General features: G+C 40.9%; 1 long non-coding RNA gene across 1 annotated transcript; it reads left to right on the top strand.

The window, feature by feature from the left end:
- Positions 1 to 26,720: 26,720 nt before the first annotated feature.
- On the top strand, positions 26,721 to 46,052 carry LOC102084122 (uncharacterized). Its single transcript, XR_272455.3, has 4 exons — positions 26,721 to 26,852; positions 42,516 to 42,569; positions 43,290 to 43,501; positions 45,842 to 46,052. It is a non-coding gene; the product is annotated as an uncharacterized LOC102084122 (long non-coding RNA).
- The last annotated feature ends 26,037 nt before the right edge of the window (positions 46,053 to 72,089 follow it).

Raw genomic sequence — 72,089 nt, 5'->3', positions numbered from 1 at the left:
TATTCTGTATGCATCACTATGATTTACAAACCCTGGCTAAATGCAGTGTAGTTACTTTTTTTTTTCCCATGGAAGTGTCAGACTTACAACTTTGTGATACTGCTGTAGATCAAAAATCACAAATTAATCTACTGATCTAGAGGATTAGACAAAAGATCAAATCTATTTTAATCAGCTATGGCATCTCCTACATAGAAAAACAGTAGAAGCTCTTAAGATCCTAATCAGCTGAGTACAGGCAAGCTCACTTGATTTCATTTCAAAGGGTTCAAAGTCCAAGTAAGGAGCAAAATTAGTTTTTACTCTGAATATTTAAAGAAACAAAGTACAAGGAAGCTGCAGGTGGTGAAGAGAGAAGGGAGGAGAGAAAAATCTGAAAAACATAATAGTGTATTAAAAAAAGCGCTTGCAAGTTTTTATTAATTGTAGTCTAGCTTTGAAGAAGAGGGAGAACTGCAAGTATCATAGGTTCTTAGTCAGGCTATTTGGGTGGCAAACCCAAACCACTCACAGTTTTTAGTAACTATAATTATAAAAAAGACCCATGAAGGCAACTGATGCCTAAAAGTAGTAAAAAGGCCAGGTAAAGGAAAGGCAGGGAGATAACCTTACTTTCAGAGTGGCCTACATCAAAAAAATCAGGCTGTGGTCCTCCGCACACCAGGAACGTGCCTCAGCCACTGGCAGTAGCAGCCCTGATGTTTCAGGAAGCACAGCATCAAGAAGTCTCCCAGCAAATGGGCTACGTTTTCAGCTTCATGGGACATCTTTTATTGTTGCTTTTTTTTTTTTCTAATCTAATAAATAAGGAGTGGATCCTTAAAGGATGTGTTTCTCCTGGAACATAACAGTAGTAATGTGTAGCAGCAACTACCATTTTCTGGTATAGCTAGGATGCTCAAGGCACTTTAAACCCAAACTGAGTAAAAAGAACAAAGGAGGTTGGATTATTTCCTTTAACATAAGTGATATTTTCTGTGGATCAGATGCCTGGCCAGTAGCATTCCTGACATCAAACTTCCATTATTCTCAGAACTGTAAGGAAGGCCTCCTTAGGACCAAACTGGAATTTCTGATGGGCATATTCAAGTATGGAGCAGCTGAAACATGGAAAAAAAAAACCAAAACATGGTTTAGCATTCATAGGCAGAATGTATGAAAGAAAGGCAGCCCTTTTTCCCACAAAAAGCGTACCTGAGCAGAATGAGCCAATCTGACCAGACTTCAGGCTTTGCCAATAGAAGTATTAAAAAATAAATATGGAAGCCCCTTTGGACTGGATGAGGAGTGGTGTTCTCCCTCCTTCTGCCACATGCCAAAATAGTTTTGATAAGAAAACCATGGGTGTACATCTTATTAGCGGTTGCAACAAAGAGCATTTCTGATCACATTCTACAAAGTCTACCATAACAGATTCTCAACCTGGAAGTTAGTAATGAATGCAGCTGCAATCACTCTCTTTTCATTACTAGGTTGGACAACATCCTATGAAATATGTAAAAGGGCAGCCCCTTAAACATTTCTCTTGCCCTCTATAGGAACAATAAAGAATCCAGCAGACAAAACCCCAAACATCTCATGCAATTCTTGTCCCATCTTAACAACATCAATTCTCCTCAGCTGTGCCACAAGCGACATCTACCTTCACATTTTTACGACACTTACAACCACAGAAACACCAACTTGAATACAGGGATGGTCTTCTAACTGCTTATACCACTCAAAACAAATCCGAACCATGTGGCAGCTCACCTGGCAGCTCTGGTGCTCCGACTGGTACTAACCAGAAAGGGCAATAAGGATGGAGAAAAAATGTTGTGCAGAAAAAGCTGCAAGGAAATACCTACTTTGTAAACTCCTCTTGCAAACAAACAGTGGCTATTAAACAGCATACCTGCTTTGTACAGCATACAGAAAGAAACAAAATATTTTAGAAAGGATATGTGCTTCAGAGTAGCAGGAACAGAGATTCCCATCAACTCCAGTGGACATGGCTAAAAATGGGTAAAAAAAGAAAACATCCTTTTACAAAAAGCAAAAAAAACAACCAGCCAAACCTACTAACATGGTTAAAACTAAGGTGAAGACAAAGAATGCTTCCCATGAGTGCAACACACCTACAACAGAGGGGAGCAGCAGAGAAGCACCACTTTGCCCACAGCAAAGACTGGCCCTGGGAGAACATTTGACATGTACCACAGTCAAAATAAGTGTCATCTGCACCATGTGATGCTGCCAGGCATACTGACAGTCTCAGCAAGTTTCTGGATTTGATGCATCAGGCATTGAGTTGCCATTCATCCACATGAAAAGGACAAACCTGAAAGGAGGGATTATGATTGGCACAGGCAACTTGGATTAAATCTGTACGATGGTAAAAATCAGGCTCAGATTTTTGCTTATATTTCCTCTCCCTCCCCCCGACCCCAGAGCTCTCGTGATTAAAGAGCAAAGAACAATGTCAGATCTCACACAGAGTCAGCATGGCACGAGACGGGGAGTCTGCACAAAAGCAATTTTATGGATATATGCTTTTAAATGAAATCAAAACTTCCCTAGCACTGCAGCCCTTCTGCTCCCAAGGTTTCCCAACTTCTGGGGGTTACTTGCAGTTTCCTAAGGACTTATTTTATGAAATAACTGAAAAATTGCAGCAGTCTGGATCTCTCGTAAACAACCAGCCACAGCCTAACGTGGGACACTGCACTACAGGGTACTCAGACGGTCGGGAGCTGAGGCCCTGCAGCTGTGGCTGAAGCAAAGTGGGTTTTGCTGTCCACTTATCTCCCATGCAGCCAGCTCATGGCCACAGAAATAGTGCAGTTGTGCTTACATTCAGGACTTAGTCTGGGGGGGGATTTCAGTCACAGGAAATCTCTGTAGAGGGGGATCTTCCCTTCCACCTCCCCCAGGAAATGTGTGTTTAGAGTTATTTGTCTCAGGTCACGTTAGTAGAGCAGCTTGGCTACCAGTTGCAAGAACATTTGGGTGACTTATCAGATTATAAAATACTGAAATGTGAAGATTATTCTGCAAGGGCCCTCTCCAATCACTGCAACCATCACCTGTGGTTTACCAACCAGAAACTTAGAGCCACAAAAACAGAGGCTATTGGCTAGTGAGCCACATGTGCTCATCTCCAGCCCACCAAGCGGTTGGTCACAGCAGAGCTGGAGCGCAGCTCTGGAGCACCTTAACTTGCAGTGAGGCACATCAGTCAGAGGCTGTCATATCATGTTCATCGTGTGTTATCTTGATGCTTACGGGATGCCGGCTCTTTCATTAGTTGCTCCGTAAGGGGTTTTGGCAATGGTTTCATGTTGCAAGACTGCTTTTTATATACCCTGCTGCCTCTTTCAGGCCCTATCCTTGCAATTATTAATAAAGTACCCCTTCCTCCAGCTGTGAGAGCAGGCTTTGCAGCCTGTTTTTAAGCTATTGTTGCACTTTTAACAATTAAGACTTCACAGCTTACACTTCATTATTTTCTTCCCTTGAATCCAAAGTGCATTTTTAAAGGAGCTATGTCAGCTGACATCTAGTCCTAAAAATGGGCATTGAAAAAGCTAAAACCTATAGAAATGCTTCCAAGACTGGTTTGGGTTTGGGTTTTTTTTTTTAATTATTATTATTCAATGCCAGCATTTCTTTAAACAAAAGTTTCTTCTGCAACTGAAACAGTACTGCTTTGTATCAGCAAGATAGAATTTGAGGAAAAAGTTAACTCTAAGCCAGCTATCCTGACAGTACTCACACGCATGCTGTCCTTTTTAAAAAGCCTGTAATCTTGCTAGCCCTACATTGCCTAGATTCACCCACACAATGGGCAGAATGATGGAATACATAGGCTACATATGCACTGTAGTATATATTCCGCAGATGTTACAGCTATTCCCCATATACTACAGTCAGCACAGATCTCGCCAACATCTTAGTGGAAGACCACATCTAAACCTTAGATAAAGCCCTGGAGCATTTACACAGCCCTAAAATCACATTTGACCCTTTGAAGGCAACCGTGAGGCCAATGTGGCCCCGGTGAAAATGAGTTTGTCACCCCTGCCCTTGGGCAAAGAGCAGGTTACAGAAGTGCAGAGCCAGGGGGCTGCCACACTGCTCAGCTGTGCTCCCTTCAGCCCGGACCACAACAGGGTACATGTTCCAGGTACCCAAAATCTGTTCACCTCGATTCAGCAAACCAAAGATCAGACACTGAAATTCTGAAGAGTAAACACGGATATTGATTGCATCCTTTTTTCTTCTTTCATTTTTTATGCTATATTGACATACATCACAGACAACTAAGTTTTAGAAGATGCATGCTCTGCACCGCTTTAAACCACCCTTCTCTAAAATTTCTCAGTTTGGGACCCTTAAAAAATAGAGACATTCAAAAGAAACAATCGCTTTGAAAATCTTGGCCTATATCCCAATAGGGAGGTGAATCTAGTCACATACACAACAGCCTTCAAACTACACAAAAATTAAGCATTAGAACATTAAAACCACAACAAGCAATATGGAAAAAAAAAAACCTCCACGTGATGTAGCAGCTAAGATCAGGTAGCTCTCACCTATTTAAATCATAATTGATCACTGCTTTGTTTGTTAGTCCCTACCACGAACCAGAACCCCATTGACTTTCTGTTCCTTGAAAAGCAATGCAAAACACAGTTCCTATGTCATCAAGTTTAAAGTATCTGCAGTCAGAGCAAATATTCTGTGTTACCTTTTACCTGTGCTGTTTCCTCTTCCTTACTGAATGCCCAAGTGAAGAAATCCCACATTTCTCTTATTGACTGCTGCCACTTCTGTCTTTTTTCAGTTGACTCCATCTTTCAGAGGAGTTGTTACCTCTGCAGTTCTGGCATCATTTTGGATTTAATGAGAATATAAAGCTGTACCAAAGGTATATACTTGATTAGTTTGCTTATTTTGTCTAAGCATATTCATTCACAAAATCAAAACGCATGGCCAGAAGTAACAGGAAGCATCAGTTCTTGAACAATAAAACCACGGAAAGAAAAAGTTTTACAAGCCAGCTCTGGTCCACAGACCACAATGTAAAAGCTGTTACATTAAGTTATTTTCATTGTCTAGGGTGGAAAAAGGAAGGAAAAAATATCATAATTAGAGCTGAAAAAAATATGGTAATTTAATCCTACTAAACACTTTGGTATTCACCATTTTTTTACTAAACTGGGATGCATAAGTAAATATCCATCTTTTTTCAAATTAAAAAAAAAAAAGTTTTCCAACAAGAAAACTTTGGGGTTAATTTGGGAAGAGATTCCAATTTTTAGTATTCATGAATTGAAAAAAATTGTTTCAGTTTGCTGGATACTTTTCCTGTTGCATTTCTCATGACAGCTGCAGGAGCTACAGTCTGCATCCCTCATCCTCTTAGACAGGATAATGACTGCCATCACGTACCATGATGCTCAGAGAGAACTAGGATTCTGCTGCCTCCTGGCAAATACCAGTTGGCAAGCAACCTCAGACCAGCAGAGAAACTGGAAGGAGCAGGCATGCAACATATAAATCAACTAAAGAAATACACTACAGAAGAGAAATGCAGAATTTACTAAAAACTAAATAGTCTCAAAATAGAAGGCTCCATCTTCTTTGCTGAAATAACACAGCACAATGCTATTTTTTCTCATAACATTTTAATTTTTCAGAAACTGCATTATAATGTCATCATGATGGCAGATTCCTGCCCTATCTGGATTGGTCCCTTTGAAACCTCAGTATTTCGTATTATCTAAAAGATAATTCTGTTATGAAAATCACCTTTGAATGAGCCAAAAAGCAGGTTGGAGCACAAATGGTAGAGAAGTTATAGTAGTATTTTCTTCAGGTCTATTCAGGAAAGTACATGCGACCTCACTTAGGTGTTCCTGCTCCAGCAGGGGGATTTGACTAGATGATCTTTTGAGGTCCCTTCCAATCCCAAACATACTGTGATACTGTGAAGTCTCTATGTCAGGAGAAAATACAAAGCTTAGGCTTCTGAACGTGTAGGTGTCACACGGCTATTGTAGCACAGGGAAGCAGGTCAGTTTGCAAGTTAAAATATACAGAACCGGCCAACACCACTCCTAACTTCTTTTCCAAGCTCTGCCACTGATCTGCTGCAAGCTTTCACAAGTCATTTTGACTGTATTTGAGAGGTCTAATAGGATACCTCTTTTCTTCCAGAAGTTGCATGAGACATAGCTCATGTCTGAGCAATACTACAGAGATCCCCAGTCAGAAATGGACTAGGGCAATGGAAAGTGGAAACAAATATAACACCTGCACGCTTGATGCTATTCTCCCTCTGTTTGATTAAATAACATGCCCTTACTCCTGTCCTGTAGGTGTATTGAGTGGTTCTCGCCACACGAGTTCTGTCACATTGGAATTACTTTTCTCCAGCATGATTTACCATTATTTTATTTTTCAAGTTTGTTTTGTTTGTTGTTTTGGTTTTTTTTAATAGATAAAACAAACTCATGAGAGAAGCTTTCAAAGCATATATTCCTGTTGGGTTTTCTCACATATTTTCTTCACACAGACTAGATTGCTGCACTCTTCCACTTAAGCACATGAACTGAAGAGAAGGACAAGAGAGAAGACAGCTTGCACTCTCCAAACGCCCGCAGTTTTCTCAGGCAACCTGGAGGCCTGTCCAGGCTCAGAGCCTCTTTATTGTATACTTGGATGAAAACGCTGTTTTGAAGTTGGGTAGGAAACAAGTTTCACGAGCCCAAACCACAGATGGCATGCTTGCCTTCACGATACAATCCACCGGGGGTTGAAATGTGGGAGACACCATTTGGGAGAGCCCACAATGTCACTTCTGAAGCACAAGCTGCGTTGTCCATGGACAAAAGGCCGGCAGGGTCTCTGGGTGCCAACGTACAAAGGGAGCCTGTATGCATGAGAGCTCTTATCACTGGCAGACTCCAGGACTTGCAAAGTCAGAGCAATGAAGCCCAAAAATACATATATACGCAGAAGGAGCCACAAACTTTCCACCCTGATGAAAGCATGATGAGGAAAATCTTTCCGACAGATTCACAGCTGGTTTCAATCCACAGGCAGAGCATATCTAATGGGCCGCCTTTATCAGAGAAGCCCTCATAGGGTTCTGGCTGCTACTGAGGGCAGTTTGCCACTGTGCAGACCCCTCAACAAAAGTCAGAGAGGACACTGTGTGCTCTCTACATGAACTGAGGCATGGGGTAATGGAGACCATCTGCTACAAATTCTGCCCCTACTTGCACCTTTATTAATCCATTCCAGCTCCTCATATCTTACTGCGGTTAATATAGCTGCCCTATTAAAGTATCAGAAAAATGAAAGACGTAGCTTTGAAGAACCTCATTTCTTCTCATATCACTCTTAGAGGTAAATGTAAGGATTCTCCTCATGTGAACACAAAAAGTAACACCTGGTCTCAAATGGTATGGGGTGAAACTCTGGATTTTCAGGAGGCAGAAGAAATTTTTCAGTTACAAGAAGTTAAGAGATGTTACTAAATTCAGTAAAAGCAAGACTTACCTTATTTTACAGCACACGCTATTTACTAAAAGAAAAAAAAAAAAAGTCAAAATCCCACACCCATTTATGAAAATTTGAATGCTAGGGACTTGTTGAGAAGTTATTGTGTGCATGTCAACCAGTAAGTAAAAAGTACTTCAAATATACGTGACTTTATTTTTCCCCTCAGTGGTTTACAGATTTGTCCTGGGACAATAGAAGTTTACAGGGAAGAGGGAGATGTCTGTGATTAAGTGGCTTTCAGCTCTTCTTCCTACAGATACCCCATGGACATTGCTGTATTCTCCAGAATCTAAGCTTCCACTTAAAAAACAATGAAGTTTCTAGCCCATCTGGGTTTGCGGAAGCAGAATGTAAACAGATGTACTGTTGTCTTATTTTAGAAGCTATAGCAAGCCAGACTGAAACAATAGCACTAAGAAATGTCAACTGCTTCCATTCATCTCAGTGGGGTGGGGTGTTAACTTTGAAGCCTAATTGTGACCACTTTAAAGCCAGCCTTTTAACCATTTCACTGCTATTGCCACACCAGAAAATCCAAAGTAATGAACTTAGCCAGCCTCTGTATTGGTATGCATTACTCTAAGATCCTCCATTCACTTGAAAAGGACACTGCATTACAATCGAGCTAGTTTGAATATTCTTTCACTTAAGAAGTTAGCTGGATTGTTCACTACTGTCTTTCAAAATTAGGGTTAAAAGCAAGTCCAGGGTGAAAGGTTAGCTTCATTGCTGATGCTCTCAAAAGTGCAAAACTGTGGGATTTCATGCTCTTTGCTTTGATCAGGCTGCAGGGGTGGCAGTTCATTTCAATAAACTGACAAACAGACATGTACAAAACTGAAAATAATCACTATACAAATAACACAGCACCATCAATTAGGTGTTAAAAAAATCTTAATCACATGGTAACACATACTTGCAACAACAAAAAAGGGGAAAGAGAGGGGAAAAGGGTCTTCATTTTCAAGAACTTGTGACTTTCATTACCTTAAATCTAAGGTGCACCAGGCCTAGTTCTGAGCGAAAGGAAAAAACACCTTTCTGAAGACGTTTCCCAAGAAGTTTCAGAATTCTTTATCGGTAGTCATTCTTACATCAGTATATGAATTTTCCTCTGGGACCAACAGTTGAAGACTAGAAGATCTACACACACATTTTGTCAAACACGACTTCAGACGCTGTGGGAACTCATAGTTGAAAATTATTAGGGTGAGTTAGTCTAGCGCATATTTCAGAGCATCTAGAAACCCACTGGCATGAAGCTGAATTCTGGGTCTCAGAAGCAGTGGTGCTGCAGGGCACAATGAACATGCACTGGGTCCCAGTTTGGTGAGGCTGTTGCAGCCCACCAGCCAGAGCTCTGCTGAGCCAACCCTCCTGCCCATCTCCACTGCAGGACCTTTCTGCAGTGGCTGCCCGAGGTTGGGAGTGGTACAGGACCGCTGCAGAACAAAATATGCATTATGTTACTAACTCTTCCCAGCTCACAGTTACATCTGTTACGGTTACATCCGCACTGATGGATCCAGCCACAAGGCTATTAAGTTGTCATTCTATAAATATGTAAAGGGTGAGTGTCATGAGGATGGAGCCAGGCTCTTCTCAGTGACAACCGACAACAGGAAAAGGGGCAATGGGTATAAACTGGAACACAAGAGGTTCCACTTAAATATGAGAGGAAACTTCTTAGTGAGAGTAGCAGAACACTGGAACAGGCTGCCCAGGGAGGTTGTGGAGTCTCCTTCTCTGGAGACATTCAAAACCCGCCTGGACACATTCCTGTGTAACCTCATCTGGATGTTCCTGCTCCAGCAGGGAGATTGGACTGGATGATCTTTTGAGGTCCCTTCCAATCCCTAACATTCTGTGATTCTGTGATTTTCTTCCTAACATCACATATATTAGGCTGAGAAGTAAACACTAACACCACCACAGCACTAGTCTGGCTGTCATTATTACAACCACACTAGGTAGATTAACTAGATAGTTCTGGTATATCTCAAGACACCTTCAATGCACCTACAACCACCAGCTCGGAGGAGTATCATCCAGATCAGCTATATGACACAAAGGGAAAGGGAAAGCTATATCATTCAGCATAAGATCTTGAACAAGCAGCTGAGACAGGAGCAACCTCTCTAGCTCACACAGCAGCAACTGGAAGAAAGCAAGGTGGAAGGTTCTGAGTAACCCACATTACATTTACAACAAGATAACTTCTTGAGTGCACGTTCTCATTCCTGAATAAAACTATCTTCACTTGGGAAGGTCTTGAACTGGTATGAGTGCCTACATGTGGTAAGGAATAGGGTTATTTCAGTAGAAAGGGGAAACGTTCCAGTCTACACAATGCTTACGTGTTTGTGAAAACAAAGCCCTAATTCACACAGTTCAAGTTCGTTCAGGTTCTTTCACCCACTGCAACAGACAATACTCTGATGCTGTAATTAGCATGTTATGAATGCACCTTCCACCTGTAACTTCCACACTAAGCTGGGCATTAGGGTGTTCGGACTTTGCCTTGACTAATAAAAACACCAAATCCAAACCCCTCTGTTATCAAATATCAGTGTTTCCTAAATCTTGATCTTTAAACTGCGACAGAAGATTTTAAAAATGCTCATGATAGAAAACTGGAAATAAACCTCTGTTTTCACCAAAAAGCCCATGAGCACCAACTTCAAACTCAACAGGCCTAGTATAGAAAGACAGACAGACACCTTCATTTTTTATTGCCTTCCATCAGCAGCAGCAGGATGATCAGTTCTCTGTGGAGGGTGCTGAATAAGATAACATATTATTTCACAGAAGTGTTTGAGTGCTGTTGAACACATTTGCTGCAGATGCTTAGAGGTAAAGAACAAAGGCAGCTGAAAACAGACTTGGTAAGTTTACAGTTTTACTTTATCACTGTATTAAATTCCCATTCAACATCAATAAGGCACCACAGACTTGTTATAGAAAGAATAAACAGCCTCATAAAAACTAGACTCGCCACTCTTTGCTTTGCCTCACATCCCTCTTCCTTTCAACTGCTAACAACTAAAACAACCCCCCGACAGCTGGATGTGCAGAATCTGTGCTGGCCGTGTCCCGGTCCGGAGCGACGCTGCAGGCTGGAATGCTGACGCTGGCAAGGCTGCCACCGCGTTTACTTAACGCGCATTTCTCTCAGTCTGCTTCAGACCAGAAATGCAGGCAATGAAAACCTATTCAGCCTTTGAGAACCTCAACCGTAGTGGTCAGCAGAGCAGGGTCTTTGCAGGTACATGAAAGAGGCATTCAGAAGATGCTCCCATTGAAGGCAGGTAGACAGAGAGCCCCCAGCCGTCTCTGGTTACCTTTTATCATCATGAAAAGGGCAAGGCAGGAGGGGCAAGGTTTCAGGACAAATGAAAAACCAGCTTTCTAAGATTCACTGTTCAACTTCAAAACAAAAGCTCGGTGAATTTAAGCTAAAGTGCCTTAGTTCAATTTCTTTCAGTTTAGCAATTTATTATAGTGAAGAGAATGAAAAAGCTTTTTCATGTAGGGGATTAAACATTACCAGAAATAGAGTAGAAAAAAATATAAATAATGAATTCCACAAGTTTTTCAGGCAAATAAATAGCAATTAGCAAACACATGAGAAAGTGTAGCGTATTAGTACATATTAGAGCAGAGTGCAGTATGGGGACCCCAGGGTGGCTCCAGGCACCTGTCCTGCAGCCCAGAGCACGGCACACCTCTACAGAAAAATAAAAGGTTTGTATAGAGAAGAGTAATCTTAACAATATAACAGATTACTTCAGTTGGGAAAACATAATTAATAACCATAATACCTAATATTTACATACTTCTCTATACAAACCTATTCTTTTTGTGTAGAGGTGTACAAGTATTACCTAACCAGTCACCTGAGGACACATGGCCAAAGCCTTGGCTTCTTGATGAACTGCAGAAGTCTTTTAAATTGTGACCACACACTCCAAGATTTGTTGCATGGAATCTAGGCAACGCAAGTTTAGCTGCACTTGTGTAAATATCTTGAGACAACTCAGAGCTCTTTATAAATTGAGGTGGTCTTCATGCCACCTAAATTTAGATGAGTTTCTGAGACCTGAAAAATCATACAGCCTAATTTATTAGCAACTGTCATAATTTTTCAAAGACCAATATTTTGTATCTCTGTCATATGTTTTTGCTACAGTTTTCATTTCATGCCAGCATGTCTCTTAGAGGTAAGCTAGCCAGAGAGCAAACTATCTGTTTGAAGCCATGATGTGGATGATAACATGCTAGCTATCACCTTGACACACAATAAAATATCAAAAACCAGGAAGGATTTATTTGGAATTCATTTGCAGTACTGCAGGATTTGCTGTAAGGGAAAATATCCAGGAGATTATGTAATTTCTTAAATCTTTGAAGAGATGAAATGGATAACTCAGAAAAAGTTCTGAGAGACGCTTAAGAAATAAAATATTTTACTTATTACAGTGACTTATTTTTTTCTAGATCATTCCTTTAGTCTCTTGACATATCTTCAAGCAAACATGGCCTGCCAAATATTTCAATCAAACTACTTATCTGTAATCTCTCTGATATGGATCATATCTTCATCTTTTCACAGTCTAGAAGAACCCTTAGAAGCAAACTACAGCACTTGCAGATGGAATATACAGTAGTCAGTGTTACTCTCGGTGATATTAAAGGATAGAGACAATGGTCAGGATTCAGCGTTGATAACCAAACATTTAAAAATTGGTGGATAAGGCCTTGATTCCTGTCCTTTGCCAAGCAATGCTACTGAAGCTGACCTTAAAAGATAACATTAAAAAGATGTTATGAGAGAATATGATGAGGTGCATTCCTATATAAAACTTACTCAGGTCAGCAGAAGTCATCCCACTGACATGAACAGGATTTGGTCAAATCCTGGTTCAGTGGTGTAACATACTTGCTGAGGAGCACCAAAATGTCAGAAGCAAAAGGATTTTAATATCTCGAGTCCAAATACTTTTGTCTTAGATCTTCTTGCAAGACACATTACGTTTTGGACACTACATTAAATAAAGCTAAATAAATCAGTATTAGTCTTACTTCCCTAAAAAGAGCATTTACTGGCACCATCCTTTAATCTCATCTCAGATTTTACATTGGTGGAAAATCTTGCAAGTGGTAGGTTAAAAACCATAGCAGACATCTGCTAAACACAATGCAGTTGTATTCAGTTATTAAAAGTGCACTCTTCCTTGGTTTTGGTGGTATTCACTGTTTCATGTAACATTCTGCTTTACCGGTGTCCCAATACATGTGTCCCAAAAAACAACCAGCCTGTTTTTCATCCAGTTTGTCCCTTCCCACCTGACTCCTCGCTTGCAGGGCTCTTTTAGCACTTACTTGAGCAAGCTACACTTTTCTTTCTATTTTAATTATTGTGGGCAAGATTATGCATATTCTAGACCCTTGTAGAGAATGGACACTGAGCCTGCACCTGCGCTCCCACCCTTGTAAACAATATTAGCAGAATGTTCAGGAGAGTCTTCTGGTCACATTTTTATCACTGGGCCAAACTCGGTTCTGTCATGCACTACTGGACTCCTCCTGTTTCCTCCTTGATCCCATGTCCTTTCCTTCTCCTCCTCACACACACCTCTGAGCTGAAAAAAGGAGCTGGCCCCACTGGGCCAGTGAGAGCCTGTCCAGAGGCTGCTATGAATCTGGTCCCACACTACCACAAGAGCCCTGCCATTAACTTGGACGTCCTAACCATTTCTGGGGAAATTCTACTGCTCACATAACATATTGGCTCAGCAGAGAAGTAGCAGTCTTTGAGGGGATTCAGCTTTATTGAAAATTAAAGTCTTTTTCCCATTTAAACATATGAACAGCTGCACCCTTGTTTTAGCATCCCTGCTAGCCAGCGCAGAACAAACAGAAAGCTTTCCAGGAGTGGCCTTCAATAAAGAAAACACAAGTGATTTAAGCGGCTCAAAGCCACACAGAAAGACTCTTTCCATCCAAGAACTGGAATAATGAAAAAGAGCAGCAATATTATGTGCTAGTAAACGGATCCAAGCTATGTGTGATTCCTGACATTTAGTAGTAAATGCAAGAAATGACAGTATCTTATTTGCAGGAAAAATTTAGTACTAAACATGATTACAAAACACTAAAGAATTTGAAAGCTTTGCCTCAGATATCTTCACCATTCACTACTGATTGCACAGGGAACTCACACAAGGAGCTTGCTAAGAAGGTTTTATAACCTGATTCCCAAGTAATTGCAATAAAAAGCCAAGAAAAAGGTTTGAGATACTGAAATAAAGCAGTAACATTGTGTGGATATTGAGCAATAATATTTACACACTATGACATAATGGGTATTTAGGGGTGTTTTGGTAACTATTCTACTGACTCACTTCTTAAGGGCATTTCTGTTACAAGGAGCACTTGAAAAGGAGACAACAGGCATGTTATAGAAAAACACACAAATATAGTTGCAACAGAGGCACAGAAACAGAGATTAATGAACAAGATTAATAACATTTTAGACATTATCAGTTGTTTAACTGAATGTGTGCAGTTTCCTTTGGTTTAGAAGTTAGGCTTATAAGAATATTAAGTATCTGCCAAGACAGACATAACCACCAAACTCTCCCACTGTATCTTGACTCCTCCTCCTCCTCTTTTCCTGTACTTGAATACTAAGCTGTACATGAATAGAAAACTACCACTAGGTTTTTGCAAATCTTGGGAAAAAGTGTCTCCCAGTTTGAGGTAATCCTTTTCTTATCTGGACACATTTACACAGTACTATTAAAATCCAATATGAATACACTACTGGTACTTTATGTTGCCGCCACTGTCTCACAGAATAGACTGACACTAACTTCATACACAACCTTAACTCCTATGAAGCAAACTTGGGTTACACAAAAAACATGTAATGCCCCAACAATTGCACACTGCACAAAACCAGGACAAAACACTTGGTAAGAGGAAGCAACAGTTACGGCATAACTATTATATCTGATGCTGCAGGGGGAAGAAGGCATAACTTAACTTGTTCAAAGCACCTGGATTGAACACCTTATTCTTATCACTTATTCCACATAACAGACCTCAGCCAATTGATCTTTATTTGGATCAGTAAATTCTATGACCTGAGGGTCATTAAAGCATTTCCCCCTTCTACCTATCATTATGTACACTAAGGACTGCAAAGTTTTATGAAGTCCTTGTAAAGGGGCTTTCCTTGCAGGTTTTAAAAAAAGCTAAAGTATTTCATTTTCAAAGAAGGTGCAGTGAACTTTCATAAGAGATTTAGTCTACTTTCAAGTGTTGTGGTTTTTTGTTTTTTTTTTCTGCAAGGTGACACTAGCAGGAGTGGTTTCTGAAAAAAAAAAACACCTGAAAATGCTGTGAATATATACTATGAAGTAGGCAACACAGAAAAACTCTAGAGATTCAACTGCACGCGGAATTCCGCACCACTTTACTGACTTCGCTAAGTTACAACTAGTAATGAGAGATGGAGGTCTGTATGGTTTCTAGGTTACAACTAGCAATTAGAGATAGAGGTCTGTAAAGTTTCTATTTATGGTTGTCCAAAACCACACCGGAAGATAAAAAGACACACCTGTGAGGTACAGTGGCATGGGGTTTCAGGAGAATATCCCCACTTTCATATCTCATTTGGGTCATGCTTACACAACAGGAACAAACGGTTTGTAATTTAAACAGCTGAACTGGACTTGTATAAACAAGACCCGCTGAAGTTTAAGTTTTGTCCTACAATTTCTAATATTCATCTGCAGCTTCTTCCAAGAATTTCCTGTTCCTGGGAATTATGAATCTTTCATGAGTCCTCTGATGAACTGTGAGCACATAACAGGAAATTAGGTGATTGAAATTAATTTTTGTGTTCAGTCTAGCACTTAACTAGCTTGGTTTGAAATGCTGAATTGGATATTAAATGTGCTAAAGGTAGGCTACTCTAAACATTAATTAAACTATTTGTAAATTGTTCTATGATGTTTGAATGTGTTTATATGCCTTGTTCACAAATGTTTCTAGGATATTAAGTAATTTAATACCCCCAGTAAAGACTAAGCCTAAAGGTAATATATGTTGATGCAAACAAAGTCTCTCTCTTGCTGAATGAATATACAACTCAACACAGTATCACTAACACAATAAAACAAGTTCTGTCAAATAACATAGGCCAACAAATCACAAACCCAGGAGAAGGTCTACAGGTAGAAGACCCAGCCATTTCTCTCAACACCATATACTTCTGATTAGAATTAAAAAAAAAATCCCTGATCCCGCTTTTGCCCCAAACCAAACAGAAATTAGTCAAAACTAGAGGATGATATGAATGCAGTCATTATCATTAACACATCTGCCAAACTAAGCAGAATCTCACTTCATATGAAGTCTCTGCTTTTTTACTGTTCACAGTAGCCTTATTAACATTATTACAGTTTCATTTGCTACATACACCAGAACGTCGATGTCAGAAGTATTTCAGTATTTTAAAGTAAGCAGTCTTGGTACCTGTTTAAGACAAACTAGTCTATATTCTCTCAGGTTTCCCTGGAAAAAAAAAATACGCATATCTAAACTCCTAGTGGGAGGTGGACAACTGTTGGAAACAGAAACAGACTTTTCTCTAAAGGTCAAAGAGGAAGAGTAAGGATGTATCCCAGAGGTTCTTCCATTTCCTGTCACCACCATAGGAAAGGACAAGAATTAAGACAGTTCCTGTCTGCTGCTGGCTTACTTTGCATGTTCACTGGTGCTTCACTGCTTCAGCTTAGGGCTCAGCGAGAACTTTCCCAGCCTGTCTCAGTTATTACCAGCAACACTACAAAGAGATCAATCAACAGAAGCAAGACAGTTCTTTCAGCCCTACAGGAGAGAACCTATGGAAATGAGTGAGGTGCTAGAAAATGTCAAGCCACCTGTCCACCCACAGCAAAAAATCGGGGGGGAGGGGGACAGTAAGTGGCCATTTTTTCCCCTAACAGAAGCAGCAGGATGTTTTCCAAATTGAAACATTTCTGAAAGCATCACAGCTGATATTACTGCATCGAAAGAATGAGACCAGGAAATCTGTCTGCAGACATTTCTGAGAACTGTGGCAAACTATTCCTGCAAAGGGCCCACATCTCTGTTAGCAGCGTCTCTTTGTGGAAGTGCGTGGCTGCATGCAATGTGCCTATTGGGATAGTCTCTGAGATGCCCCATCTCCAAGGAATGCCCCGATGGATCGCAGGAAGAGATGACCACATCCCAGCTCATGGTAACGTTCCCAAGCACAGCTTAACAAATTACTGGTACTTATGCAACCCTAATGTCTTTTTAAACTACCATATTCTAGAGGAGAATGGTCAACACCCTCAGACACATGGTGTGAACTGTGGGGTTGTCATATGCAGGGACAGGACTTGGACTCAATGACGCTTGTGGGTCCCTTCCAGCTCAGGACATTTTGTGATTCTGTGATACCTTCCTCTTTCAGAATGCAGTCACAAGTGACCAGCAATCACCTGTTATTAACAAGTGGTATTTGCAAAGAAAATGATAGCTGTCCTCTCCTGGAGCCCAGGGACAAGTTACGGGGTGGGAGAGGTTGTGGGTGGGTACCTGAGAAGCAGGTACACCTCCACATCATCAAAATGGACAGACACCCTAGAATGGACTCCCTGTATAGACTCTCATAATTTTGCTTCATAGGGCCTTACAGTAACAGTCTTTAAAATTTTTAAGCTCTAACAGACACACGTGTATTACAAACAGCCTCTCACCAGCTAGATTTGCATTCATTGTTGCTCCTTAACCTGAAACCTTGGGTTTAAATAACTGCCAGCTGATATTATCAATGTTTGGCTTATGAGTCATCCAGCCAGCACAATGTGCCAGGGAAGAAAACAACACCTTTATATACATGTCCTAATTTTTCTGCTGCAATGGGCAGTGGGACAAGCAGGGAGAGGGCACTGGAAGGAGTTGCAGCCTGAACCAAAATATACATCCCAGGACAGGGTTATACCTGTTAGTCACACATATATTCATAAATCAGGTCATAAAGAGAACAGCAGGAAAACAGCTCTGGGACATGAGACTTAATGTTTTAGTACAGTTTCAAGTTTCAACCTTCTGCTAACTTGCTTCCAATTTAAATTTGCCCCTTCACATAAACCCCAGATTTCTTTAAATTGTTTATTTTTTCCTCAGTGAGGCTCCAGAAATTTGAAAAGAGGGAAAGGAGAGAGAAAACCCTGCTCTGAATTTGGCCTTACAAAAAGTAAGGTCGTTTAAAGAGGAACAGTCTGCCCTCCCCCACACAAGAGTTAAGGACAGTTTTGCTAAAATTGGCAGAGCAATCCTCTGACAGAAAAGCAGTGAGTCAAGTTGTTCTCATGAGTCTTTCACTTCTCAGCAGAATTCTGCACCATCCTAGAGCCCAGAGGACTCAGCCCTGCTGGGTGCTGAACACCCCAGCTGGCCACTGGCTCCAACAAAAGCAGCAGAGACCCAGCAGCTGAGCAAGACGCGGTTGCCAGCCTCACACAGATTGCGCAGATATGCAATACACCCAGACTGGAATAATCTGGGATACATTAGGCTGGGAAATCTCCCATTGCTGTTAGCATACCTGCTTTTTATTCAGGGCAAGTGTCATTGCAACAAGAGTTATACGTTAGGCTGCACTGATGAAATTGTCTGTCAGAATCTGGGTTGGTCACTCATCTCAATACCAAAGTTAAATATTTCTATGAAAATCAGCCTTGACTTTCGTTGCGCAAAGTAAATCAAAACCATTTGTTTTGTTTAAACTGGTGGATTGCAGATATTAGAGTAGAACATAAGGAGAGGAGTGGAAAATTTTGCATTATGGCACTAGGTGATTCATTATGTTTTATCTGTGCCTCAAAATCATTTTCAAGGGTATCATGTTCTCTGTAAATTATTATAGCTTGTAAACCTGATCACAGCCTTCAACAGCAACAGGCCAAAACCAGCATGCAAATTCTGACTTCATGTCTCCTGTTCAGATCCTACTAGCAATTTTTCAAGTACAGGCATATTTAAATTATGAGCATTTTTCTTATCTGCATCCTTTATTCAAAGGTGTGGACCCTTACACTTTTGTGACGCCTCGCTAATGTTCATGGCTTCCGCCTGAGAACAGCAAGGTAAGAGCTTCTTTCATGTATTTTACAGCACTGCCTTGCTTCAGCCAAACCAAAAACATAGGCAGACTTTTGCCATGGACAAAAAACAGCACCAGAATGTTGCCTGGGCTCCCTGTGTGGTCAGCTGGAGCAGGCAAGCCCTTCCCAGGGGCATTTATTTCCACCATCACCACCCCCACCTCCCCAGATTAACACAGGTGGGATGAATTGCCCTCTGGACACACTTCTTTAGCCTCACTGACTACAAACAAGGCTTAGGCGATTATCTGTATTGCTCAAGATAGGCAGGGTGAATCTGTAACTGGAACCTAAGCCTCAGGAGAGAAATAACAGCACCACCACCACACATTCAGTAAGAATGTGGGTGCCTTTTCCTTTAAAAGCAACAGCCCAACTGGGATCATGCAGCCACTGGAACTCTGCAACTTCCCTGTCTTCCAGCTACTTCTGGTGCAGGTCTCGGTGTTGATTTTTGACTTTTTGGAGACCTCTTTGTATAAGGTAACACTGCTCGCTCACTCCCTCCCCAAAATGCACAGGAGATTCAGGAAAACTGGAAAGTGAAAGCAACAGCAGCATTCCATCAGGCAGGGAAAGAGTTAAAGCTATGAGGCTCAGGAAAGCTGACTTTCTTTATGAACTCCTACGGTTTCAGTCAGTTATTAAAAAAGGATTTGTATTTCTGAAGTAAGGATCTGCACTTCCTCCCTCTTCTTAAGCTATACATTTCTCTGCCAGACTGTGATGAAAAGGGCACTCCCTTGCCCATCGCAAGCCAGCACTGAAGTCATCCTGTTATTCTTTTTCACCTTGCACACATGTCGAGGCTTCTCTGTGGAAGCCTTGCAAAGACACACATCTCTCATTGTCTCTTGCTCCCCTTTGCTCATGAGGCCTGTTTTTTAATCTCAGATTTCTTCTGCACATAGTTCAAACAAGAATGTTGCCAGGATTTCAATGAAGGAGGATCTATACATGTAAACAATGCTGTTTTCTAATTGCACATGATTTTCTGTTAAAACCAGGAATTATTTCTATGAAGAGGATATTGTAAAGAGCTCTTACTAGAAGGTCTTGCTCACCTCTTGTTTGAAAGCTCACCTCCTGTGCCTGACTACAACTGATCAAAGCAGTGAGGTCAGGAGGATGGTCCCCTTTCACACCACAGCAGGGTTTATAGGTCGCTGCTTTTGGCAGGTAGATGTGGAACCAGCCACAGCGTGATGTGGTTGCAAGAGACTCCTCTCCCTCCTGCCTCATCAGAGAACTGCTGCAAAGTCTCCATGTCACTCACAGTACTTCTCCCTGTTGGAAGTGAGAGAAGCAGAGGCTGTCTCTGCTCTCCGTGTTAGGTAATGTTCATCCTTGAGGCTGAACTTAAGGATGTTGTTAGGAATTGTCCAGATTTTTTGGCTGCTCATTTGCATTCCGGGCTGATGTGTGCGTGCCAGGGCACTGAAGGGCATACACGACTGCAGAGGGGCTACAACAGCCACATCCCCTTGCCTGACTGGGTCACTTCCATGTTTCCAGTCTGTCCTCCCAGTACAAAAATAAAAGGGTTCTTTCATAAATGGGCACCACCATCACTTGCCAGAAGATGTAGAAGTCATGGGCAACCTGATCTCTGTGTAGCAAAGATGAAATGAGCACAGCAGGCTTCAGACCACTCCCCAGATCGGTTCAGATACGATGCAGGTGTAGCCACAGGCTTTCCTTGTGGGAAGGAGAGAAAATTGGATAGCTGTATGTTACGTGTCTTTGGAGTTGTTAGAATGATGAGAATAAAGTGAAGCAAGACTAAGTGGTTTATTAGGCTGTCTCTGACAGATCTTTTCCACTTCTCAGGAAGAGCTTCCCACTGAGCTCCTGGGAGGTGCTGAGCCCCTGAGGACTCCATGCAGAGGCTGGAATTCACAACCACAAATGGCACTGTTTTTCTGAGCAAGGCTGAGCTAACAAGCAAGGTATCAGTGCAGCCTGTTGCTACTGATACTGTGAAAGCAGAAGACAGAAACAGTGGATCTTTTGTTTATCAGCCCTCTGCAGCGCACAGCGCCTTTGTGAACAGTAAGCCACCTTTCTGCAGCTCTCGTATAGTGCAACACAACATTTTCAGGTCAGCTCAGCTAAACTGAATCTGCAATCACCTGATATCAGTTTGTTAAAATAGTGCTGATAAGAATAATGTCAGTACAAGAAAATTCTAAGGAGCACTGTGCAAGAATAAGTTAAACCAGAGAGGTCATGTTCTTTCTAATAAAAGCAAGTTACTTTTGGCTGGTCTTCGCATCTCAGATTTACTACTCGTACTATGGGAATTGTATTGCCTCATGGGAAGCTATGCTTACTCATGCTTGCAAAGCATTTGAAGATCAGAGAATGCAGGGTCTGTAAAACCATAAAGGATTGTTACCATTATTATTTGACCACAGCAATAGGAAAACATGCTTTAAAAATGCTTCAGTTCATTAGTTTGTGACTATCTTTTAGTAGCCATAAGTTTAGCTGAATATCTAAAAGTAAAAACCAGCAAGCTGCAAGATAACAGGTTCAGACTTCATATACCACAATATAGTCCTATTTTTTTTTTCCTCACTGTAGCTGGTACTTACTTTTAATACTGTCTTTAATCCAAAGGTAACAAGTAGATGCAGAGGTAAAGCAAATGCAAATGAATATGGGACTCACCCTAAAACATCTGTCTTCGAAAACGTTACCCTCTGACCCACATCCTGGGTTGCTATCCTTCTCCCTGCACAAGCTTTTGGGGTCTCATTAACAACACCGGGCAAGTCTACACAGCAAAAGGTTGTTAGAGATCCTGAGGTAGCTTTGAGGAAACTGGCTTGTCTGCTTGGTACATTGCAATGCCATGCACGGATGCTAGCTTAGATCCCAGAGGCAATATAGCTGTGTCTGTATAGCAAAGCACCCACGCTAATTAGCCCTGCCCCTAAGGATGCTGCAGGAATGGAGCTAATTAGTTATGCTGAGAGGCACTCCTGCTAATTAGCCCAGGGAGAACAAAACAACACTAACCGAGCTTCCGATCGTGGCATTTGCTCACAGTTCTCTACAGTGTACTTCACTCCGTAGCATAGCTGAGGCCACAGGCTCTTTTGAGTGTCATCCTGAGAACCTAAATATCTTCTTTCAACCCAGTCTCACCCTGCTTTTGCAAGTATTCATGTTTTTTTTTTCTTTTCTTGATGGTAGGAAAATTAAGTAAACAAACAGATTCAAAAGAATGAAGGAAAAAGCCTGTATAAACCACACTACAATAACCTAGTATTATTAAATTCAGCTACAGGTAACGACATGCCTGTATGGAAGCACTGGATGTTCCTAACCCATCTTGATAAAAGGCATGCTTTGGCTAGTGGTGCATGTTTTGCAAGCAGTGTATCTCTAAATGTACTGTTAACTCCAGCCAACTCACTCATAAATACAGACTATGGTATATTAAGTTGTTATCATGCAAGATTTTCCATTACAAGCTCAGGGCTGAATGAAATAATTTAGGCACAGGACCACACCTAGGAAAGATGGAGCTCCTGAGAGAGCAGTTTTAAGGAGTCATAGAAACATTTTGTTTGGAAAAGACCTTTAGGACTGAGTCCAACCATTAACCTAACACTGCCAAGTCCACCTCTAAACCGTGTCCCTGAGAACCTCCTCTACAGTGTCTTCTGAACACCTCCAGGGATGGTGACTCAGCCACCTCCCTGGGCAGCCTGTTCCAATGCCTGACAACACTTTCCGTGAAGAAATTTTCACTAATATCTGATCTGAACTTCTCCTTGTGCAACTTGAGGCCATTTCCTCTTGTCCTATCACTTGCTGCTTTGAAGAAGAGACTAACACCCTTCATGCTACAACTTCTTTTCAGGTAGTTGTATAGAGCGATAAGGTCTCCCCTCAGCCTCCTTTTCTCCAGGCTGAACAGCCTCAGTTTCCTCAGCTGCTCCTCATCAGGCTTGTGCTCCAGACCCCTCACCAGCCTTGTCACCCAGTCCTTCTGCCTCATCTCCCCATCAGGCCCCTGGCTCACCAAGCGCCACCATCTGTAGCTTTGCACAGCGTACATCAGAATCTCCCCACTGCCACCACGATCTGTCCTGGCTGCCAACACTGAGCCACATGTGCAGTTATGTCTCTGACTTCCACAGGCTGCTGCACTACAACACAGTCTGTCTCCACTACAGCCAACACTGATGTGAGGACCGTGATGAGACTATTGCTAAGGAGTGCTTCCAAGCACCATTCCAACCACCACATCACAGGTACACACAAAAGCGCCAAACGAATACCTTTCAAAGCCAAGATACATATACTTTCTGCCATTCCAGGAGGGGTTTTCTGTGGTTCTTATTTTTAAATATGCAGCACAGTGATTTCTGATTATCTTCCAGGCATGTGCATAAGAGCACCCAGTTCTTTCCCATATGTTTCAGAAAAACATTTTTGCATATGGGGAAATTCTGAATAGCACCTAAGCCCTTAAGTCCTGGCTTGCCTTCCCTATCACAGTGAAACAATGCATGCTGAAATTTTAAACCAGCCTCAAGAGCTTATAACATGGAGCTGCTGGAACATTTGAGACAACCAAAACTTTAAGAAAGTTGATGTTACGAAATGATAAATACCAGAGAAGGCAGAGGTTTCTTCTGGAAGTAATGTCGTTCCAGTGGACACAATACTTAGGCTTCCATTAAAAATGGCTACATTTTATGTGTATAAAACAAAAAAAAACCTTCAGGCTCTTATCTTTTAGGTTCCGAGAATTTACTATTAAGGATATAGGGGGTGGGGTGTAATATATCTGAAAATTAAAGGTCAGTATTTAATCTTCATACCCTTTAGGAAAAAAAAAAATCTTATATGTATTATTTCTGTCTATGTAAGATTATTATACTTGTCAGAATAATTCATTGGGCTATAGCATTTATTAATGCAAACTGGGATATCTCATGCAACCTTGACTTCACAACAGGGGTTCTGGATGTATACCAGATGCACAAAATGGTCATTCACTTGATATGATATGAGAAAGGTGTTGAAGTGAATAACTTATGTAGTAGTAATAGTGGTTCTGACTGTGGACAATTTATCTTGCTCTTGAATAGACAGAAAAATACTTTATCATGCTTTGTCTCCAGGCAAGTTTAGAGTGACCTAGAAATTTCTCAGTTTCAGAGTTAGAAATCTGCCTCTTCATTTATACTTGGCCAGTGCTCAGACCAAAGCTGCGATACATCACATCATCTCACAGAGAACTAAAAAATAGAAGAGACTGAAACTCTAGGCAGGAGCATCTCCTGCTTCTATAAAAGTCAATGCTGTGTGCCAAAATAATGAAAAATAAAAACCAACTCTGTCTCCAACTGTATAAATAGCTCAGATTTTCAGCTTTACTCCCAGAAGTTTGCTAATACCCTTCAGTTTGTCCATCCGGTTTTACATCTACCAATCACTATTTTCTCCACTTCTATCTATTCAAAACAAAACCTGAAGCACAAAGGTTATCAAATTCCAAAACCTCTTGTGCTTAGATAGGCCCATAAGGTCTCTGTCAACGAACAACAGCTCATGACTTGCGTTATACTGGCACATAAATCTTCTGAGTGACCAAGGAAATGAGAAGCTTGCTACTCTCGTAACATTCCTTGAGTGCCTGCTGAAGGCGTTGTGTCTATACATTGCCCGTGACTCCCAGAAACACTGAGTTAAGAATAATCTAAGATACTAATATATAACAAGGAACGGGAGAGAACGCTGACCTGCATGTCAACGTTGCCAAAAAGTCCTCAAAACTAATTGTTTGACGTGGTTAGAAAAGCAAGGAAAAAAACAGTGATGGTTATCAGACTTATTTATTTCTGAAAAGCCAACTGGCCTTCTTAGTATAGTTTTGCATGTCATAAAAAAAAAAAAAAAAAATAAACAAAACCATGAGCTGAGGCTCATAGTTTTATTCAATTTTTAAGCCCTTAATTTTCTAATGAAGGTGATACATGGACAACAGGTTCCCATTTGTTGAGTTAGCCTGCACTGACCTCTTCCAACAGTCCACAGAAACAAGAGGTCCAGCAGACAACGGGCTGGATGCCACAGAGTTACAAAGCCATGTGTGAGACAGAAAGGCTGATGGCCCAAGTGTCAGTGAGTCCAGGGTGCAAACACAGCATTTCCCAAAAGCAACACACTCCAGGACTGCTCAACGTGTCCATACAGACAGAGCCCGTTTCTTTTTTACGAAGGAAGAGCTGCCATTTCATACAGAAAATAAACATGTCAGCCCTCCAGACTCCTAGAATTATAAATAGTTTGAGTGACAAATACTTCTGTCGCAGTGTTCAGAATACCTTCAAAAGATATCCTTAGCGCTGTACATGATTAACCATCACCTGGCAGAGTTCACCCTTATAAATATATTCTGTATAACCTTTTGGTTTGAACAAGAATTTGTGTGTCTGTATCTAAAGGAAGAAGAGAAGAATAACGGCGGTAGGTTGTGTCAGTCACTTGTACACTTTTCAAGCTAACTGGTGTAGCTTGATATCTGTGCTTTTATAGTAACAAAAGCATTACATTCCTAGGTTTTGTGTACTATATTGCCTAACAGGTTCTATCATAGAGAAACTGAGCAGTCTTGATGGACGAAATTTCATATAGGATAACATTTAAGAAAAATTTGACATTATTTGCATAGATTGCATTAAGTTGCTTGTTTCCCACCCCTCCCAAGAATCTCAGTACCTGAGAAATAAATTGTAGTCAGAGGGTTATTAAAATATTAAAAAAAAAAAAAAAAAAGGAGTAAATCTCAAACCACTAGACAAAACAAACAGTACTGTACTCTATTTTCAGACCTTCTCAAAGTTCTACATATTCTAGTTGTCAAACAACCGTGCAACTCCCAGATGTCATTTTTCTGAAATTCTGCTATGGTGTCTTCCATAAACATACAAATAAATAAATAAATAAAATACAACCATCACCCTCCTCTGTTAATGAAGTCACACTGAGATTTTAAAAGTATCTAGATTAGGAAAGTAGTAATATTAGCAGCAATGTCATTGTCACACAAGGTAGAAATATTCTTTCTAATCCTTTTTTAATTCCAGCCTCCCTGGGACACTGTTTCAACCTGTATGAACCAGATTCTTTGCTAAATGTATAACTATGTTGAGAAACAGATCACTTCAGCAAAGCGTGAGAATAACTGTGTGAAATACCAAAGTTTAAATGCTCTTTCAAAAATATTTCTTGTCATTCTGATGCAACTGAAAGAAAAAGGGAGTTGAAAGGTTTGCAATAGCAGCTTGCCTTGGTTGGTAGAGCCTGAATATAGGGTTTTGCCTGGTTTATTTTAAGTCTGAGCAGCTAGCAGCTGGAGTATGTCCCACATGCTAACACTTGGAATTCCCCGGGAAAAAGGTTTGTTTCAAATGTAACATCAGCCCTCCAAAGCTAGTCATCCTTCTGCTTTATTAAGTTTACGTACTCCATCGTTGCCTCAGGTCTTGATGACAATGTACCTATCTGAAATGATCAAACCTCCTCATCAACTTCACATGAACTGTTTTTGATTTAAATGCAATCTATTAACAATATCTACTTGCACACACATACACACCCCAGCCAGATACTGAACAGATGCAGTCCTGCAGACTTACACAGCAGCTGTGACAACAACTGATGTCACCTCCTTTGCAGAAATTTCCACAAGTGTCTTCCAAAGGCCAAGTTAAACGAGATAGAGCTTATCAGTTTCTTTAAAGTGCTCTGGATGAGCCCGGTCCATGTGACCCCCTTCCCGGCCGCGGGGGTGTGGTATGTCACAGCTCCCCTATCAGCTGGCACACGGCGGTGGGAGATATGAGACAGCAGAAAAAGTCGTAGTAACAACATCACCCAGACTGCCGAAGACGGAACGAATGCGCTGAGTAACTTCAGTGTGCGTGCACTTACTTTCCGAAAACAGGTGGAGGGTTTTCAGCCCTGGCTTCTGCTCGCACATCCCACTCGGCACAGATGGGTGGTCATGTTGCCAACTATGCGGCAGAAAGGCGATGGTTCGTTAGCGTCGTATTAGCGCCTTTAGCAGTGAGTTGCAATTTTTTTTTTTATCTTTTCTTCCCAAAGTTTTCTCCTCTTTCTGATATTCCATGAGTTAAAAAAAATAAATTACTAGCAGGGATTATTATTCCAAAAGCAATTCCTTAAAATGAATTCTCCAACTCCGTTCTTGCACCAGAAATACTAGAGAAGTTCAGTAGATATCCTCCTCAGTTTTACTGCCAGAACTGACAAACGTTTCAGTTTTCCCTCACTGCCTTTAATTGTGATTAAATGACCAGCTGCAAAGAGTTAATTTTTAAAGCTTACACAATTATTAATTTTATCCAAAACATTAACTAGTCAATAACATATAAGCAGAAGCATATATTTAAATTTTGCAAAGCATGTAATTTGATGCTTCATCCTTGCTAGGACAAAAAGGTGCCTTACTTGCAGCAATTTAAAAATATAGCCACGATATTGAACATTGCATTTGAACATCTTGCAATTTTCACTCCAGGGCTCTCTGAGTTTTCCTACATGGGCCTGTTAGCCCAGAAGACAGCCTTAAACTCTTACCTCCAGCTAGTTATCCTATTTTAGTTAACAGATGTTGGCACTGCACCCTTTTTCCTTGTGAATATACTCCTTTAATTCCTGAATTTAAATGCACTTACCCCTCCTGTCACCATTCCACTGGGCTTCATTAATAGTTCCCACACAGTAAATATTTCTGATTTCAAAGAGCTGAGGGGAAGGAAAAAAAAATCTGCTGAACAAAGACAGACACCTGTCAGACTTTTTTTTTATTATTTTTTTTTTACATTTCAGAAGTTAGGAGATTGCCTTCCTCTTTGCAGCACAGCCGTTTGCTTTTTGCAGTGCTGTACCACTGGATATATTGCATCAATATGTTCTCCTTTATTCTTTTTTCCCCTTCACATTTCCATGCCAATCTGCTTCTACAAGTTCATACTCTTCATGACTATGAATTCACCTTAAAAGGGTAGTTCTTGCACCAGCATAGTTACAGTCAGGCTATTTCACTTGCACATGCCCCTCTTGATTTGTGGTCTTGCTGCAAGATTAACAGATTCTGGCATACAGCAACACAAGGTATAAATTCTGGGCCCAGCACAGCAGTGAAAGTGTTATGTATGGGTACACAAGGATTTGGTAACAAAGATAGAAAGAAAAGCTAAAATTCAGTCTTAGCCTTCATTCCTGAGGTCCTTCTTCTAGCCCTGCTACTGAGTGTGGACTGACTTTTTTTCCTTTTAAATCAGATTTTCTGCAGTTCTGCCAGATTGTAGCAATCTTACTGCAATCTCACACCTGTTAAGAATTTCACTGACTGGTGTAGCCAGCTCATTTTGGATTAAAAAGTCTAGATCACCTTTACTCATTTCCTCTTTCAAGTTAAGTGTCTGCATATAGAAAATAAGCTTTCTAGGACACGGAAAGCTTCTCGTTTTTCAACAATTTTGTGCCCAGCACAAAATTGTGGCTGGAACCCAGTTGTTAATGCCATCTTAAATAATAATATTTTTTCAGGTGCTGGCCAGAGTTTTAAGAGATAGTTCCAGCAATGAGCATATCGAAGTAGCCAAGACACAGCTGTTCGAAACAGCAACATGGAGCAGGTATATACACAATGAGAAAGACCTCCTTCAAGAAAGCTATCGAGGACAGCTGCAGAATGGTCCTCCTCAGGGTTCATTAGCTTTTCTCATCTTCTGTAAACCAACACCGGGCATGACTTTAGAAGATGATTAAACTGAAGATTTGTGTGTCATTATCCCCTCTCCAACTCCAGCTGCAACTTTTTATCCATGAAAACCCCAGAATTCATGATCCAGAATACAAGCCTTCCTACTTCTGATATTTCATTAGCATGCTGGTTACTATCACTTCTCCCGCCATCACCTATTTCTGAATTACGTTTGGTTAAAGAACCGTAATCATTACTGGAACTGTATAAACAGAAGTGTAGATTGCCAGCCACCTAAAATCAGTTGTGAGCCTTGGGCTATGGCAGACAAAAGTCCTTTTAATATTCTCCCCAGGAAGTCTTCCACAGAGGTTTGATGAGTATTGTGCCCAAGTTCATTCTACCTTTATGCTGTAGGGATGCTTTAAATGGTCCTGTTGTGTACAGGACATATATATTTATATGTAATCCTGCCCATAAAGATGGTGAGATGCCAGCTATGAATCAACATAATTTATAAAACTTTGCCAAAGGTACTCATAGCTGTGAGTTGCACACACAGTTGCTTTAAGTGCTAAAAAAGACCCTGCTTTCTTCACACCTGAAATATGGGCCCACAGCCCCTACACCCACAGAATTCACAAGCCAGTGCATGATAGCCTGCGCACAGTGAATTTTAAATGCAGACACATGACCTCAAATTCCACTCATAAAGGGTGATCTGTACTGCAATGTTTGAGACTTAGAAATGCAAACATAGCAGAGGCACTACAGGGCTTATGTGAAAAAATAATTATTCTGTGTAGAAAGGAAGTTGGCTCTCTTTGAGCTGAGGTGTTAATAGACTAACCTTTTTCCCCAGCATCAGCCTGCTTACCTGAAAATATGAACACATCTACTGACGCAGTGTTGTATTTATTTGAGATCGATATCATATCCCACACATGCTAAATGTCTTGCTGCATTGCAGACTAAGATCGTAGTTAATCTGAATGCCAGTTAGAAGCGTCATTTACCAAAAAATAAGCCTTGGACAACTGTGCTGCAATTTTAGTCATTTGGGGGCAGAGAGGCATGTAGATCATAGAATACAAATAGGGCTGAATTTCAAAGAGCAGCTTCAGAATAGACACCTTCTCCTCTTCCACTGGGTTTGGGATAGTTAATAAGAGTTGGATCTGAATGACAGTAACAAGACAGGGACTTGGCACAGAGAAGACTTGCTTCATCTCAGAGATCCACCAGAGTAAGGATAAAATCAGCAGTAACTGGAGCAAGGGAAAAGGTGAAAGGATTACAAAGATCTATGACAGAAAAAGTATTTAGGTCCCTCTCAAAGGCAACATAACTTTGTTGCCTAGACAAGGTTTCTTTTCCTTCTCTGTCTCCAATATGCTTCAGTTGCAAGCAGTGATAATTCCCTAGCAGTTGCAGAAGTGAGAACACTTGGACACATGTGGAATTAGCAATTAAGCACTGGACCATCAATTGCTCTCACTGCACCTGAGTATCATCCCTCTAACCTCCTGTCTTCCTCCATCAGAGGCAAATTTCTCTGCCAGCCTAAGCATGCATGTAATAAATCCCTAGCCCTACCAAAATAAGTCAAGCCTGAAAATGGGGAAGACAAAAACCTACAGAAAGTGCTTGAACTAAGCCAGACCCTACTGAGAGAACCAAGCAGTCGTGTATCTATGTCTCCAGGCTGGCTGGGATCCCAGTGACATTGAGGGTGTGGGACCACCTCCTCACTTGCTTTCTTTCTAGCTGAGGCAAGAGGCATAAGCCAGAAAGCACCTCACCAACAACAATACAAATATTGGTGTCTAGGAGTGAAGACCTGTTGATGCAAAGTAGGTAGCAGTGATCAAGGTCACTTGTTCTCACAGCAAATCCCTTGTACCTCAGGGAGATGCAAGACTGGCATGGATGGGTGAGGCATGAAAGTCTTCATCTCCTACATTGCAGCTGAAGTATGTAGCTACTCCTGCTTGGTTCTGAAGTTCTTTTGGATAAACTTTGGGTAAGGCTAGGAAAGGGCAAACTTTGTTGTCTTGGGTTGGATATACCCTCACTTGCATTTTATTTCCAGCCTAAAATGTTTTAGAAGAGAGGCAGTGTCTAAGGTCATACATGTGTCTCCCAAAGTAGGAAAGTGGACATAAAGCTCCTAGGACACTCAGTGGAACATGGTGCCAGTCAGCTGCTAATCTGTGAGGCAGGAGGTCCCTGGACACCCACACCTCAGTGGAAGTTCTCCCTGCTCCCTCAGGATTCTACTGATAGCATCTCTGCAATAACCCAGTGACACAAGATCCAGAAGAGAAAAGGAAAAACATGGCACTCACATCACATACTTCTATCTATGTAACTCTTATATCTGCTTCCATGAATTGATTCATTTACTTTGCTCCTCTCAGAACTAAAACTGTCTGCATTCAAGAAAGGACTTTGCTTTTGCTCTGTTTGTGGAAATGGGTGTGTGTATTTGGGTGTGTTTGGTTTTTTAGTGTTGGTTTTATACACTCTAAAATAAGCAAGCTGAAAGGCTGTTTGCTTTATGGAGCTACACAACATAAAGGAATAATTTCTCACCAACAGCCCAAGGCAGATCAGGCAAAGGTCATTTGCTGAGATGTTGGAGTGCTAACATATAGTATGCATGGGCACCTTTTATACGTATCGCACACACCTACTTGCCTGGAAGCAAATCAATAACTCCCTACACCAAAGCCTGCATTTGTTCACTCTTACTAGAGGTGGGGATAGTGCTCTGGGGAGGGCCGCAGGCATTCCGTTACTAAGGATCAGCGCTTGAGCAAAATGGAAAGGCTGCTAAAAATAAGCAACATTTGCTCATTGGTATAAATAACAAAAGCGAGACAGAAAGAAAAACAGAAAGAGAACAAGACAAAAATGAAAACTGGCCCCAGACCAGGCCTTGCAGAATGACTAGTCACCTCCTCATTGCCAATTCTGTCACCATCTCCTGTGTGGGCAAGATACTTTCTACTGCCAAGTGCCCTCAGCTTCTTTCCATTACTTGCAGATTTGTAGTGAGCCTGAGCATAGGAGGTAGCTCCCACAGCACACGTGTCTGTCCCAAGGAGTTTCGGGGCTTGGGCATATTGAAATAAGGATGCACTACTTCACAAGCCAGCACACAATGCCAGTGTGATCCCTGCAGTAGCTTGTGAAGCAAGTATTTCATTTATCTTTGTTTCATTTATAAAGAGAATTGTGGACAGAGAGGTGGGGCAAGCAAAAAGGTTGCATTTCCATAAAGCTATCATCATTAAAAACTTTACCCTCTCTTTATTAAAATAGAAATAACTTTTGGATTGTCATTTTTTCTGACAGATCTTCCTAGCAAATATTTCCCAGAGCACACTTGGCTGCCTATTCTCAAGTATTAAAGTTGAGAAAGCTAAGAAGTGCCTGTCTATATTTGGAGGAAAATAAGAAGACTAAGCTAATTAAAAATTCACCCTTGCCCTGTATTCCTAAAAGCAGCACACACCCCCATGGCACCAGACGTTTCCGGGTGACCTGCCCTTTTATACAACTGGAAAATCTAAGGCCAAGTATTCTGGTTACTTTTCATTTTAGACTCTCATTAATAAAAAGGAATAATAATTGGGAAACACCTCCTAAGTACCACACTCAATTTTTCCTCTGCTTTTATTTCATGTATTCTATTGTAATAAAGCACACACGCGAAAACACACACACACACAGAAAAAAAAAAAAAAAGTCTATTAGCCTTACAATTAAACAAATAATGGTATTAACAACTCCCACTCACCGCCTTAAGCAGGTTTATCTGGGAGAGCTGAAGCAGCTGTCTCTGTCCTGTGTCTCTGCCAGAGGTCACCATCCTGCAGCGGGATCAGCTGATCCTCCTGGATAAACTCCTGAGCAAGTGCAGTCTACAGGCTGCAGCATTAACATAAACCACCTCCAATTTCAGTTTACTCTGGCAGTAACCTCCTAGAAAAATAAAAGGGAGGAAACGTAAGACTGGTAACTGTTTCATCTCTTAGTATCAGATAAATCTACCTTTGATTACATTTCAAAGCCCTGAAAAACGGAACAGTCAAGAGGTTTATAATAACATTCTGGCTTGCCATGAATTAACATGAATGCTTGTAATGAAAAAGGTCACTAGCATAACTATTGAAATACACTGCTAAAATAAGAGCTAAGAAAGGTCCTCTAAAGTTTATGCAGGTATGTGTAGACTTTAAGCACGTTCAAAAATAGCTGTATCTATTAAGCAATTTCCAAACCTAGGATGAGGACCAATTTGGGTATCTCCATAGGGCTCCAACAATGTTGCAATATCCAAACCATCATACCTACCGTATGAATTATCAAACAGTAGGAAGATGAGAGAAGGACAAGGTTCCTACTCCAGTGAGGTTATTTTTTGGGTCAGCCCAACAGATGATTGGCTCAAAAGCTATCAATGTCTCTTGGGCATCCAAAGTGGAGATACAAATACTTATCATGGATTTGCTTGCTGGTACCTATGAAGAAAACAGCAGGTGTTTACAGTTAAGTTTCTGGTGCGCGCATTTCACACTGTCAAATTCACACGAAACAGAGAAAGATGTCAGTTTTGAGTAACGGTGTGAATGAGGAGAGTGCTAAACAGTAGGCATACCTTGAAAGAAGGAAAATAACACTGAAGTATTGCCATGGTCTCCATAGTGGAGGGATTGTGTGCAACTAGAGAAATTAAATGTTAAAAAATGAGGGCAAGACTTATTATGCTTAATCTACAGTGTGATGCTAAGGTGTTTGAGGCTGGAAGGTGGGGGAAGACTGAAATAGTGAAGAACCTTTAAAAGGACAATAATTTGTGATATCTGGAAGGGTTTTGTTTTACAATGCTTGAACCGCACTTACATAGCTGCAATACCACAAAGTCCTGGTATAGGTGCATTGTGTTGAGATGTGGCTTTCACTGCACTTGTCCTAGTGTCCTATGTGTGGTTTGCACTGATGTGGCTCCAGCTAACCCCAAGAAATTAAACCCTGACAGAACCAACTCAGGCATTCTTTTCATGCCACATTTCCAAACAACACACAAAGCTGGTAACTCTGAGACCTTCGCTGTATCTCAGGTAAGTTCAGAGCAGGTGTATCTGTACAGAGACAAGCAGGATCTGGTGTCTAACGGGTAAACCCTGCCCAAAGTCAGCCTTTACAACTGCCACGCTGTTTTCAGGACTATCTTGTTTAAATGATCCAGAAAGCCTCTGAGTAGGAGAGAGGAGGAGAGGAGTGTGATGTTGCTGGTTTGAGGAACAGGTGGCAAGGGCAGGCACGGAGCCAGTCAGCTTCCCAAAGGCAGGGGAGCCATCCTCCTTCTCCCTCAGGCAGCAATCCCTGCTATTCCTGTCACCACCACTCTGCAGAGCCCCTGCCAGCCCACCCAGGAGGGCACAGGCACACGATAAGGATAAGCGGGAGCTGAAACGAGATGGCACCGAACTCATTTCCCTTGGCGTGACCTATGCAATAGATTTTCTGGCATCTCAAAAGGCACAGAGAGAAACCCACTGGAGTAAGCAGGGCCCTGTGTCAGCAAACACTTCATTTCTCACCTCAAACACCCAGGCTGGCAGAGCTGCAAAGGTAAAGGATTACTCACTGTTTCCAAGCGTGGTACCACGTGTTTAAGATATGAGTATGAAGGGGCAGGGAGAGTATTCATCTCATTTTCCTGTCTTTCTTTAAATTAACTTAGGGTGCACAATGAAGACATGAAAGATGCCAAATCAAACAGGGAGAAGATGTCCACTGGTTTATTACCAGACAAAGTGTCTACCATGAAACACTCTGTGGATGGCCAAAGAGAAAATACAGTGAAAACAACACAAGAATAAAGAAAGTAAAAACTGATCAAGAAAAGGATTTATCTGCAGCTTGCCTCGTCTGAGTAGTTCAATCAAACAAAGAACAAAAATCTTAACAATTGTATTAAGAGTTGAGGAAGATCTGTGAATACATTTAAAAATGAAGGTCATGAAATTTGACCTGTATTGTTCAGCCAATGAAATTTCCTCTACTTACATTTTTGTATTTGGCTTTTGCTTGCTGCAACCTTTTATTTACTTATTTTGGCCAACAAAAGGAAACAGCAAAACCAGAAAGGAGAACAAACACTTTTTTTCCAGGGAAACTGGAAACTAATTCAGCAAAGCGGGTCAAAGGAAACACCAACAAATACAAATCCATCCTACAGTTTTACTTAAACCAGAAAGCACTAGTTCACACATAGTTTTTGTAGCACTGAATAGGTAGCTCAAATTTGCTTTAGAAACCAGTAGAGAGAAAACAGAACAGTCATCCAATGTGGATAAATAGGCCACATCATCTGGGACTCTGGAAAAGGCTATTTTAATAAGATTATGTAGTGGTAAACACATGTATTGGCCAAAGATCATATAGGTGCTTCACCAGCAAGAAAGACCTGCACTGAGAAATGCAGGAGCCTCTTAACCGCTTATCTACTAAAGCTGCAGGTTAAAGAGAGGTACCTGACAGAGAGCAAGGGCAGGAGGGGGCTGGAGGTCAGGAGAAGCTCTAATGACAAACCATCTCCCTTCAGATGAGGCTGATGGTGGCTTCAGTTGCATTACAAGGGGTCAAAGATAAGGGAAGAAGCCCTCCCTCACAGTGGGATTAAGAGGGATTGGAAACAAGATGGAATTGTGCATCTCTGTAGTCCTCGGAGAGGAGAAAGTAGCTAAACCAGAAAATAAATAATTAAAGAGTGGTACCAAAAGGGAATAGGGGAAGATGGTAAAGGTTCTCAGTGGCTACAGGCATCACCACCTACACGCAGGGTGGCTGTGTTGAGCCAGGATCTTCTGGGGAGCATTGCAAGCAGCTGTGGGGGCACTGGAAAGGTGGGGAGGCCGCATCACAGGACATTTTGTCAAACTCGGTGATGCTCAATGGCCTTGTCTTACACCAGCTTTCTCCCTCACAGCAAATTTCAAGGCAAAAATATTTACAACATGTAAAAGCTTTGAAGGCACACCGCAAATACTGAAGACGATTGTTTACAGCCATCAGACTTATGCTCTATTTTATGCCTACAAATGCAAAGTAAATGAGAGGTGATTTGGCAATGACATAAAGAGGCTGTCCCTCTGAAACTCCAACCTTTCCCTCAGTTTCAGGCCATGCCATGCCTCCTGTTTTGCTTTCAAACAGCTAATTGGCAGAGAAATCCATGATGTAAGCTAGTAACTACACAAAATTAGATCTATCCAACTATGAATTCATTTGTTCATTCTATTTGTAGTTTCTCCTTTGCTGAAACATAAAACTTGGTACAAGTCAGCATATTTCACCACATTTAAAATTATAACAACAAGGGCAAAGGCACAAAGAAAAATATCACTAATACAAAAGAGTAATAAAAATCCATCTTAGGGACAATCATGACAGCAGAGCAATTCAGCATACCTGACTACTGCCTTTCATTTTCTAGTTCTAGTGTAGCCTTTTTACCCTAAAAAAAAAAAAAAAAAAAAAAAAAAAAGTAATATCTTCCTATGGGTTATTAAAAACAAACAAACAAAAATACAACAAAACAAAGAACCCCAACACACACAAACCAAACTAACCATTCTAAACAACTCTTCATCCTGATTTACAGAATAAGACTTTGAGACTTTTTCTGCATGCTTTAAATACCTCTATATGATTAATAGCAAAGTAAACATCACTTGCCAAATAAATCTGCACTAATCTAATCTAACAGCATCTAACCATTCTCTGTGTTTCCCTATTGTGATACTCCATTGAATGATTTTGCTATCCCTCCCCTAAGCCCCTTGCTTCCTGTACCTCCTGCATCTCAAAGGCATGCAAATGAATCCTTAACAGCTTTTTCCCCTCCTTTGACACATCCACTTTTTTTTTTTTCCTTTTTAACAGACTAGAAACAAACACCCATGTATTTATTTACATTGTGATAGTCTCAGAAGGCTCCATCCAGAACCGTGGTTAGAGCAAACAACCAATTGGCAAAGCAAGTCCAGGGTTCAAGAGGCAGCGATCAATGCACTGAGCTCATACGGTGCAAACCTGGGCGTGCGGGTACCTACAAACCAGAGCGGTGCTCACTGGACTCCAGCAGCACTGCGAGCTGTAATTGCTTCTTCTGCTAAATTGTTTGGTATTTGAAGTGGGGGAATGTATTTCCTTTTAAGTAGGGTTTCTACCCTTTACATTGGCATAAAAATTGGTTTCCATCACCTCTGTCAATGCGTATGATAACTAGGTACAACCCTTATTCCCAGTCAATTAAATCTATGTGGGTAGGTCAAGCATTATTTGAACACAGAAATCACACAGACAAATGGAAGTATGGTTTCTTCACTTAGGTAAGATTAAAAAAGTCAGGGGCAGAATTTTCAAACATATGGGCAAACAATAGACCCCTGAATCTGTACTGGGACACACTAAAGCCTCATCCCTCATTAGGAATTTATTTCAGTTAAATGGGATCATTTTGGTTTAATAAGGTCTATTTTGGTTAAATCCCAGGCAACATATCTTTGAAAGAGCCTGCAAACTTTAAACAGCAGAGCACAGCACATAATTCCACCAGGACTGCTCACCACTGGAAACTACGGGGCTATCACTGTGGGCTGAGATATACTTGTGTTCCCTTGCAATTATTCCAAGCAAGAACGAAAAAGGATGCAGTATTTTTCATTCTTGTCAGTGCTACCTCTGGCAACACTTACTGCAAAAATCAGCCTACGCCGCTTACTTTGCGGCACAGAGTGTGTTTCTGTGTCTGTCTGAATAACCGCAGAGTCACTTTTGCTTCCTGGTTGTGCGATACAGCTTCTGAAAACGTATCACTTCAGGACAGAATAAAAAAAAGCAAACAGTAGGGCTGTCTCTAGCACAAACAAGAGGACTGCCCCTCCTAATCTCCACCTCATCACACTTGGCTGCAAAAGTTGATGCTCAAAACAGCAAGAGCTGTCAAGGGTTAGTTTTTCCATGGGGTTTACTTAGTGAGAATCTTTAAGAAAATAAATCCAGGCTTCAGGTGAGGATGCCTGAGGTGTCAGTGATGCTAGGCCGGGGTCACTGAGGTCCCCTTTCCACACTTAAAAGAATGTAAGCTTGCATTTGTATTGGAGAAGGGAGAAGGTAAGGAATGTATAGCTGAAAATAGGGATTATTCCTGAATTTTGAGGCCATGAGATGTCTACAGGCTGAATACAAAAGACCTCTCCCTTTCCCTAATCAATCAAAACAGAAATTTCAGGAAAAGTGTGCACCTCCAGATGTTCTCCTGAACCACCTGCAAATATCCAAGCATATTTAGGCTGAGCTTTAATCAGATGGCTGGTAGAGAGAATCATGCCACTCTTGCAAGCAATCCACTGTGTGGCCTTAAATAAGTCACTTGCATATGATCAGCACTAGAGAAGAACATTTTCTGCTCCTTATCATGTATGGAGGCATTATATGAAAACAGGCAGAAGTATTGGCTGTTAGCCAGGAAAGGAAAAAAAGTTAATACTTAGTTATAGGGAATCTTTACTTTCTTAGTTTTGGAAAGAGGTTTTTAGGTGAGATCACTGTACCACAAAAGACCACTGCTGAGTGAGAAAGGGGAATTTTCAGCTGGACCTGGTGATGAATAATTATTCCAAACTAACACAAGTATCTGAGAAAATATTTTAAGAAAAGATTTCATTAGAGAAAACTGGGGATTGCCATGGCTCAGAAAGAAGAGAAACAGCCATCTAAGAGCTTGACAGAAAATGTCATGTTCCTCCCCCTTGCAACTGAAGGTTACTTTTATTGTTGGTGAGATTCTCCCTCTGCAGAAGGGGCGAAAGCAAACAAAAACGCATCACACACATCTGCTGATCTTCTGTACTTAAATAAGTTTCCCATGAGGTTCCTTGGTTTTTCCTCCTATTTATCAGCTATTGACACTTATCTGTGTGTCCAGAAACCAGTTAATTTATATCAATAGAGCAGATAGATGTCTATAACCTGATCAAACTAGTAAAAGATTACTCTAATGACTCTGCCTGTAGATCTGCTTTTAGGAACTGCCGTTTGAACTGGGCAGCACCAAGGACGGATCAAAAAACCCTGGCTGAAACACAAGGTACAGCTGGATCCCAAAATAGAGTTCCCCAGGTGCTGGGCTCAGGGCCTATAGACACGTCTGAGCTGCAGCACAAAGCACAGTTGGCAGCTAATTTGGATTTAGCCATTTCACACTTGCAAGATGGGGATTCAAAGCCAAACACCCGGGGCCCCCCTCCTACTTTCCAACACAGAAACAATTTAAAACAGATCTAACACCTATGTAGTACTGATTTGGTTATCTTCAAAATCCCCATTGTTCTGTTTAAAGAGCATATCCTCCTAGAATAGCCCCCTTTTGATAAACAACTCCTTCTGCATGTCAGCCAAACAACAGTTTTGGTCTTTATCACAAGTGGACCAGCAGCAGAAACAGTGTGTGGTGAAGCGGGGGAGGACGGGGGCTTTAGCTGAAAATAGAGTTCATTGTCAGCTGGACTTTAGACTCAGGTTTTTAAATAGGTTTTGGAATGTGGATATGAAGCAGTTAAAAGAACCCTACTTCCAGCCCTTAAAGGAAGAAACATCTATTCACAAGCTTAAAAGCATAGCAGGACCTCAGGTAATGGGGTCGTTTGTGTATCGTGCACAGAAGTTTCTTGTACAAGAAGGTCAAAATACATAGGAAACAAAATACTAATTCCTCAGGACACAAAAAACTTTCTTAAATGAAAACACACAACTCTAAAGAACCCATTTAAAAAAAAAGTTTCTAAAAGGGATTATTACATTTAAATGCATATTAAAAATATATATATATATATATATATAATTTTTAAAAGTTGTAGAGGCCAGGGATTTCTGCACCTTTTACACAGTTTGTAGGAAATTACTAGAGCTGCTACAAATTATTGATGTTTTTTTACATTCCAGGTATGCACTTGGTGAAATGCAACCATTTCTTGAAGTGTTTATTTTGTGAAAAATATTAGCTCTTTTCAATAAAAGGCCAACGGCATGAATCTATAACAGTACATAGTTTGATTGCACATTTTATTTCAAATATGTCCTCATCATAGCTGAAAATAATTTTACTTGTACAATTCTTAGAATTAGTTGCCATACAAGTGTAATAAACACATTCTAAAATCTGCCACCAAAAAACCCTTATTTTGTGTATTCCATTAAGATCAAGCTACCGTAAGAAAGTTGATCTTTGAAAAGTTGGTTTAACTGACTCGAGTATGTAATTATCTGCATATGTGGGAAATAGTAATATGGAAAAAATGTACACTCAAACACAAGAAGTGATGACCAAAGTAAAATACAGGCTAAATACCATTTATAACCTAGCTTCTGGAAATCATGCAACTCTTGCAACATCCATGTGTTTTACTAGCAACTGCATAAAATGTTCCTGTAGTTAGAGACAGTATTCTTATCGTATTCTTTTGTTAAAAAAATGCTCTTAGGCCCACGGGCCACCAGGGAAATCATATCACTTTGTTCTAAAATGTTTGCTGAAAAGCCATAAGTGGCTGAAACAACACAAACTTCAACATCTTTGGTGGTGCTATCTCCTGTCAGGGTGACTGACAGCACACCCAGGCCAAGGGGTGTGGGTGCTGCCTGGTTTCTCAGTTTCCCACAGATAGAGCATCTGGGCAATGTTAACTGTGGCATCCTGTAAACACTGGCTGGATGATAATGGAGAATAAGGCAGGCAACAAAGTGACGGTGCAAGACGGGTTTGCTCTGTTTCGGTGGTAATCAGATGGCACAGCCAAATGTGCCTGTGGAAACCAGCTCTGGAAGTAGTTAAAGAAGTGTTTACAGCACAGTCTGCAACAGATAAGGAGACAAGATGCTCTTCAAAAGTCAGGAAAATCTATTCAAGCATAAGGTTTTTTTCTCCTATTCAACACCAAGAGCCACAGATACCTTGAACACAACTTCAGCCAGGAAATCAGACTGACTTTTCAGCAGATTTCCAGTGCCAGGGGCTTGCAACACTGGGAAAAGTCTTGGTCCACTAGCATCATATGGCAAAGCTCCCCACTGGTCAGAGAGGTGATGGAAGTTCTCGAAAAAGTCTTGCAAGGCAATAACTTTTCAGATCTTGCAATTACTATTTAAATAAGTCAAGCAGCCTATATGCACTTAAATATATGCAAATCATCACATGAGATGGTAAAAAATTGAATATCATTGTCGTGCTATCGATAGGAAGGAATTAATGTTAATTTTCTTTTTACCAATGACTTTTTCTGCATCTTGATGATAAATGTAAAATATTTCCTCAATTGTATTTTCTAAAGAAATGCAAGCTAATTCCATTCATCCAAGGCTCTATACTGAGAAATGGGTGGCAGCAAGGAATCACAACTGCTGAACTGACCTTGCTCCCATTTATAATCATCTAACTTCCTTCTGACAACTACAGTAATTGCTGCTGCGAAAGAATAACTGTTTAAAATCCATTGTGGCTAACCTTTGATGCAGTTCAGTAGTTGAATGGAGGAGGATGACTTCTTCATGTGACCAGTCTCTGGAAGTTCTACCTGGACTGCTGACAAGCACTCACAATATGAGAGTCTAGTCTGTGCAACTCATTTAAAATTTCATAAGTTATAAAAAAGATGCAAAGAAAAATAAGTAACTCATAACAATAGTTTATGCTTGTAAAAAGCTAGAAGTCAGCTATTATAATGAAGACAGTTGGCATTTTATGTTTATCTCATATTCAACTGCAAGAAAAGAGATACAAACTCTTGTAGAGACTTTAGTTTTCACAAGTTTGGGGTGTGAAGTCAGCTTTTTACATTCAAATAAAATGTAAAGAAAGGAAAATGTTTTGCCTCTTTTAAAGTCAACTACAACTGGAAAGAGTTCAAAGACCAAAAAAAGGAGAAAAACAAAAGATTTCTTTCTAAGGAAGAATAATGGATTTATCTAGTAAAGGAAAGATTAAAATTTAATGAGTTTGATTAACATTCCTGGAAAAAAAGGCAGTCCATGAATTCAGGCTATCATGCTTCAGACAGAAAAACTTGCATGTAGCAGTTATCTGCAGATGTGTCACTGAGGAAAACTAACACTGTGTTACGGAATTAAACAGAGAACTGAAAATTAGCTGCAAACTAAAGGTGAGGAGGAACAGAGTTTAGTTGTGGGCCTCAAGCTCTGACAACATCCTTTAAATATTCAGAATACAAGGTCAGCATCATCAAGATCACAGGCAAAGAAATCCAGTTTCACTTCATTGACAGAGAACAACTCCTTTAAGGAAATCAAATCATACTGCAGAAATGTGGAGGCCCATCCGATAGCAGAGCGGTTTGCAGCAAAAAGAGAGTCCCCTGTTCTCAATGCTCCTTAGTCCAGCTTGTACAAAATAAACATTTCTCTCCCACTTTCCCTTACTTTTCTTTTTAACAAATTTGCAAATGCTTATGAAAAGAAAACAGAGACGAGATTGCATCTGGTTTGTCTGTGGCGCCATTTGTTGCTATAGGGAGACTACTCGGAAAAGGTGATGAGTGGTAAGTTGGTGAATGATATTAACAGAGAAACAATAGACAAATTGCTCTCAATGCTGTGGTTAACCCTTCTTCCTCTTCTTCAGGAGGCACAAGCAGAGGATGATGCTTACATCTCCCTGCACAAGCTGCAAATTGTTTTCTTTCCAAAATGTTACCATTTAATCCTTTTCACTTTCATGAGCACCGTGTATGTAAAAATATTTTTGGAAGCAGGGGGGGAAGCAACCCACTGAAATGTTATTTTTTTCCTTATTTGGGCCCTTAAGCAGAACTGAACAGCATTTCAGACTTTAATAAAATGGATGATTTGTACCTCCAGAACAAGTCAAACACCAACTAATGATGTATTAATATTTTTTCCTGAAGGTATAGATGAAGAATACATAGATTTAAAGGAAAAACTCTACCCCTGATACCAAGGTAAAAGAGAGCTCAAGCATGCAAACCACTAAGTACTTATTGTAAAGATATAACTTTGCTGAATGCAAAGACTATCGCTTCAAGAGCCTTTAATTAAAAAAAAAAAAAAAGGCCAAAATAAAAATAATTTTCAGTTTCCCAATGAGGACATCAATTTACTTAATTAAATATTGCTTTCAGAGTTGCACTCACAATAGCTCTTGTCCCTTGCCAGTTGCAGTAAGAAAGATACATTGAACAAGGATGTCAGCTGAATACCAGCATTGATGTTAATGCCAACTGTCCAAAGCCTTGCCAAGTCGCTGACGTTTAAAGCGAGGACTCCCTCGTTTTCAGCTCTTTTTAAGGCTTTGTCAAAGTACTGAAATTCTAGAAGCCCATTTTTGTGCATTTTGCAGAGGCATACAAGATCTTATATTCTCAAACAGAACAAGATCCATCTACCACGTTGAGGTTTTTTAATGGAAAATGTTTGTGTCACAGATCATTTTTATTTTCGTTGCTGCCTACTAGATTTTGATCCCACACTTTGTTTCATTAGATTTAAGCTCACTTTGTAAGTGCACTCATATTTTAATTCAGTTGTAAAAAAAATGAAAAAGAAACAAAAAAACCTTCCCTCCCCCAAAATGCCAGTCATTCTCTGAAATGAGTCTCTCATTCAGATCACTATAGCTTGACACCGACATTTTTTTTTCTTGGTTTCTCATTTCTGCACAGGACATGGAAACTCAGACGCACTCTTTTAAGTAGATTTCTGTATTTTTGCCTGCATCCTCAATTAACTCCAGCCTACTAATTTTTAGCAGAAGAAACAGTTGTTTTCTCCTTCATCTTAAAGTTGTGTTTCCAAGTAGGAGAAGAATCCAAGAACGAAACCAGTTTTGAGTAATAGTGTCATTCAGCAGCTCCCTGAGCATCAGGATTGAAAGGTAAGATCATGCAAAGAGCAGTGACTACAGTGAAGACCCTTTTTTCCCTCCCTCCCCCTCCAATCCCCCCCATTTGCTTCTTTTTTCACTTTCAATGACAGAGTCATAAAAAGGAGCAACAAGATTTGTCAAGTGGCACTGGAGGTGACACATGATGTACACACCTAAAGCACCTATAGAACCTGTTCAGTTACCAGCAGGCTTAATATTGCATATGATTCCTTTGAAACAGGAATTGAGTCGATAACATTTCTTGTAAGCAGGTGCCTCAGCCCAGACTCTCGGTGGGGCTGTCTTAGTCCTTGTGGACTTCTAAGGTGAGAGGCATAAATAACTGGTCACTGATGCCGCCTAATCACCCTCGACATTGTAAACTTCATTCCAGAAGCAACTGCGTTTTAACTTTGACATACTGGAGATATGCAACTAAGACTCACATCTTCTCAAAATTAAGTGAATGGAGTTTTGGCATTTTCCCCTCGACATTGTCAAAATCCGCTCTTGCAATGTCATTCCATCCCAAGTCAGAGGTACAGGGATCATACACAAAGTGGAAAACCTTGCCCCTCTGAAGTTGTATTCAATAGTCCTCCTCTCCTTTTTTTTAAAGATATCTTTAGTTAATCTGAGTTTAATGTCTAATATTAGACAAATGAGCTTATGATTTGCTTGGCCATATACCAAATTGTTTTATATCGTAAGGTCTAATCCATTTTTTGGAAATTTCTATTTTAGGACACATCACTTGTAACTTATTGAATAAAGGGCTTTTTTAAAGAGTAGATACTTCCTAAAAAGCACAATGTGTGAAGATACATTTATTTTAGTGTAACACAACCACAGACCACGCCCAATAAAAACTCAGCATTATTAAAATGGAGTTTAAAAAAGTCCCAAATCTAGTCTTGAACTCCTATGACACATACACAGGTCTTTAAAACAATATTTCCACACATTTGAAACAGCAGCTTATCCTCATGGCCTTATTATCTGCCTTGGAGTTAGTCTTTTAAGCAGAGTTAGAGACTTCAATTCCAAAAGTTTAATATAAATGCCACCTCAGGACTGGAACAAATATCATTGTAGAATACAGCCATGGGGGGGAGAGGGGGGAAAGTCTGAACTGTCGCTCTTGAGACCTACTGTCATCAGAAGGAGCAGACAGCACTGAACACCTCATAAGCCATAGTTCTGTGTTTCAATTTAATTACAACTGTAATTTTATTCAGAAAACAAAAAACAATAACCAAATGTCTCCTTCACAATTCCCTAGTGCGTAAGTTGCACGTTGCATGTTCTCTCCATTGCTTTGTCCAGGCCTCCAAAGCCTTAGAGAGACTGTTGCACCATTTCTTGAGGCATTTGTCCCGAAGTTTCAATGGCAAACCAAATAAGAGGCAGAGCATAAAATGAACTATAACAGCAGAGTGTGGTGTTCTCTGTTGTGTAACATCGCAGCTTGAAATTATAATGAAATTAGTCATACAGAAAAAAAGCAAACTTATAAATCATATTATGTGTAAAAATGCTTCATAAAGAACTCCTCGTATCCCAATGAATTCATGAGTCAGTTTTAAGTGACTCCCACTACAAAATTTTGCTGACAAAACCAAAGAGGCTGAATGAACAAATGTGGAAATGAAGGACCAAGTGTTAAGTCTTTGAACTTACAGGTGTGAGCTTGGTGCCTTCAGCGTCACCTGGTAGGTAGATTGGGGTCTCTTTACTGTTGCATTTTTGCCACTTTCCCGCAATGCTTGCTAACATCTGACTGACTTCTGTTTCTCCTTGTAAAATAATCTGTCATTCTCATCCTTATGCCCCAGCCAACATAACCAGTGTTCAAATAATTCCTTTGCATCTGGAGTTCCTTCTATTTTTTTTATTTTTTTTGTCAACAACTGTAAGACTAAAACAAAATATCTCTCTGTTTTTCTTTTATGAGCAAAGTCTTTCCATAAGTCATCAAATCTGCTTTTCCTCCCAAGATCCACATACAGCCCAAAGATCCTAACATCTGGCATTGCACCAATTAATCAGTCTTGGAAAGCTGCCATTTATTGCACACTGAAATAAAGATAGACTAAAAGCATTTATTCAATATAGTGCAATCGGTCACTAGTAGTTACTTAAAGAGTCTTTCATGTGCTCCAAACACTGTTCACGTGCAATGCAACTGCACTATGTAACGTGCTGGAAGGCAGCAGCTAACTGCACAGTTGGGGAGCAAGAAAAATGTAGTGACTCAGGACAAAAACCCAGCTCACCCAGAAAATGCTATGTGCACTTTTGAGTGTTTACACAGAACAGACAGACCTTTTCTACTTTGTTGTTTTCAAGGACACATCAGATGCCACAGCAGAAGCCAGAATTTTGTTTCTCTTCTGAAGGACAAAGGGCTGAATCAACCATCGCTACTGGTCCTGCAATCCCAAGGAGCCTGTAGTTTTTCAAACCTAAGACTGAGAGGCTTTCAAGCAGCGGCAGTGTCTTCACACACACTTAAAATAAAAAAAGGCAGCTCTTTCAATATAAGCTGCTCTTGAGAGCTCTACATTGTGCTGTGCTTTTTCTTCACCCTTCTTGTTTTTATCAAGCAAGGATGACTAATGTGCTATTGTGATGCACTTTTCTCAGAAATGTGGCCAACTGAGGCTGCTTCCACCGTTGTTCGGTGGGTGTTTAACATCAAAAAAGAGCCCTTGGCCAGGCAATGGGTAAGTCATTACACTCCGCTTTAAAACAACAGGTTCCATACATAAACTGTGGTCTCATGCAAATCTGACCTACAAAATGTTGAAATCTTCCAATGTCAGGAAGATTTCACAAGTAATCCCACGTGTCTCATAGCTGTAAAACCAGTGTGACTTTAGCACCACAGGAACCACAACATTTGCCACAAACATCTGATTGTGGCCTGATTCAACTCCTCGCTGCCCTTCCAGTTTCTTACAGTTTGGCCAGGAAGTGTAGATGGGACAAACGTCTTCGGAACTATTCATCCTGTGCCAAGAAATGCTCTTCCAGTTCAACAGTTTAACCACCTGGGAAGGACTCTAGTAACTCGAAAAAAAAAATAAAATTGAAGAACATTCTAGACTGTATATGAGATCAATACAAAACCACTGACTTAAAATAGGCCAGGGTTTTACTCCTTATCCCTACAGAACTGCTGAATATTCATTTTAGGCCCTAAGATACAAAGACCAAACAGCACCCCAGAGCACAAACAATAAGGAAGGTAGTATTGTTTTGCTATTGGAATACTTCAAATTATTAATTGAAAACCAGACTCTTGAGCACAATTATAACATATTGCTGACCTCATACACAATGGCCAGAGAGTTTTAGACAGACTGCTCCAACAACTTTTACTGAATTTAAATGCTTCAGTTTGAATAAGGCCTTGATTTCTCTAGACTGAAACCTCTCAACTCTGTTTCGACAGAAAATTATAACAAGTTTCAACTTTTTAAACCATTTTTCAGCCCAGAATGATGACCTTTCTAGAACATAAGGAGATGAAAACATACTTTTTTTTTTAAGATGGGCATCTATTCCCAAATCCATCTAATCTTTTCATATGACTATGTAGAGGTCAGTAGAGTTGTAGCACAAGCTGTTAGCTTTCATTTCACATTTCAAGACCCACAATTTTTCACCCTTTCTGCTAAATGAACCCTTGTCATTCCATCGTTTTTGCAGAAGCCTTGCCATTTCAAATTCAGCCCTAAAACTGGGCGCTTCTACACAGAAAAGGACTACTTACTCTTGACATTCACATGGGCCTACGGTCAACTGCACAAAAAGGTTATTAAAAGAGCATTTTTGAATAGCAGCACTAGATATTCTTAAATACCTTGCTCAGCCACAGTAAATACAATCACTTTATTCATCTCTTCATGAAAAGCTTACCCTTATTCATGCCTCATTAACCTAAAAATCCTTCCAGCATGCTTATCATCATTCACTGTCTCTGTGAATTAAAAAAAGAAAATTTTCTTGCCCTAATCAAAGGGATGATATGCTCCTTTGAATGACATTATGAAATTATACATGCCTCCATCTTATAAGGATGCCTTATAAATTTCCTTCCTTATAAGAAACAAGAACAAAAGGAATAAAATTATTGAATTACATTAAGTTGATTAATCTCTTGGGCCCAAATCAGCCATATCTGAGACTTGGAAATATACTACTGTGTCACAACGTAAGTGTTCGAAAATCTGACAGTCTTCAAAACACTTGGTAACTAGTTGTGTGGCTCAGAAAATTAGTATTGCTCTTGAAGTATCTTTTAAACAACAAAATATAAACTTGAACCTAATTCCAAACACAGAATTAAATTATTTCCTCTATACTAGGAATTTCCATATGATATTTCACACGCCTTAAAATAGCATTTTTTCTGACTTCAGTGAAAATTCCTTGAATTGGAAAGAAGATTGCAAATAATGAAATCCCCAGGACATATCACTGGAGAATAGTTTAGCAGTAGGAAGAGCTTTATTCCAATTACTCAGACTTGAAAATAACAAATTCATAGTAAGATCCTCGTTAATAGTATTCAATGATGTAATACATTTCTGCAACACATATTTGATACTAATTCTTTGTTGCAAATAAATCTACCTAGAAATACTAACTCATGTGTTTCTTTTTTTTTCTTTTGCTCTTACTTTCACCTATGTATCTAGATTTGAAAAAAGAAGGTGATCAGAAATACAGGAACTGGTTACTTATATGGTTCTAAGTTCTACTGTATTTCACTGACTTTTCTTGTGGCAACATGGAGAAGGTTAAGGACAGATTATTTAACAATTATCTTAGCTAAAGAGATTATAAAAGTTTGAAAAAGTCCTTACCACCTTGCTGAACAAATATAAACTTCATAGGGTAACACTGGTCTGAAAGAGAATGTCATTACCCAAAAAAAAAAAAAAAAAGAAGAACCTAAACCTGTTTGCTTTATTTGCCCATGAATGAAATCATCCCTCTCATTAAGATTATTTGACAAACAATCCCACATACAGCAGGTGAAAAGGCTGGCATTGCATTCAGCCATGAAAAAATGCTAATTGTCCTGCTTTTTCTTTTCCATGACTGACTTGGTACACAGCAATTTTCTGATGCTCTTGTTAACAATAGCAGACAGGAAGAGTGCAGTTCGACCTAGTTTATGTTTAGGAAGAGGAGCACTGACTTCCCACAATTACTCCTTGAATACAGCATCGAGCCAAAGGAGCAGCAGGGGAAACAATGGAAGGCTTCCATGTGCGTAAGAATATTGTTTCTCTCCTTTGAAGAGCTCCTCATTAGATAAGCCCACAACATAAAGGAGACTTTAGGAGAAAAGAAAAACACTGATCTCTATCTAGTGGATAAAAGCAAAATCACAGAACAGTTGTGCCACATTTATCACCATGGAATAATTTCTCTCAAAGAGTTCCTGGTTGACTCCAAAAACAAATTTAGGCAGCGAATCAGAAAATTGGAACAATTTGCATAAAGAAAATTCCCTGGGACTTTCTTGACCTGGTCTTGGCACTTGTAGACCCCCTTGCCTTCATAGTTTGGTTCAGTAACCCACCAAACACTAGCCAGGACCCATTTTCTGCCACAGCAGCAAACTGAATGAGTGTAGCATGCTGTCCTATGGACACCAGAGGTGTCTCCTGCTGGCAGGAGAATGAAAGGAAAAAAAAAAAAAAGAAAAAGGACTTTACATTTTCCCACCAGACACTCCATCTATGTCATGCATTGTTATTGGGGCCATAAAGTGTGTACCTGAGACAAGAAAAAGCAAGAGAAAGGAAATCAACAGGGGAAAGATGCTCTGGGATTAACATACTGAGTAGAATCTGGGAGATCTGGGTTAATTTCTGTATTTCTTACATATTTCCTGCATGACTACAGGTCACATGTGATCTAATAACTTTTCCTGTTCTGCATAATTACCTTATTCAGCAAGAAAATTAGCAGTCTTATACATTAGTATAAGCTTTTCAGGGCAGAGTTTGCCTATCACTGGATTCATATTGTGAGTGAGCTTCAGTGTATTAAAGTAATAGTAGAGTTGAGAATAAATATTAGAATGAGAAGAATAAGGAAGCATGTTTTAACTCCATTGCTTTTGGTAGAAACATGCTTCTAAAATTTATTCCACATATCACACATCTTATTTTAACTAACACAAAAAAAGGCATGCAGTCTGGAAAACACAACCTCTGTTAAGTAATACCTATGCATACAAACAAGAACATTGTCCTTTTACAGCAATATATGTGTTCTTTTGCTATATTTCCCATCCAAAGAGATAATTTACTTTGTGGACCCAGAGCACTAATGAAAACCGATATATTGACCTGTAAGATGCAAGCCCAAACAAATTGCACAACACACAGAGTGGAGTTAAGCATTGATGACGCACAGATTGTACCACTCAAAAAGGGAAGGGTCATAATACAAAAATATACATGTACACAGGGGCTGGAAATTGACTGCCAAACATTTAGACATAAGTTATTTCTCTACATTTTTGGACTGTGAACCTAAGTGCTTTGATGTTTATTAGTTTACTGTCTTTATCAGTTATAAAATTAACTAATCAGTCTGCAACAGTTTAGGATCTATTATTTTAAGCAATCTTCTTGAGAAACACAAACAGAAAATACAAACTCCATGGCTGAAGTGTAATGACATTGCATATAAATAAGCAGAGACACTCATCTACATGACAAAACACTATGTTTGTACAAAAGTATGTCAGGAAGCCACATTTTCCTTTCTTACAGCATGAAACAACTGAGTCTTATTGGGATTCCTCCTGACTTTGTATTTCACCAGCAGTGGGGCTGTCTGAACAGATGGGAAGAGATCCTAATGGAGAGATAGGCACATGTAGGTTGATTAATGGTAAAGGACCCATACATTGTTGATACACTCCAGACTCTCTGACCTTTTGATGTTGATTGTAAGAATGAAAGCATCTATTTGTGTTTAAAATTGCAATTAAAGCCCCAAATTAGAGTTGCTTCTTTCAACACTTTTAAGAGCAGAAGCCTGAAAGGCTCAAAGTAACCAACTTCTCTTCCATAGATCCAAGGTTAAGCAAACAAAGTTCCTCAAGTCTCAATAAGCTGTTATCACGAGGAAAAAAAAATACGTATAACAATAAATACAGCAGCATAAAAGCAGCCATGCTGAAGAAACTAGAGCTTATCAGACTGAAAGGAAGAAAGCAATACCTGGTCAATAGCAGCTCTGATCCACAACAGAAGTCTTCATCCATTGCTTTTCTTTCCTTGTCCTTTAGCCTGCTAAAGGCACAAATAAGTGGTACGTTACTGATGCACAGAGCACCCTGGATTCCGGTGACAATGATATAACTGATTGCAAGCTGAGGTGCAGAAAACTTTTGTTTAAATGATGGATAATTCAGACATGATTATAGTATGACACTACCACCACCACCACCACTTCACTTTCTAAGGCCATTTTCCTACAAATATCTCAAAAACTGTTAATGGACACCATTGCATGAACCATCGAGGCAGGCAAGTATTATCACTGCTATTTACTTCACTGTTTTACTTCAGTGAGGAAGAAAGAGTATCTCAGGAATAACCTCAAGGAGAGAGAAAAAAAAGCCCCACAACATACCACATTCAGATCTCCCCAATCCCAAAGCTTCAGTTGTCCTTCCCCAGTGATGTAGACAGCTGAATCTGAGAGCAAAAGGAAAAGTTTTGAGACCTATCCATAACAGGCTGTGCTGAGAGAAGCAGGTGAAGCAAAATGGCAAAGCTATCCAGGAGATACCAATATGAACACAGCAATGGCAAGGGCTTACCTGAGGGACATGAAGAGCTGCATAAGGCTTTAGGCCCTCGAGTCTTCCAGCACACCCACGCTGGTTAGGCAGCTCAACAGACATGAGTCCCTTCTGCAGGTACATGAACTCAGCTCAAAATGCTCATTTGGAATCTTCTTATGGCAGTTATGCATTTTTATGTTTGCCCAGAGAGGTGGTAGATGTCCCAGCCCTGGAGACACTGAAGGCCAGGCTGGATGAGACCCTGAGCAACCTGATCTAGTTAAAGGTGTTCCTGCTCATGGCAGGGGGGTTGACTAGATGTCCTTTGAAGGTCTCTTCCAACCCAAACTATTCTACAGTTCTATGTAGCAAGAGATATATATACCACTGCTGCGCTGCTCATCTGCGTGAGCATGGGCATAGAGTCAGATGACCCTATCACAGCCAAGAAAGAAAAAAAAAATAAAAACCACAAAGCTCAACTCATCTTTCTTGTGTAGACAGGACTTTGCAAGCAGTGCAGGGCCTCAAAGTGAAGTCCAAATTTATGCTTAATCTCACCTTACTCTGGAGACCACTTACACAGGTGGTTTTATCCCTTTATGTCATTACTTATATTGGACGTTGGGGGAAGAATTCTGTGTCTCTTTGAAATGGTGTATGTAACTTGTTCAGTCTTACAAACATTTCCTGTGAAGACTTGCATACTGACCTCTATCCACTGAGGATTTAAAAACTGTCTAATCGCCGAGAGGCATCTGAACAGTGATCAAGAGTCTATAACTTTTAATATTGACTGAAACACGAAAAGCCAATTGCATTATCCAGTTATAAAATGTGTAATTCTGCAAACTTCTAGAGGTTTCCTTCTTTCAGCAGCTGGCAGAATTCACTATATTGGGATGATGGCATACACATTGTTCCTCGTTGCTCCAACAGTTAATCATTAGACCGTTACCAGTAATTCTCAAAGTAATGAGAACAGAGAGCAAGCATTTTCTGTCAAAGTCTGGGAGAAAGACATAATGCAAAGTCCAAGCCCCATCAGAACAGGGAGATGAAAAATGCTAGTCTGTTCCCACTGAGATGGCCTCCAAGCATACAAAGCAGTTTCTACATTGCTTGAGAACACGTTTTAATCTTCGTTTTAGTAGGTGATAAGTACATGAAAACCGAAATACCAGAATTGAGACGATCAATTTGCAAGGAAGAAAGCACATAAAAAGAACGTGCATACTTAAACAGGTTAAGTAATCATAATAGTAATTATTAATTGCATTATAATTATTAATTATCATGTAATAGATCTCTGGCTGTTCTTTTCCAAGAAGCTTACAGTAATTTCCTAGTACTACATTACGTTATGCAACAGAAAGGCATTCCTGAAACAGCTTTTGAGCAGCAAATCCCACCTCAGCAAAACTATTTCTTTCCGCAGGATATCAGAACTTCAGCAAAGCACTTGACTGCCTCAATAAGATGCATTATGACTGACCATTAACAAATCTGGAGAAGAGGAAATATTCTGTAATGAAGGTCTTCATTATTTGGGTTTTCATTATGAAAATTGCAGACTCAAGTTATTTATTTAAATATATGTATAAAGTTATGTTCAATATGAAATAATTATATATTTAAACACACACATATGCACATATATATAACCATTTAATCTCTGCAGGGTTTCTGGGACAGAATTTTTTTTTCCCCACTAGTTCTGTTCTCAAATACTGCCCAAGGCAAACACCGCAGCTGCTAGTTATAGATTGGTAACTAAGAACCAGATTTAAGAACTTGTCCAAAAGGCATTGAGAGACAACGGCTGCATGAAGAGCAAAGCCAGTCCCTGGCTCTGCAGCCTGCTTTGCGTCCAAAAGTCTGCTGCAATGTGTCAGAGGTGCTGCATTTATGTCACACTGACCTGGTGCTGTGTAGAGTCTCCTGTGTGCAAAAGGCAAACGTCACCATTCCATCCCCTGGGGCTGGAGGGTGGGGGTTTGCATGGGAGGAGTTGCAGAAGGAGGCTGGCTCACCCAAACAGCACCCTAAGATGGATTTTTATATGAAGAATGCAAGTGTCAGGCATGCTTGCCTGCCCCTTACATGGATTTTAAATCTCTATGGAACACTTTTGCACAGTGGGATGTGCTTACAAATGTGGCCTGGGTAGCTGTTTCACTTTGGTGACAGTCTTCTTCTTGCTGCAGACTTAAAGCCCCTGGGATTTGTGCTGCTTTTCAGAGGCCCAACTCTTCCGTCAGGCAAATGCTAACTGTCGAGGTGCTTGCAATGCTCTGTTTCCTAAAAACTTGTCTTGCTACCCTGTGCTGCTCGTTTGTCTAAATTAAAAGCGATCATACCAGAAAGTCGTACATCTGTTCTTTATAAATGACTATACTACAGAAAAGAAAATAACCTTCATTAGTAGCGTGGGGCTCATATCCCACATTTAAATATTGCCAAGCAATAAAGCCATTCTGTACATTTCATTTCATTGAGTTCAATCATGTTTGAATCCACTGAGAAACTTGCCTTGGTAGGTTAAAGACATGATCTGCTTGGACCCTGGAGCGGTCCTCAGACTATATATAAGCTACTCCCAAGAGGAGCTATGTAAGAAGTATTTTCTCTGCTTCCTGTATTAAAAAAGAACCAGGAAAATAACATTTTTACATATTCATCTGCAACTCCAGCTTTTTCTCTCATGAAGTCATAAAACCACACAACATGCTTACATCACTGCCAAAATTCATAAACTATAAATAGGTCTATGACCTTTTGGTTCAAATTGGAATATGGGATTCTTTTGAAACGACAGAAAGGAAAATGGAAACTCTATTACTCAAAAAATAAACAACATTCCTTTATACAGGCATTGTAGTACATATGTTCAACAGTAACCAAATGTGATGCCAAAAAAAAACCCGACAAAACAAAACAAGAAAATAATCCAGAGAATTATGATTTTGGGGGGTGAAAATATAAAGAGCAAGAACAGATGAGCATTTAAAAATAAAGAGCCTATTATATTCATATAAAACAAAGAATGAGGAGAGAAAATAATAGTCTATAAAATATATCTGTCAGCAAAGCTGTTTCAGGACTGACCATTTCCCCCATGAGATTCTCAGGAAGCACCAGGCACCCTCCAGGTTTAAAGCCTTCATCCCTGGACTCTGAGCTATATTAGTTTCCTGTATAAAAGGAACTGAGATGAGAAGAATACATTTGACCAACTGCCCCAGCAATCATACAATGTTTTATACTTTGTGGAGCGCTGCCTAACACAACAAAACCGAGTATTGTTACAGAGGACTCAAGAGTCCAACCAATTATGTCCCTTCATGGGCACAGCTACACTAGCCTTTGATCACCAGTTCTAACTACCAGCAGTAAAGCAAACACAAATCTGCAGACAGCATCAATAAACCTTGCAGGGGGAGGGAACAGAGATACTCAAGTGCCCAGTTGGCTTTTTCTTTTATTCAAAGCAAGGGAAGGGTAGCTTTGCTCACTTTCTAAAGCCAGTTGCATGGCATCAAGCAGAAAATTTAATTTTAAAAAAGCATGCTACTTCAGCAGAATTCTCTAAACAAGGCAAAATTCAGTCTGCTAATTACCTGGAATTCATCCGTGTTTTTATTAAACTCTCTTTTTATCCACACACGTAAATGTAATACACATATTGGTGATCCAAGAGTCTGTAGACACATTCTTCTCTTTGCTATTTACTCTGTGCACTCTTTTCTGAACATTTTCCTGCTAAACAAAATCTAAATGTTTCAGATTTTCTGGCAATTTGTGCCATTATTTCACTGTGATCTCACAGTACAGGGCTTGATAATCAGTGAAGAGGTCTTGGGTGAGCCTGTAAGCTGAGTATTGCTCACCCAGCACTGTAACTTGGACTTTTGGTTCCCACAGTGCAGAAATTCAACGAAACAGACCTCCCATACCTCAGAAGCACATAGTCTTTTCAAGATCAGAGGCACAGCTTCAGCATAAAAACCACAGTGGTTTTCATCATGCAGAACAGACAGGTTTAAGGCAGAGATCGGAACAAAAGATTAGGGAAGGCAGCCTGGTCCAGCGCTCCAGCCACCAGCCTGGGACCGAGAAATCCCATCTCCACTGGCGCTGCTTGCGACGCAGCCGGTGCTGCTGGTGTCAATACACAAAATCACATCAGCCTTGAGCCTCAGAAATATGCAGGGCCTGAATGCCCTTGAAATCATTTAGAGTCAAGCAAAGTACCTCTGAGGGTCTGGGTCTTGTTTACTTTGTGTTGCAATAACTGTCCATAAAATGAAAGATAGTAACATTTCCCTGCCTCACCAAGTGGACTGACCACCCTCTGTAACAAGGACACCCAGTATACCTGCTAAAGCTGGGTGCCATTCAAAGAGGCATGAAAACAAACATGAAGTTTTACATCAGCCTCATGAAGCACTTCTAGCTTAAGACAGGCACGGACTGTGTAAAAGCACAGGGTTGCAACCTCACAGACCAACTCTCTCACCCTCATGTCTGTGGTCAGATATTTCTTAATAACTGGTGGATGCTAACTAGGCTTTACGCCTGCTGTCTGGCACATGGTTCAGCTCCTGTCGCTGCATAAAGCACTCAATTTATGTAGCCGTGTGGCACTAGCTGGCAGGGCCAGTCCTCCCTTCTCTTCCAGCTCTGCTGCTTTAAACACCTCCCAGTGCATTTCACCAGGGAGAAGCGCTGCTCCCATGGCTGGCTGGCAGGAACCCTGTCTCTCATGTGTAAATAAAGGCAAGACAATGCTTTTTTAACCACATGGCCCAGAAAATAAGGATCTATTTAAAATTTTCCATGTTCTCTTCAGGTAAAAATTTACATACTATTATTTAAAGTACTTTGTAACAACCATGGCAATCTAAAATTTAGAGTGGGAGAATCTGGAGGAAAGGCAGACAATACTTATTTATAAAGCACTAAAAGAGGAACAATGTGACTTGGATTCAGTTTCCAACTTGCTATACACTTCACATATATTCTTACCACATCTTCCCAATACCTGTTCCTTTTGCACATGATGCAGATGATATGGCATCTTTTCTCTCATCATCTTACCTATTCAGAATATAATCTGGATAAAAATAAATTTCTTATGCTGGAAGGATCTATAGTCTTCAGCATAAGAAGAACTTAGTGAAAAAAGTTACTATAGCACAAACACAGCATTTTCACTTTAGTAGTACTACTTACATCTGGATTAAAAGGTAGTACATGCCACTACCTAGTAAAAGCCAAAACACATGGGTGATAACCAAAAAGACAACTCAAGATTTCTAATTTACAATCTGTTAAACTCATGCATTTAAAAAAAAAAAACAGTCTGCATAACTTCTAAGCAAATCCCCACAAGAAAAGCAGCAAGCAAGCAATAAAGAGAGAAAAGTAAAAGAAAAATCAAGCATTGACTGAAGACTGAATAGAAACTAAAACCAAGCCCTTATGTAGAAATGAAGCAGGTAATACAGTATCTATAGCAAGCAAAGCTGTACTTAAATAATTAGATGTGTGAGCAAAGACACAAGGTGAAATTGCATCTAGTAAAGTGATTCATACTAACTCAGAAAATCTGGTTGTTACTACACTAGTTGATGCCTGGCTGCATTTTATTCAAACCAATAAAAACTTTTGTGTGGTCTCTTGACCTCACTAATTATCTAATTTACATTTAAGACAATAATGTTGCTTAATAATTTAGAAAGGAAGTGTTCCCACCCCAGAGTGTTATCCCTTCATCTCCTCTGAAGGAAATTTAAACTGGAGAATGCTGCAAGTGAATGGAAGTTCGCTGCAACCCAGATGGTAATTATCTCTCTTAATTGTTTGAGCTCTGGAATGTTTAAGGTTTTACATATCAATTCTAAACAGCATGCTCATAGAGACAAAATCTGGAGATATCCAGACTTAGCTGACTCTGTGGAGGTTAGAGGAAAAGTAAAAGTCTCCCCTAAGCAGGCTCCAGGGTACCAGGATGCAATCACACAGAATCACAGAATGTCAGGGATTGGAAGGGACCTCAAAGGATGATCTAGTCCAGTCCCCTTGCCAACAGTTCAACATCTTTTCACGGCCTTGAATTTGAAAGACCAAACCCATCTTGATATTCTGGTCATCAAATGTCAGTACAGGACAGACGCTGGGACTACTGTGCAGCATCTTCAAACAAACATTACTGTACCACAGGTAGGAACTGCATAGCCTGGGAGAAAAAGCATTACTCCTTGAAAAATAATTCCATCCTTCCTGTACCAGTAAGCTGGCAGGGTGGTGGGGGGGAAGAATGCTAAACTTCCAAAGAAACTGCCTCTCTCTACCTTGTAATAGTATTTATTTTATGTAGCATCTTTTCCCTTCAGACCCTAGAGTCCTTTCCCAAAATCAAAGTTGGTATTACTACTGCAGCATGAAAGGACAAGTTATGCAACTAAACACACAGACATTGAGTCGAACTCAGTAATCTGCTTTTTACTTCACCTTTTCCTTCTAGTCACTGTCAAGGGTCCAACTGAGTTCATTTTTTATATATAATATGGTTGTTCCTATTCCAACAGTCTGTGAGAGGCCACAGGTGCCTTCTTGCTAAATATAAACTAGGTATAAAACCATCTCAAAAAGACATAGATCCCCTAAATGTTATGTTCAGTGAGTATTACCATACTGACAGGTTGTCTACCAGCTGAAGTCACTTTCATCTGGGGTCTGTGCGTGTGCATACGAACCGAAAGCAGAAGCTGGCTCAGGCCCCAGGGTGCATCAGGAATTACTCATACCACTGGTTTACACACTTCTGTTCAAACAGTCTCCTCTTCTGCCACACATTTTCCCTGGCTGCAAAGCCACCCGCCTCTACTCCACACCATAGTCCAGTGCCACCTCAAATCAGTGCGCCTGTGCAGAGGAATGTGTATAAATGAAAGAGATTAGATCTGCAGATCTGAGCTAATAAGGAAAAAAGAAAAAAAAAAGGTTTTGCTGCTGGATATTTTTGTGTATGGAGATGTTTAACCTATATCATTTCAGCACAGCCCTACAAACAGCTGCATCAGCACAGCCAGAGCAGCCACAAACTGCAGTGCAGGAACAGCAGGAGTGGGAAGCAGGAATTTCTTAGAGTTTGTCTTGTGTCAAATCCAATTTATTTAACATCTAATTACATCCTTATAGTTACCAAAGAATTGGGGAAGGAAACGATCGTTAGTTTTTAAGAAAAGATCTGATGTAAATTACTTTATATTGCTTGTACTTACACAGGAAACAAGACTTGGACATACTGCATTCACTTTCTAGTTTTGTTCTCAGCTGAACTAAGAGAACTTTTCTTTAAATGATCCCTGGGAGTCACCTGATCGTAACTGATGAAATCCTCTCAAACTTGCCAATTCCTGAAAAGTTTCCCATTTTTTTCCCAAACAATGTTGTGTTTGTCCAGCAATAAGGATATGCTGATGCAGTGCTCCCCTGAGCAGATGACACACACTGAGATGTAACCGTGATCCTCAATGAAAAGAGGGCAGCAATACACTCCCTTAAATCTCATTGTTCACTCATTTTGCTTTTAAATGGTTCAACAATAAAGGACTGACAGCACAGGTTAAAAAGGATACCAGCCCCTGCTCGTCATGCTCCCCATCCCAAGGCTGCTGCCTGGTCATGGGATCTACAAATATCTGCTCCTCAACTGCAGTTCACAGCCCAGGGTAATAACATCAAATAAGTGGTCACTAAGTTAAAATGCCAGACACTAAGCAGTGGTGGCTGAAAAGCTGATACACACATTCGTTACAGAAACTTCTACTATAGAGCAATGTTTCAGCAAGAGACAAGTGCCTGACAATACCTAAATCCAACCAAAACAATTCCGCAATATCCCTGAATCAAGTCACAAAGCTAAACCCACAGCAGTGTCCAGAGGAACACTTCCTTCAGTTTGCAGCATGTGACTGCAAACATACCTCAACTCTCAGAAGTACTAAGAGCAGATCACACTGTGGGAGTGGTGAGGACTCAGCCCTTTTATAAAGGAGACCATGAAGTTGCCACCCCTGTAGCTGCAGTTCTTCCCCAACTAACAGCTCAGGTCATAAAAGACTGGTCCACATCTCACTTGAAAAGTTTAATATAGCTCAGCTTACACTAATTGACAAAGTTATGAATGCTGTGGAAAAGACAAATGAGAAACAACTGTCCAACTTCTCTTTGATACAAGAAACAAGGAACTTCTAGTGAATTTTTAGGAGAACACACTTAAAAACAATAATGGATAAAACAGAAACCCACTGCAATGGGTTGTTGCAGAGACATTCAAGACAGGATTTTTTTCAGTTCAGAAAAATTTCTGTAGGATAAGTCCCTTAGAAATTGTTATGTCCCGGAGACACCTTATAGCCCAGAACTCCCAACGCCCTGCAGCTGCGAGGATGTATCGCATATAGCAGCACTATACATGCTGTGTTTCCTGCACCCTCTACAAAGCTACTGCCCTTGTTAGACAGAATACAGGGCAAGAAGGGTGAGAGGGAGATTTTGTCAGGAACAGCACAGCTCTTCTGAATGAAGCACATCTGTGTTGTCATTGTTTGCGTTTGTCTGTCACATCTACGGACATGTGCAAACACTGGGCAGTTTTCCTCTGGGCTGTACACAGAGGTAGGCACAGTGGTGCTCCTATCATGATTGCAGCCTCCTGATATTACTTACTTCAGGGCAAACATGGTAATACTAACAATTAGTCAGTGACTCAGATAAGACTCTCAGTTATAAATTCCCCATCCAAATCACTGACGTTGTACGCAGCATAAACTCTTCCAGCACGCAGCTGGAGCTCTTCCCTCACTCTGGGACATGTTTTCCCACTCTCTGCCATGGGCCAGCACTAACACTTACCTGGCTTCCTGGGGAGCAGGTTCACACAACTCATTGCTTCTTTTTCAGGTTACTTTTTGGCTGAATCAGCTCCTTGAAACAGTGCAGCATAGTTGCATGAGCACTGGTGCTGCTGCAAAAGAAGGGGAAATCATGTATCACCGCAGATAGGAGATAAGGAAAGGATGAGACTGGTGCATAACCTGGCGTGAAGCATATCCTGGTTCTTGACTGAAAGAGACGGCTGTGGCTGTCACAAACCAAAGGAGTTCTTCAAGCCACAGAACTGCATGGTCCCAGCCTCAGCAACCACCATCCTGAACTTCTCTGCAAAAGTTCAGAAAAGGCTCCATCAGGCTGTGGAGAGATGGGCAGATCAGAGTGCTCCACTGGGCACGTATTTGGCAGACTGTGACCACCCTAGGCATTTAGAAAGACAACAGCAACTGCCAGAAATTAATGGCTACGTACAGGAGTCCTCCTTCCAAACACCAAACAGCAGAGACAACGTTTGTCTCCTAAAAATTAGATGTAGTCAAGTGTTCTCTGACAACGCCATCATCTCACGTGCTGCTCCTTCGCAGGAGGAACGGTGCCCGTGGGGCCTGGGGCAGGAGCCAGCTGGAAACACTTGCTGCGCTGGTCAGAGGTTCACATCACATACCAATCTGATCGGCAAGACACTGAGAGAAAGCGATTTTTCTCAGACTCCAGGCTCCAAATACAACTCTCTTGTTTGTAAAGCCTTCCCATGACCTTGGCTTACCAGTTGCCCAAAAAGAAAATTGGATATAATTTTACTATATAATTTTACTGATAGGCTTCTCTGCTCAGAGACGCTTTTCATTTTACAGATACACATAAATGAGTTTGTTTCTCAAAACGCACCTCTGATCAGAAATAGCTGTCAAGAGTATACACCAATGAAAAGCTGTAAGTGATACCAGGCTATGATTCATATTCACCAAAACACTTGGAGCTATTTAAGGAAAGTCTCCAGCACAAGGAATTCTTCCTTCAAACAAAGCCAGGCCGGAGTAAGACTCCAAGAAGATAGAAAATCTGCTCAAAATGTTACTAAACCGTCCCCATGGAGTGAGTAAGAGGAAGTGAATAAGTCTCTCAGGACAAAAGGCTCATGTCTTTGTTCCAGGTAGTCTGTCCAAACCATTTCCACTAGCACTCAGCAGAAAGCATGAGGTTAAGCAGGCACCTGAGGTCAACAGCAAAGAGCTGCAACAGATTTCTTCAAGGCACCTCTCGAACTATCCACCTTAACCTAGCTTTCTATTTAAACTCTCTTGCATTTGTTATACTTGTTAATGAATTCACCCCAAGGGGTTTGAAAAGCCTGGGAGGATTCCCCAGCTGTCTTGGACTCAGGCCCTTTTCTGAGCACAGGGACAAGAGGCCCAGAGTTTGGCTGTCACTTGTATTTTAACAGCTATCGATCACACCATTTTCATATCAGAGAAACAGTTCCAAATACTTAAAATATTCCCTCTCAAACCCCTCAAGTTTAATTACCCTCATGAAAAACAAAATTCAAAGAAACGCTGGTGCGCTTCTTCAAATCAAAATGTTGTCAGATCAGACACTGGCACAAGTTCAGACTTAGTGTTTGTGGGGCTGGATCAAAGCAGAGCCCCAGACCTAAAACCTGAGGAATGAACAGGTCTGGATCTCAGTGGTGCGTTTTTTTGGAAACCAATGTATTTCCTAACATGTACATTTCTTAAAGATAATTGGTTAAGCATTTCCTAACATTACAGGAAGGCGCAGAAGCACAGGACACCAGATAATCACACCCAAGTGGAGCAGAGACCACCAAGATGTGGGGCAACCAGGAAGGCACAGGAGGAAGAAGCACAAAGAACTGGTGAATGATGAGAGCTGGAAGGAAAACTGTTTGTACAAGTATTGCAATGCCTCAGAGTGGCTGCTGGTAAACTCAAGCAAGTGCCTGTTGTGTTGGCCAGTAAGCAGCACACTGGTTTAGTACTTAACATGATGATTTAAAGAGAGGTCCTGCTGCTGTAGAACCTGAGGACTATCTGCTCAATACTTGATGAAAGTCACCCTCTTCCTCCTGCCACCTCGGGTGTGTAACATCAGTACAGTGCTACGAAATGTGGTGCAGGGACGGCACTTGTGGAGGCCTGCCCAGGTATTTTTAATCGCAGTGTTGCCTGAAGCTGCCCAAAGTAGATTATACATGCAGATGTAAAAATGCCTGGGGTAAAATCCTGGTCCTGTCACATTAACAGCACCCATGTTCAAAGGCTTGCTGGAACTTGGCACATAGAGAGTACCATGCATGCACTTTTGGCTGTATTCAGAGAACTCATTAAATTATTTCAGTCTATGGCCCCCAGATTCCTAGTCCCTGGACTAAACTATGAGTATATAATAACCAACAAAATGTCAGGAGGCTGAGGCACTCAGGTCTCTGAGCTGGACTGCACATCCACCAGAACAGTTATAGGACTCTGCAAAAGACTGACAACAACTGAAACTCTGTTAATGCTCAGTTGTCAGCTTCCCCACTATATTTTTTAACACCATTTGGACCCTGAAAATGCGTGTAAATGTCAGAGACTGAGGGCCTCACAGCAAAGTCAAAGCCACGTACCAGCCATGTTGAGCACTGGAAGTTACAGCTTGTCAGGATGGAGCAACCTGCCACTCTCTCGCAGGTTCGAGGATGTTCATCCCAATGGGACCTGTTGGAGTCCCCAGTGCTCAGGGACGGCTTTTCTGGAGGCAACAGGATCAAAGACGACATTGAAGAATCACTCCACTATGGTTCTGCTCACTTCAAGAATTTATTTCTTGTATTGGGAAAAGTAGAGGAAGTTCTCTTAATCTGTGTGGGCTGTGAGGAAAAACTAATATAAGGTTTTCTCCTTTTTCTTGTACTTCAGTCAGTTGCAATTTGCTTTCCTCCTGTAGAAATCCAAGGGTGACAGCCTAGACAATGTCACTGAAAGCACACAGGCCCAAGGGAATTTGGTTCTAAATATCTAAAGTACTCGCTATTTAGTTTGCCTTAGCTCAGATAAAACAGTAAATAGAAAGTAATGTGCAGAGCAGAAAAGGAAAACAGATCATTTTAGCATCTGCAAAGAGGAAAGCCTGAAGGGTCCTCACATCCAGACTATCACCCTAACCATGCTGAAGACAAACTTCAGGATATTTGAAGAAAATAATATGAGTATGTATCACACATTTAAAAGCAATTATTGAGCAAACCAATCTGCCAAACTCAGTGTCTCATTGGGCTCTACATTCAGATTTTGTGGATGCTTCCAGTTCAACAGACCCAATTTCCGACTTCAAGACACATTGATCTTTTAGGAAGGCTTAAATGCTGAGACTAGCTGGCCTGGGTAACTCAGCTAGGCCAGTCATCAGCCCCTTCACAAAGACGCAAACATGCCACAAGTTTGCAGCACATTCGCATTACCCTGTAACGTCTGCAATCAAGACTGATCGCAGAAAGTGTGCCAGGCATTTCCATCCAGCTGCTAAATTTGAGCCATTTTGCTTATAGAAAAATCTGCCAATTGTAAAAATAACTTAATTCCAGGTGGTTAGTGGTGGACTGGGGGAGGTCAAAAGAATGTTAGCACTGCTGTCCACACAAAAACATCATGTTTTAGCCAAGAACATTAAAAAAAAATTCTGGATGACATATGAGGAACACCTACAATTTTCTGTGCATGACCCAATGAATGTATTGCTCCAGCTGATCTGAATTATATCCCACATTTGAAGATTTCAAAGGGCATTTATAACCAAAAAAAGGAAAACCTGAAATAAGAGCCTTCATTTCCCCAGAGTCCTTCTCCTGTGAATAAAGGCCACTGCTTCTTTTGGGGAAAGAAGAAATCACAATGCCAATACTGATAACAAGTGAAAGCTAGCAGCCAGCTCGGCACAGGACTCTCGCAAAGACCTGATGACCTTTTTAAATGTGACTAAACTGTGGCAAAGTCTGAGGTTTCCTAAAGCCACAGCAGTATCTGAGGAGACACAAATCCTAAACTTGCTACAAATGACTGTGTCAAGGACAACTGTATGGCATCTGTCTCTTTCCGATGCCTATACCCTAAATGCTCCAGATATTGAGTTATACCAGTAAATGTTACAACTAAGTTAAAAGAGTATGGAAGATGGGCTAGTTTATTAAAATGAACAAAAATGTACGTTTAGTTTCTGAAGTTTAAGGTCTATCTCTTGAACTGTGACCAATGCAAAGATGCAGGGTTCATTCCTTCTCCGATACACCCTGGACTGAGACATCTTTGTGTGATGTTCTGTTTCAGCAGGAAAGCTGCCAGCTGCTTGAAGGGTGATGTCCTCAACTTCCATTTCACAGTCTTAGATGTCAAGTTAGTACCAACGGGCCTGGTTTATCCAGGTGGAGTTAACCCCAGCCCGCAGACTACCCTGTCATATTCATGCTGCACTGAACCAGAACCTTTCCAAGGAAGGGTGGCAAGAGGCCTACACCTCTCTGTACAGACAGCCCAGGGCTGCAGCACTTGCATTTCTTCTGCCAAAGACCACACAGAGTTGCAAATTAAGCACAGACGTGCTGGAAAGCACGTGGATAACACGAGGTGCAAGATGGGAAGGAGCAAAGCAGGGGGTCCCCACTGTAGCATATGCATCTGAACTTCCACAATACACTATCTACACAATTTTAGTACTTGAAAAATTGTTTGACCTTACATTGCGAGCAAAGAAAACCTTCCAAGTAAAGCAATAGGTTCATTCTCTGTTAACTTTATCTACATGTTTTGAACAAAAGGGGGGCAAAAAGAAAAAAGCATGAAAGATGGGGATAAAAGCGCAAGAGAAAAAAGACATAAGGGCAGTAAGCTTTAGAGTAAAACCTCTAACCTTCCTTTCCTAAAGGAACAGAAAAACTTCCCTTTACTCATACTACTGATATTCATTAGGGACCTGATTGTTCAAACTCACTGAAGCTGTGAACACACTATGAAATGCAAACTTTCTCCTTCATACTTTCAATAAATTAAGAACATAATTCTCTGCCCAGATTCTCAGGTCACCTTGTGAGGCAAAGGTCTCAGCCCTGACCTCCAGTACAACACAACTAAAAGGAACTTGGCTAGGTGATGTGAAACAGAGCTTCCAAAATGCTTGTCACATGAGCCTTAATGAAACCATGATAAATGCTTTTCAGAACAAAACTAAATGAGAACCCTGGAGTACCCTGAAAGTCCAGCCTGAGGAAATTAATCTATGATTAGCACTTTTTCATCGTATTCTACAGACATGTTTCTTCTTTGGGAAGACTGTGCTTTCACAATGGTTACTGGGAATAAATCTCACTGCATCTTGATTTCTTATTTCCCCCCAAAAAAAGTCCTGATACCTCTATAGTGCCAGAGTGACTTGTAGCAGTGCATTCAACAGTATGACCAACACCTATAATGTGTGCTTTGCTCTCCCTCTGAATGAATTTGGGAGTCCTGTGTGTGCACTGTAATCTCTTGTTTTCACACACATAGCACTGTCTGTTTATGACAATAAGAGGCAAAGGTGCAGCTTCTGCTAAAAGCAGTTCCTGTTGCACAGTCCCATATTAGGACCCTTCTGGGGAAGTTACATGTCACAGTTGAGTCACTCCCACAGTTCATCATTGTCAAAAGCAGCACGCCCTGCTCTCTGGGCCTGCCCTTTCTTCTCTCCATCCCAGTCATGCTCACGCACCCTTTCTCTTGCATCAAACCAATGTTCACCAGAGCCTTCACTGAGCTGAATCAGCTCATTCATCCAGGAGCACACAATTCACTTTTTTGGTCATGTTAGTTTTCTTCCAGGCCAGTGAGTTGAATCCATTTCACTTGGGACATGAGGAGCACTAGACTTGCTGGAGGCCAGGGCGAGTGTGCAGCCAGGAGCGGGGGAGGAGCAACAAGATGAGGACAGGGCATCAGATGCCCCCAGTACGAAAAGAGACATGGCCAGCTATAATGTGTCACTTTACCTTCAGCAATCTGACCCTGTATGAAGAAGGTTTCTTTGCAGCCAAGGAATGAAACAGCGCACTGCAGATCTCAGCAGTCTGCCACAAACCTGTGCTCCAGGCCAATAAGGACCCTGACAACCAAAAGGCAGACTCTGCACCTAATCAAATACCCGACGGGAAGCCAGGGCAAAAAGTAAGTTTGATGCATGCACAACAGCTGTCTTTGGGAGAGAAATGCATGCTGCAGCTTTCTGTGTTTCCCTATCGCTAAGAGTTTTAAGACTGATCATATTGAGGCATTTCATCACCTGCAACCAACTCGGGAAAAAAAACAAACAAACAAAAACAAAACAAAAAAAACACCACAACAAAACAAAAAACAGCACTATGTAAAGTGAGTGACAAAAGAGATACTGGAAAGCCAAAGAGTTTGCCATGCTCTTAATCCTAAAGACCTTCTTCTTTCAATGCTTATTGCAGATCACCTGCTCCTCCTTGATTACTCCTGCTCCTTGCCAACTTTTCACACAACTTCTTTCTATTTGCCTGCCTCCTTATGCATGAAAATCCTTCCTAAATAACTCTACAGCTGCTACAGCCCATTCCTTTTATAAAGCCTCTAAGAGCATTCCTCTACCATAGATGTTTACAATAAATCAACTACTAATTAATAGCCAGAAAGCAAAAAGCTAACACATTTGTATTTGCACATGAATTTGTATCAGATGTACACATACTTAAATTTGGACAGTATATTTAATTTCACTGTTTCCTCTCTTCCCCTATTTATTGTATGCCAGGGCACCTCTCTAGATTGAACTGGAGCTTAATTCCTATGACTAGTCAGGAAATCTCATTTTAAGGCGCAGTGCTTTAATACGCTGCAGGTTTGTCTAATTCCATCCAGTTTATTCACACAAAAAATAACACAAATCACTGAACCTGACTCTCTGTGAGCTGACACTCCCTTCCAACAATAAAAGCAATTTGTTACTTTTCCTCTTACAATAGGTAGGAGGGAAAGGTTCCTTCTCCACAGCTGTTTCTTGAAAACCTACTGGTACACTACAATGACTGACAGACCTTTCAATAGAGTAGGTTGGATGCTTATTCATCATGAATTGATCCAAGCCCTTGATAACCTGATTAAAGGATGCAGTTGACTGCTTTGTAAAAGAGCCAGGATTTCAAAGACTTTGTAAAACTGTGGATATCATAGTATTTAACCCATTTTCTCGAAAGCAGAGTTAATCTGCATAACTCAGTTGTTCAGTGATACTCATCTACATGTTAGCCTCACACACACAATCTGACCTCCATTACATGTAAGGTTTCAGTTTAATTTTTGGCTTCCCTTCCTACTGTGTTTTGCATTCCAAATGCATTGCTTGTAACTTCCCAGCCAAAGTAAATGGGTTCAATTCATATAGCAGTGAAAGCTTGTGCAAGTGGCTTCCCTTGAAGCCTTTCTCTGCCACCACCACAGCCTCTGTGATACCATCAAGACTGGGTAGAGTTACCATCTATAACAGGAACTTTTCCAAAAGCCACTCTTGCCACCTTTCAACTCCGCAATGAATTGAAGCACCGCTGCTGTGCAGGGAAAACCCCTGCTGGAGAGGCAGCTCTGAAAATTAGAGAGTAGGAAAGCAGTCAGGTCCCTTTACGTGGTAAGAGAGGTTACGGTTTCCTTCCAATAACAGTTACCAGACCCTTTGATATTCTATCTACTTTGTCGTCTTCCCCAGTTATGCAGAATAGCAGCTATTATAACACAGACCCCATCTTTTGCACTGCCTGTCACCGTGCAGAGGGAAATCGGTGAGGACGGAGAAAAGCCTTGTTGGGAGCCTTCAGCTTGCCTCATCCAGGAGGCAGAACATGAGGCACCACCCGACCTGGGAGTCAGGGGTCACTCCCTCTGGGGAGTCACTGCGTTGTTGCATCCACTCACAGCTAATCCCCAGTGAGTGGCTCTCGCCAAAAGATTTCTTTATCCTCTTGCCTGAAAAAAACATAACAACAGAGTTAACAAGCCCAGTAAAAATCCATGACTCAGGCAAATCCTTAAGGATCAAGTGGGGAGGGGGAGGGAAGATAAACTAATCTGAGAGTCCAGAATGTCTTTTGCCAAAGCCTTTTAAAAAAAAAAAAAAAAGAAAAACTTCACTAGGGTCTCCTCGTTAGTGGCGATTACAAGGGAAGCATTTCTTTCTTTCTCAAGTAAGAATCTCTTCTCAACAACACAAACAAGGGTGCCCATTGACGTGGTGCAGTGCTTTCTAATCCATCTGACCAGCTGGCTTTGTATGTCTTTTATACATACTGTGGGAGAAAAAAGAAAGGCTTCTCAGGGAGAAGAGCCTCTGTCTCCTCAGTCGAAATACTGGTTTTACACTGCTGGATGACCCACAGCGTTCCTGGGAAATAGATACAAATTTTTCTTTAATAGAAACATTTACTGTACATGGTTTTAAATGTCAGCAGTGACTCACATAAGTTATAAATTACTGTTTCCTCCTTTTTTACCAGAGAAAATAGCAAACATCTTAGATGTTGGTTCCGCCACTAGTTTCCAAATCCGACAGCATCAGCCCAGATTTCCTGAGGTTGAAATAAAAGCATTAGTGATGTCACTAAATTTCAGTAGGTGTCTCACAAACGAACACGAGAACGTATGGCAGCACATACGTCAGAGAGCAAAAATTACATAGGAAGGGCCTGGATGGACCTGTGAATTGCCTGCAATACCAGCTTGCAGTCCTCATTTTCTAGGTTGATTTCTGGAGTCATGTGGAAGATATGAACCCTCGGCTGCTGTCAACCCTCTCAGTGGTTTCTAGCCTGGGCCAGCACCAATTTACAGCTCAGCACTGCAGAAAGCGAGCGCTTCCCTCCATCCTCTGTCCCAAATGCGGCCTAGTTCCCTCCCAAGGCCACCCTATCTGGCATTCACTTTTATTTTCACAGATCAAATAATAGCCAAAAAAAACCCAGCAAACCAGCAAAGAAAAATGAAGAGCTATTAGAACAGCAACAGCCAGGAATGAACACTAATGGAGGTGGGGGGTGGGGGGGGCGCCAAGATCCTCCCTTTTTTGTAGCAGCATTATTCTCTTTTGGCTCAATCCACTGTATGACACCATGCCCCAGGATGTACCTTTACATTCCCACTCCAGGCCCTTAGTCCTAGATCACTCTCTTTTCTCAAAGCAGTGTCTCTAGAAAGTACCTTGGTTGTTGGCTTTCCTGTCCTACAGTCCATGCATGTTCTTCCCCCTTTTTTTTTTTCTTCTATATTCCAGCACACAAACTACAGCTATGGTGCTAGACCCAGAACAGATGAATATTAATTGTTATAGAGAGAAAAAATTACATTTCAGCTCCAAAACTTGTAATTTGGATTCACGTGGCATGAGTTTCTACATAGCACATTTCAAACTCAGACACATCTGCTGAAGGCTGGTACAGAGCCCTGAACACACCTGAAGTCAATTAATTTGAAATTTTACACTTGGCAACATAGCTTTTACCCACATACCAGCTAGCTTCAGCTGTCTGAATTTTTGAAGGACTTCAGTATTTTTGTTTCTTTATATAATTCACATCAAACATCAGCATTTTCTCCCTTGCTGTCCCACCTCAGTTTGTTTCACATGCCACATCCTTTTAACTGAAGAAGTTGTCTCCATTTTGCTTCACATTTGAGAGCAGGAAAGTTTCCAAACCATTGTTTACTTCACAAAACTCTGGGCCCTAGTGCTAATTTGAGGGGGTCAGGTGTAAGTGCTGTCGGGGACAGCACCTAAAGGGGCTGCAGCAGTGCAGAACTCTGTTAGAGCAGGTGCAAGATGAGGCTTGGAGTCAACGGTTCACAGTTTTGTCTAAAGCTGTTAGGATTCACAGCTGTGTTTTGACCAGCTTCCATGACCTCGTGCCTACATGGGAACCGTTGTCAGGCTTCCACCGAGCCCTTGGAGCAGCACAAAGCCTTCAGCAGCACGCACTTGGCAGAGCTAGTGCAGATATGGCCTTTACAAGCTCTGAAGGTGTGAGTCAGAGCTCACCTCTTTTTGCAGACTTCTTCCCCTCCTCTCCGCTCACATCAGAAATATTTCCATCTGCCTGCTGGTGAAAGATACCTTCCAAAGCAATATATATTCAGATGTTTGGGTTACATCTGTGAGAACTAGTCTGCCCTAACATTAGAAACAACACAGAAATATTGTTTTGAAAGGCACCAGGCACCAGTTACTTTATGAGTAACTAAAAACTCATGTAGTTACTGTTCTGTGTTTTCAAAGAACACACGTACTTATCTACAATAAAATGATTGGGAGGCACGACTGAGAACTGGCATTTAATCCTAGAAACTCTGAAAAATAGTTCAGCCACTGTTCAGGTGGTCTCGATGCCTTCCAGAGTTGACAGTCACTGAGTCACTGAGCCTTGTGCAAGGCAGGAGAGAAACAACACAGGGAAGCCCTGCACCAGGCAGCCTGGGTGAAGATACATGTCTACCAGGAGCAGTCTAGCCATTCTTTTCCGCTTAAACCAGCTTCCCCTCAAAGCCATGAGTAAAGGAAACCAAAGGCTGGATACTTAAGACATTTTAAACATAGCTAGGTTCCTTCATTTTTCATGTCTTTCATTTGCCAGGGCTTTGCAATTTGCCTCCAACCTCCCAACTGTGAAGTCCCCAGTCAAGTCAAACCTGTTTGCCATTTGTGTGTGTGAGTGCCCTTAGACCCAAACCCAGCCAACAGCTTAGAGTAAACAGACCTACCCAGGGAGGAGCTGGAATTTGAACAGCAAATCATTGTGTCCCAAACAATTACTCCCTCTCCAGGTGAGGGAATGCAGCAACATTTCTGGTGTCTGAACAAATTTATCTGCAGCAGTTGGAAATGGGGGAGACCGGTCCTTTTCATCACAGGCAGGGCAGTGCCTTAGAGAGACTCAACAATAAAAAAAACTGCTTAGCTAACTAGTCTGCTCCTTTTGCTTACCTACTTCTAATTTGTTGAGCTAATATTTTAAGAACAGTGGGTACATCCTGGAACCACCCTCTTAACTTGATGATTATGTCTAAATCATTCTGCTGAGCATCTTACATAAGACTTGCATAAGTAATGCATTCTGCTCCTGGTAAATTTGGTTGCTCTGGCTAAGGAGGAGTACCACACAATGAACTTCCCAGACTGCAAAATGCCCAAAACTGCACTGGTTGACACAGTGCGCATCATCTTTAACACAAGACTGACCTTTCAGAGGAGATTAAACCTAGGCAAACAATCAAAAAGCCTGAGCAAGCTGAGACCTGGCAACAAAGGCAAACACTAGCACAAAGGGAGAAGAAAAGGGCAGGTATAAATAATGGAGAGTTGTAATCGCCCTCCATCCGAGAGTGCAGGGACCAGAGACAGACATTTGGATGGAGGAGTTTTGGTATGGAGCACTAAGATCTCCTCACTCCATTTCCCCCCCTCACCAGCACCACCAGTTGCTCAGATTCGGATCTGTGAATCCACCCGCAATGTATGCATGTTCTAATTACACTGGCTAGTCCACTTACCTCTTGACCATGTCATCTGAAATGTAAATGACAGGTCTCAGATAAAGGCTACCTATTTGTGGGAAGAGCGTGTCCCAGGCAAGACTTGCACACCCTGCTCCCCATGGGAAAACATCTCTTCTGGATTGACTCAGGAGGCTCCTCTGAAGACAGGTCAGGGTGGTAGAGGCTGAAGGAGGGTAAGCTACATAATTGGTGTGGAGGGATATCAATTCCAGATTGTAAACTGGAAGAGTAACTTCAGAGAGGTCCATTAAAACACTAATTATTACTTATGTTTTCATCTTTT

This window comes from Columba livia, chromosome 3 (genome assembly GCF_036013475.1).
Source record: "Columba livia isolate bColLiv1 breed racing homer chromosome 3, bColLiv1.pat.W.v2, whole genome shotgun sequence".
Lineage (NCBI taxonomy): Eukaryota > Metazoa > Chordata > Aves > Columbiformes > Columbidae > Columba > Columba livia.
This window is presented reverse-complemented; position numbering and strand designations above follow the sequence as displayed.